Source organism: Papilio machaon, chromosome 1 (genome assembly GCF_912999745.1).
Source record: "Papilio machaon chromosome 1, ilPapMach1.1, whole genome shotgun sequence".
Lineage (NCBI taxonomy): Eukaryota > Metazoa > Arthropoda > Insecta > Lepidoptera > Papilionidae > Papilio > Papilio machaon.
The window spans coordinates 4,337,608-4,409,696 of record NC_059986.1 but is presented as its reverse complement, the minus strand read 5'-3'; the positions used below and the strand labels follow the sequence as shown (position 1 = coordinate 4,409,696).

General features: G+C 35.5%; 1 protein-coding gene and 1 long non-coding RNA gene across 2 annotated transcripts; both read right to left on the bottom strand.

Annotated features, from left to right (window-relative positions):
• Positions 1-44,384: 44,384 nt before the first annotated feature.
• LOC106707253 (neuroligin-1) lies at positions 44,385-53,864 on the bottom strand. The gene is made up of 13 exons (XM_014507503.2): positions 53,674-53,864; positions 52,791-53,008; positions 51,426-51,584; positions 50,589-50,777; positions 49,549-49,634; positions 49,029-49,196; positions 48,375-48,495; positions 47,877-48,073; positions 47,201-47,323; positions 46,607-46,749; positions 46,032-46,159; positions 45,764-45,916; positions 44,385-45,683 (listed from the first exon to the last, which is right to left on the bottom strand). The coding sequence occupies exons 1-13, from the start codon at positions 53,862-53,864 to the stop codon at positions 44,782-44,784; spliced, it is 2,778 nt and encodes a 925-aa protein (XP_014362989.2). The 3' UTR covers positions 44,385-44,781.
• Positions 53,865-53,971: 107 nt separating this feature from the next.
• Positions 53,972-71,278, bottom strand: LOC106714451. The gene is made up of 3 exons (XR_001357175.2): positions 71,138-71,278; positions 54,574-54,630; positions 53,972-54,038 (listed from the first exon to the last, which is right to left on the bottom strand). It is a non-coding gene; the product is annotated as an uncharacterized LOC106714451 (long non-coding RNA).
• Positions 71,279-72,089: the final 811 nt, after the last annotated feature.

Below are 72,089 nucleotides of genomic sequence, written 5' to 3'. Positions count from 1 at the left end.
CAACAAAAGAACAAAAACATTTTTACTGTAGTTCTGTGCTTTGATAGCAGAATACAAATGTAGGAAAACTAACTAGTAATTAATTAAAAATAAGAATCTCCGACTGATTAATAGTTCTTGCAGAACAATACGCATCTTACATATACGTACTTATCCGAATTATTCATTTCTTTCTGTGAGTATAACAAAACCTTTCCAAATAATTTTTGATAACTTTTTCGATTTAATATACATCATGTAATATTCATCTTAGAAATCATTCATAAGTTTAACTTACAATAGTAATAATACGTCTACATTCTGCTTTGATTGAATTTGCGATGGCGTTAATATAAAGAGGCGAATGATTTTGACCTCTTTGGTTGCGGCCGCAGAATTTTACAGGTCTTGAATACGCGATAGCTACGTATACTTGGCTCGGTGCCTAACTGTAATATTATGTGTGTTGAGGAATAATCTTTTATTCACGTTCATGTGAACCGGATAAAAATTATGAGATAAAATACATTATTCATGTAAAATATGACTATTTCAATGAAAGATTTGTGCGGCTCTGGGTAAGAATTTTTTGTTTTTTCATCGGTCTTTGCTTTATAAATGAAAAAAGATAAAACGTGATAATACAACGCCTGTAAGATGTATTTATTTAACACCCAAAAATCATATATCAGTGCAACTTAGTCTTCTTTAAATTTATTTGTAACCCGAAGTGGTGGTGCAAACTTGAGTGCGACAATTTTGTAATCCGATTCAACATGAAGCTGTTTGTGGTGACACAGATTTGTGCACCTCGGGCTTTGTCCAGCAATATTGGATGACGTCATGCGCCCAATAAAATTAATAGGATTATGGAGCTTCGATGAATGCTTCATTTCAATATGTTATATATAAATATAAATAAATATTTAAACTAATTGATATTCCACATAATACTATGTACGAACAAGAGGGAATAACATGATTTCTATTGTCGCTATAATCATTATTGAAAAATAATTGCTTTTAGGCCGAGGTGGAGTGATCTTGTCTATACTAATATTTTAAAGAGTAAACATTCTCTGAAAATACTGAACCGATTTGAATTTTTTTACTTTACTGTTGGGAAGCTGTACTATCCCCGTGTGACATAGGTGTGACATATTTAATACTAGATTTTTATTTATTTCCGCACAGATGAAGTCACGGGCAACTGCTAGTCTCCTATATTTATACATATACATATTTAAAATAACCATTATTCTAACAAAGTGCTCTCTGTAATTTCCTTTCATGTTTTTCTAAAATTTTCCTCGAAGAGATTAATCTTCATAGGTTCAACAAACCTTGTAGGTACATTATAGTATTTTACTCATATTCTGAGAACTATTCTAGTAAACTCTAGCGTAATATTATATTTAATATTACAGACTTACGAAATATTTAGTAAAAGACTTTTAAGTTAGTAAATAATATCTTCAAACGAGTAAAATGTTAATTGAATTATTATCCTTAAATGAAATTAGAATAGTCATATTCAAGAGACCCCTTCTTTAATTAAACTAACGTTCAACTTGATCAGGGCAAGGACTTGAGAACCTCGTAACTAACCGCAGGTCACAGCAATTTGATTGAACTTGCCAACATATAATGCGTCAACGTAGTAATTAATGTTAAATATAGATAGAAATAATAGTACGTGCATGTGAATATTATTAATCAATAATCTATATCTATATATATAAAAGAAAGTCGTGTTAGTTACACTATTTATAACTCAAGAACGGCTGAATCGATTTGACTGAAAATTGGTGGGCAGGTAGCTTAGAACCAGGAAACGGACATAAGATAATTTTTATCCCGTTTTCTATTTTTTATTCCGCGCGGACGGAGTCGCGGGTAAAAGCTAGTATCTATATATATAAACGAAAGTCGTGTTAGTTACACTATTTATAACTCAAGATCGGTCGAACTGATTTAGCTGAAAATTGATGGGGAGGTAGCTTAGAACTAGGAAACGGACATAGGATAATTTTTACCCCGTTTTCTAATTTTTATTCCGCGCGGACGGAGTCGCGGGTAAAAGCTAGTAGGTATATAAAAGAAAAACGTGTTAGTTACACTATTTATAACTCAAGAACGGCTGAATCGATTTGACTGAAAATTGGTGGGCAGGTAGCTTAGGACCAGGAAACGGACATAAGATAATTTTTACCCCGTTTTCTATTTTTTATTCCGCGCGGACGGAGTCGCGGGTAAAAGCTAGTATAAGATAATAAGAGACGCGTAATTAATACGTAATAATAGTAGTATAAATACGAGCGAGCATCACAAAGAGCGTGATAATCTATGTTAATATATTGTCAGCATTTATATGTACTTCTTACTAATATTATAAATGCGAATGTTAGGATGGATGGATGGTTGGATGGATTTTACATTTGGTATACGACACTACTGTAATCTTCTACAAAATCTCTGTCTCTGTAATCTTCTACAAAAAGTTCGAAGCCGAGTTTTTGAAACATCTACTTTCGTTATGTGTTAATTAAAAAAGTTCCGTCAAAAAATAGTTATTCGGCATATATTTTGCTATGACTAGTATTATACTTGTGCTGTAAATAGCCCGAATCTTACAACAACAAAAAAATATGTTGTAATTATATGAGCTTAAAATAAAATCTCGTGTTTGTTTTCACGTAGCTGCACTGTACTGTTCATAGCGAGCTCATTTACATTAAGTAGAGTACTTACCAGACATTGTTTTTCTATTGTCATTTTACCTTTTCAATACTGTCTTCTCCACACGGGTTGTTGTTATTGTACGTTTTAACTGGAGCATGGCACGTGCTTCTCTCGATTAATCTCTTTTGCAATTTAAGCGGTTATTTCTTTACAAACAAATACAAAATTTGGGGTTGTAATGACCCATTTTTTAACCGTAAGTTCCTACTGGTTTAAGCTACATTAAGTAACATGTTCAATTAAAAAAATTACATTCGTGTCAGTCGGGCATTAAAGATTCGATCATTATTATAGGAAGAATGAAACCATCATCATCATCATCATAATCAGCCTGATTTCGTCCACTGCTGAACGTAGGCCTCCCCCATCGATTGCCACAATGCCCGGTCCTGTGCCGCCCGCATCCAGTGCACTCCCGCAAACTTGACCAGGTCATCGGTCCATCTTTTTAAATTAAATATGAGATATTTTGCTGACAGCAATATTACGATTTCACTTCCTGTTTTCCGCACGACAGCTACGCTATTTATAACTGCACACATTATTTCACAATCATACGAAAGACGTATGAAATAATAATATGCGATGACCGGTCTATATTTTTCTTTTCTGATTGTACGCTCTCATTTTTATTGGTCACATCTGGAATTTTTTCTCACTAAAATGTTCCGAAATAACTCTGTATATTGTAGTTAATATAGATATCAGTGCACGTGAAATAAATAAATTGTATTTAAATGTAAATAAAGTAGGAAGAAGCGATATAATAAAGATATAAATCAACTCTCCAGATATTTTTTGGTATATAAAAAATCGTTTTTATAACTCGTTTCGCCAATTTAAATATTAATTGGTCTACGATCTAATAAGATTTTTTAAATAAAACGTTTGCTTGTACGTTAAAGAATTACCTAAATTAATCATGAAAGTTTGCATTATCTATGGAGCTAGATCATAAAGACTGCAGACTTTATGTTAAAATTTGATTCTACAGCTTGAGTAAACTATCTTTTTTTTTAATAATTCAAGCGCCGGAAACTAGAGTTTAACCACCGCGTGCAACGTCTAAAGTTAATTATAATTTAAGCGTTGATGTACTACACTCCCGACTGTGCTGGAAAACATGACCTTAATCTACTTTATTTTTTAAATTCATAGAGTGGAAATATAAAACAAACTTTTTTCAAAATGATTAAATGCATAAAGGATATCATTTATTAAATAGGGACCGACAGGCCATATTGTTGGTAGTTATCAAATGTTACATTTATGTAATTGTATCAAAGAATTTTCTTCTTCTCTCTATTTCATTTAGAAACAAAGGTAAATTTTATGATAAAGTTAAAAGAGAAAATCAGCATCACCTTTGATAAACTTAAGAGTGATAGTTTACGGAAAGACATTAAAACATTGGAAGCCTAAATTTTGCTTACAGTAGCAAAGAGTTCGACTAATATATTAGTACGTAGAGTATTTGTGAGGGCCGTCTGACCGCAAAGCGCACCTACTGGAATCCTGAAATAGAAACCTACGTCGATATAAATGTTGTATAAAATCTTGAGAAACGCCCGTATTAGTAAAATTCAATCTTTTTTATATTTTTTAGCCGACTTTAAAAAGAAGGAGGTTATCAATTCGACTGTATTTTTTTATGTGTGTTACCGCGAAACTCTGCCCCTGGTGCTCCGATTTTGATAAAAATTATTTCTATCGAAAGGTAGTACTTGCAGATGAGTCCCATTTTTTTGATTATTTTTATAAAATAATTAGAAGACTAGTAGATTTTGAGTTTAGCTTCAAAATGCATTGCGACATTTAGGGACTTTTTTGTTTTCATCGCTTTACGTAAGAAAAAATAATCGTATACGTATTAAAAAATAATCTCAAACAAAATGCACTTAAAAGTAACAAAATAGTGTTATGAAAACCCTCGAAAGTAAGAAAATTCTCTTCTTTCTTGTAAAACGTCTATATTGTATAATTATTGTTATTTTGGAGTCGGTTTCGGCCTAAGTAGGAACATAAACGTAGCTATGTCTAAGACATCTAAAATATAAAATGTCACTTATTTACTTCGGCCGACACCGACTGCGAAATAACAATAATTAAAAAGTAAATAGAAAGTCTGTTCATATCATTGGATAATATTGTGAGGAATCTTAAATGATAAAACTATATATTCTCACGTTTCTGGTTCTATTTAAGCATTTATCCTTTTTTTACGTCGAATCTCGATATCTGTAGACTGACATTTTACGTTGACATCTATATAATGTTACATATTTCTAGTTTCAGCCAGACTTAAATCTATGATGGTTTTATACCACAACAAATATAATAGTGTACATCAATGATTTAAATTCTGTTGCCTGTTGCTTTATAATAAAGTGAAGAAAACGAAATATTAAAGGCATAATCAAGTCGATTTGCATTTTGTTTAGACCCACCTGGCGCCAGCGGCGTGCCCCAAAACGATAAACATAAGCGTTATGTTTTATGCAAACACTTATTTGATTAAAATCCGAAGCCTCATTTACATTTAATAAGAAAAATACACAAATGACCGAAAACACTTTGTTTTATTTTACTATTATGGAAAACAACTAAAAAGATCCTTTATTGAAAAAGAAATGGCACTGTAATGCTTGTACATAGGTAATGGTTGTATCCTTAACGTTAACGTCGGCATTTTTTTATATAATTTTCAAATATGAAGGAATAACACTAAAGTTCAATAAATTCAAATTTATAATTTGGAATTCAATTTTAATTACAAAATTCTCTCTCAGAAAGGACGTTTTAAAAGCGTAGTTATATAAAACATTTTCATAATAAAGAGGTCGTATGTAATGTATACATAGATTAGTTCAAAAACTTATTATTAAATGTTTTCACTGAAGTGATAATCCATACTCGTAATAGACGTAGTTTTAATGAAACTGGGACAGCGTATTTTGTGTCAAAGACATCTTTATTTCTTTACGTTTTAGATTCTCCTCCTACTTTATAGATCAAATACCTTTGCACATGGCGGCAAAATACATCAAATTAACAAGCAATTATTAATTTATGACTGTAACCTTGTGATGTTTTCCGGGAAAGAGAACCAATCGAATGACTAATGTTTAAAACCGATCGAGAATTTAGACTACCGTCATCATCATCATCATCTCCCTGGCCTTTTCCCACTCACGTGGGGTCGGCACACAAGGTTTTAACCTTAAAGTTTTGGTTTAAGTTTTTACGGCCGGCCGCCTGCATGTCGCCAACCCTACTTGGGAGGAATTTGAGGAAAATGAGTAAGAAAACATTGTAAACAGAAAAACTTTAAGCTCTTGTCACTAGTAGTTACTGATCACCATATACTTCAGTGGTACTGGGCACTTCAATCGGGCAAATTATTATCTGAGATACTTTGTTCAGCAGTAATAATAATTTATTTTTAACTATGTGCGTTAACATCTGATTAATTGCAACTGGATTATTAATAACCTTTACGTAAAAATTTAAACTCGATATTCAAGATAAAGATTTTGAAGCTTGCTTGAAGATTCTGAAGTGGATTCCCTATTCAATACTGAATGCATTCAGACTCACATCAGTACTTATCGGAATTCGCTATTTACATAGTGCACTTTATTTCGTAGCTCTGCAAAAAATTATTTAATAGTTCAATTTTGTACTGAATATATACGGATTTTAATGCTCGCTTTGACACTTGTGAGTTAACGTTTGTCCTACTTTAATACCACTAAAAATACAACTGGTCCAGACAGGAATATCCATTGCTATTTACTTTATATCTGGGTTTTAGATATTTATCTTTTTATTTTAAACTAATTTTAAAAGTTAGTGTTAATTTCTAAACAAGACTATCTTAAGACTTCATCTGTATCTAGAAAGTATTTGCAACACGAGCCCCAGCTAGTAGATATCAGCAAATAAATCAGGTGGTACACATCCTAGTAGTGCCCGCAGTCGAGATTCTCTGTAAGATATTGTATCAGCTCGGCTCTTAGCCAGACATAATATCGTAAAAGCAACCAAATACGTAAATTTATAGATTTTGCTTAATAAAACAGTCGCATATAATCGTAAATATAAATTTTTAAATAATATTTTGTTATTTAGCTGAGAATATTTTAAATAGATAATAGGGAAATTTTAATACTTTTTAGAAATTTTTGCGTGAAAAATGAGATTTTTTAAGTTAAAAGAAGTAGAATTGCATAATAAGAATTTATAATCAATGACAGTTTAATTAATTTGCATTCATTCGGCCCCATTCTTTCTTAATAAATTCTTTGCTGCTTAAGAATTTTAATTTACTTTTAATCAATTCTGTTCTGCTGGATGATTACGAGCCGGGAGGCGTTAATTATTCAGTTTCAGACCGCCAAGTACATTTTAATTTCATTATTGCGATTCTAATCATTTCTTATGTCGTACTCTTCAAAGCTTAATTTCATCCTTTTAGACAGCATTTCTCTTTTCATATGGAATAAAGCTCTTCATATTAAACAGTTTTTTTATATGTATAAAATGTATTAATTTTAATTGTTTTAAGGATTAATATTGTTAGAATTATTCAAAATGACATTAGTTTATTTAATTTCAGCTAATTTCTAAGATTAATGATTTTTTAATGAAAAATATTTACGCCTACAAAATTATACTCATTTAAATCATATTTTAGGCGGAACGAAAATGAAGCGAATGTTGATTTCAATCTACATTAACAGACCCGAGATTATATTTTTACATATAAATGGGTCATTTCGTAGAAGTAGGTTCGGGATAGAAACATTTTGGAATAACTGTTTTTATAACATTAATATTGATTAATATTATATAGAATATTTACTGGGCATTTGGTATATTTCTGTAAATATTAAATATTCTCTTCAAATTACAATGGGTCTAAATTGATATTTAACTGGGGGCAAGCTAAGGTAGTTAACTACTGCTTCTACTGTTAAATGGTTGTTCTTTCGTTTTCCAATATACCAACGAATGCTTTAAAGAAAGTTTAAGTATACTTTAAAGTATTATATAGGTAAGACGAAAATATAAATAAAATGTAAACACCGTCAAAATCCACGTACGATTCACAACACTTTAATCGCATTAAGCAATGTGCTGCACCGAAATGCATGTTTTTCATTTATTTACATAAACCCTATTTACATTTTATGTTAAATTGGAAAACCGACTCTGACTGTATTATGTACACCTAAAATACACTCGTTAAGATATTAACAGCTATAAAATATTTACATATATGTCGTTATATAATATTTTATCGGTGAATATTTGTAATGCTTTTAACTAGTGATATGATTATATTTTCATAATCTATAATAAACACTATAAAGAAGTTCTATTAGAAAATTAATATGCGATATTGTGTGACCTAGGAATAGCTGATGCTTTAACGTAAGGCGTATAGTTCTGATATCCTAAGAAAATATTATACTTATAAGAGAGGTATTAGAAAGAAGCCATATTATGTCATCTTTTATATATATAAAAGAAAGTTGTGTTAGTTACACTATTTATAACTCAAGAACGGCTGAATCGATTTGACTGAAAATTGGTGGGCAGGTAGCTTAGAACCAGGAAACGGACATATATAATTTTTACCCCGTTTTCTATTTTTATTCCGCGCGGACGGAGTCGCGGATAAAAGCTAGTTTAGATATAAATCTAAATACTGAACGTTTTATGCTGTTAAATATATATTTAAAAAATAGTAGCTTATCAATTTTCAAAAATTTGATTATTATGATGCTGTTCAATGCTAAAATCAGATAGTGGTGATAAAATGATGCATATGGTTAGTGCTCGACTGACAGGACATGACATGTAATGTTTCTGTTCACGTAATAGCAAAAGTATATAAAATAAAACGTAATATCTACATATAAAGAGAATGAGAGATACTATAAGTATTCACATATATGAAATCTAGCACGTATAAATTACGAATAAAATAAACCCTTTTCAAGAACGTTGCTATGGTCTTTTCGTAGAATAACATTATCAGTATCACATTTCTAAGATTTCGGTATTCTGAGATATTCCTTCAAAATAGATGTTTACTAAAAAGCTAGTCGAACACATAAAGTTTACGAATATAAACCAAAACAATACTAAAGAAAATAAATCAACATTTATTCGTTTTTAAGTATTGATTACTTATAAGTATCCTGGACAAAATACTGAAATAAATATCATCAGCATGCATAAAGAATCTTCCAGCATGCCAGCTTTTATATCCGTAAATTTACGATGGGTCAGAGCAACAACGGTCTGCAACGGTTGCGTGACTTTAGTGAAATACATTTTTTATGTGGGACCAGCTTTTATGCCGGGGATTTATAGTGCCCATATGTTGCGAAATTCAAGTATTATAATTGTGAAAAGGTTACTTTCACTGGACAAAAATTTCAAGTAGTTAATACGACTAACATAATATATTTTTAAAATTCACAAGAACAAGATTTTTCAGCTTAGTATTTGATAAAATATTTTCTTAATTCAATATCTGATTAAAATGTATACATAGTATACAAAATATGTTGTTCTGCAGAAGTCGTTACTGTAGTTCTAGTTTCAAGATACCTGTACAATACTATCGTATGACTAAACAAACTGGCGTATCAGGTGTGTCTAGGTGCAGACGCTGGGTAAAATTACAATCTAATGAAAATTCTTGGCTTATTGTACATCTAGAGTAAGCATAAGCATAACTAACATACTTATGCATCATTCATCATATCATCATGTCATATAATTTTTCAATGAAATAACTTGTACTACAAAAATAACTATTATACATTAATAATTGATACAAAATAAATTTTATACACGCTGACCACGTACCTTAAGGCTCTTCGTACGTAAGACAACGTAAATTATCTAAACTAATATTGTATGATTTCGTCCCGAGAATCGCGTTGCGCGTGTTCCTTAGACTTAGACAACGTTGAATCGTAGACGCGCGTCGCCCACTCGGTCAGTACCGACATAGCGACTACATGTCAACTGTATAGATTTGCTCCGCCATCTTGAATCAGTAACCGATGCAGCTTTTCTCACGACGGCCTTGAAAAACATGTTACAATCGACTGGGTTTGGCGACGACAGATAGAAATGTAACCTCTAAAACATTGAATTGCGTAAGTCGCTTAACGAGTGAACCGGGCTTTGTTATGTTGTCTTGTGTACAAAGGGCCTTAGCTTAATAGTACCGTGGCAACTTAATACTAACAGACAGTAGTTCAAACACGTTTTCCAAACAGCGTAACAATAACAATGAATCTCCATCATGTGTTCTTGATTATACCTAGAGTCTAGCACTGAAAATATGATGGATATAGGAAACGACTTATATGTCCTGTTTTAACAGCATTCATTTTTTAAACAGATTACGGAAATGCTTAAAAAGTAAATCCTAGGCACTTTTAATCTTTTAAAAACAGTTATTTTCATAAGAGCCTTTTCCCTAATTTAGTGGACCTTTTCTATAAGAGTAGCATTAAATATGATTTTAACACTTTTTATTTTGCGGATTGTAATAAACAGATCAATTTCAATTTAACGAGTTTATTGTTTTAATCATTTAAAAACGCAAAATAAAATACAGCGAAATCCTGAGTGAACATAAACGTTTAGACGTTTAGACTAAATACAGAAACAAACTTCTTGATTACTTACATGATATGATACCTAAATTCGAGCACCTAAAATATTTTTTAATCTATGATCGTGCTCTATTTTTATATCATACTAGCTTTTGTTTGCGACTTCGTCCGCGCGGATTTAAAAAATAAAACTTAGTATGTAGCCTATGCCTTCTTCCAGACTATAATTTACATCTGTTCCAAATTTCACCGACATCCGTTTTGGAGATACGTAATAACAAGCATCCATCCATCTAAACTTTCGCATTTATAATATTTTTATTTAGTGTTAAGCTTAGTTTAGTGTGAAACAAATTCTAGCCTCTATCAAGTTTAACTTAAACAATTAAGTGTAAAAGTAAAGTATAAAAGAAAATTGTATAACTCAGGGGAGGTAAGATAATCTTTCCCAAGCGGCTATTGTGTAATTTCATGAGGCTCGTATGAATGAGGGGAGTTATTAAATCGAGTGGAGCGTGTAACAAGTAATGTGGGCAGTTGATTGTATCGTTTATTGCGGATACAGCGATGGCATCCCCAATGGGCGCGGCGCGGCGGTGCGACCGGTGTCGTCGGACCGGGGTCAATGGTTCGGCAAAGTTAATGAGCTGTTATAAGCAATACATATTGAACAATATGTTCTTTACGTAAGATAACAAACTGTCACATTCAGAGTCTTCAAATAGATATCTATACATATTAATTAAATTTGAGTGTCTGTATATAACATTGAGAAAAATATTCTAAAATAAATATATATATATATATATATATATATATATATATATATATATATATATATATATATTATATATATATTTATTATATATATATATATATATATATATATACTTATATATATATATATATTAGTATTTGCGTTGTTGTAACGAAAAACTATATTTTTTATTCTTGTCTGTCCGTCTGTAAGCCTGTCTTCAAGGCCGCGTTTGATCCGGGTTTTCTCCGGAATGGCATGACCGATTCTGACAGGACTTTGAGGGGAAGGTAGCTGATACACACTGGCATATTATAGTCCACTTTTTTTATTGGTCACTAACGGACAACTTTAGTATAGGTTTAGTATGAGAATCATACACTTGAGTATTGAGGAAGTGAATAGTAGAAATAAATGAATTATTTAAACTCAATCTAAATGTTTTAACCTAAATTTATAAAAGGAAATAAAAACATTCAATGAATAAGTACGCACTTGATGTGTAGAATATTTATTTCGTTACATAAAAATAAAATTTCCGATTTCGTTCCCTTCAGTTAACGGCAGAAGGTTTTTGCAGATCGTGAATACTCGATGGTCACGTATTATCTTTGGCACGGTGCCTAAGTGTAAAATTATGTGTTGACAAGTTAACTCACATCCATGTGTATGCTATCATTTTAATTAATTTACTTTATAAAACTTCAAACGAGTTCAAGTCCCAAACCTATATAAAACGAGTTGTTGGTCCTTGATACCAACAAAGAAACAGTAAATGCATTTGACCAGTTAACGGATATTTTGTTTTCTTTTTTTAATGTCGTCGAAATGAGCATTGCCAGACAGACAGATTCGTTATTTGTATGCAAATTTCGAAGTAACCTTAGTAATATTTATATAACAAGTGTTTTCATTTCATCGAACAAAAAGTTTATTTATTTTCAAATCATTGCGACGCTGATAAATTGATTCAGGAACAGAATTTTCTCCCTCCATCAAAGTCAAATTTGAATATCGTATCGACAGCGGGCATTGGAAAAATCTATCCACCTTTCAGAATATATTCTTGTTACAAAAAGGATTAAAGTGTTTATTGGTAATTTACTTAAGAAGATTAATTTTGATGTACCAGTTTTAATCTAAAAATAAATCATTTTCAATTGTTTCGGAATTAATAAGAAAACTTAGGTTAACCTAAAATTAAATCTAATCGTTTTTAGCATGGTGTTGCATATCACTAACGTATCTTTTGATTTTTTAACATATCCTGAATAAAAACAAGAAAATATTAAATTATGACAAAAAAACGTTTATGAATGTAGAACACTTTATACCGAGAGTAAACATGAAGAAAAAAATTTGAAGTCGTAAACAACATTATTTTTACAATTTCTCAAGACTACGAAAATATTCACAAATGTGGTTGAACTAAGATCAAGAGGTTTTTCGATATTTTAAAGTGGTACAATATCAATTTAGTTTGCATGTCGGTTATGCTTGGTATTCATTTGACGAACTTCACTTTCCTATTGTGACATCTGCGTCACAATACTAAATATGGTGCCGCTGCCGCCTGCAACGGCTGCACCCACTGCACCGCCTGCGCTAGACCCTATTGTTGCTCTTGTGCTTTATCTGGAGCATGACACACATTCTTCTCGATCACATCTTTTTTTACTCGCTTCTTATGTGTTCATGTATATTTGGAATCTTTAACAAGAGAACTTCAGCGTTAAATTTTTTGTATAATATAAGGTGGCAAACCAGCAGGCTGCCACCAGCATTCGCTGAAATAGCGAAGCGACATCTGCCCATGAACATCTGCATTTGCAAATGCGTTACTCACCTCGACCAGAGAAAGAGGATATTTCTCACCCGCCAAATCCACTTCTTCTTCCCATTATTTCCTTAAGAGGAGGTGGAAAAGGAACGTAGACTAGTTTTACGTGTAAGAGTTTTCATGTTTGAATTAAATGAGATTAGCAATCTCCTTTAATACAGGGAAACCTAGTAAAGGAGCCAAGGTTATAATGAAACAGATGTGTAAAATGGACAATAAAGATTTTATTATTATTATTATCAATAGCGTCCATAAATCTGCTCTTTTTGTCGTTTTATAAATATTTAAAGCCATAATCTGCTAAACGTAGCACATTATCTTCAATTTCAAATACCGTCCCTATCATAGAAAGAATTGTTTTATTTTCCACAAAAACGTGTATCAAACATGGTATGTTCAAATAAAATATGTTTTCAGTGAGTACAGAATGGAGACCACTTACAAGTCTACGAACGAACTTCATCAGGTGTGTTGCATTCGCTGCACGTACTGTTTTGATTGGTCAAAATATTTTAAACTTTATCTCTAATTTTAAGATGCCAAAAAATTGTAACAATGGAAATTTATTTAATGAAATGACAGAGCTGGTATAAAAGTTTTAAATAGATAAACAAAAATATGGAGAACTGACCGCCAATCTTTGCTAGTATGCACCTGAAGCACCGATTCTCCAGAACGGCTTAATGGATCTGGATGAAACTTTGTATAGATGGAGAACATTATTTGGAAGAATATATTAGGTATTATACATCCTGTTTTTTTATTTCGCGCAGACGAAGTAGCGGTTAAAGGCTAGTATATCATAAAAGAAAAGAAAACATACAAAAATACATCCATTGTTCGTGTCGGTGCATACAAGTCACACACCTTGCTGTATGGTCGTACATATCTTATAGCCGCGTCTCTTAGTGACACTCCACACGACTACGTGACCGCGCAGACAACTGCGGTAATCCTATTCTCTTTGAAACCATATAGGTATACGTAGGTATCAAGAAACGTCACTTGCTTGATTTGCTCTATTTAATTATTTAAATTAACAAACACCCTTCTTATTGGATATGTATATAACAATAGTAATTCTCAAAAATATGACAACTTTTTTCACAATGAATGCAAAAATTACTGCATCAATTTAAAAAGTTCTTCCGACATAAAAAAGTTATTCAATCACTAAGTAAAGTCTTTATTTTATTCAGGTATCTATTTCGAGATCTCTTGTTAATTAAACTGTCTACTTCTATTCTTGAAATAGAAAAGAATTAAGTGTTAAGTCGTGAATAATGTCTATGTCCCACCACAATAATTGCAAATTGTCCCCACAATTTTACTGTATAGCTTTCTGTAGGCGCGGGCGTAGAGTATTTAAGTCAAAGAACCATTTTGTAATGTAGTCAACTTCATGACATTTATTATGTCTAAACTTATTTAGGCAGGAAAAATTTTCACAAACGTTTTCGTATAGATTTCACCTGGGCTGAAAAACCATTTGGCCATGTGGGAACAATCACTCAACATCAAGTTATTTATCCGTCATTGCCATGATAGGGCACGCGTTGTGTCTAAATTGCGGTATGAGCCAATTTCTCATAAAATTTTAGTGGTATTGCAGAACAGTAAATGTTCATAAATGTTAATATTAATCCAGCAAATCACCAAAGCCGATATTGTACAGGTTAATAATTTTATTTATACCACAATTTCACAAAAATAAATATATTAATGTAAAAACTTGATCATGGTACCAGTGATAATGTTAAGTATAAAATAAAATAATTAAATGCAGATTCAGGAGCTTAACTCTTGTAAGTTTGTTTAGCATAGCGTGTTCTCATAAGGACCAAATAATGTCAGGCGATTTATAAAAATTTAGTAGCACCCAAAATCGTGTTTCTGTAACAGTTATGTTTTTATCACATTATTTAATAGTTTAATAGTTTTAGTGAATTTGACCCAGAGTTAACATGTAACAATAACATGATCTCAGTGCGCTATACACATATACAGTGCCCGTAAACGGAATTGTGTCAGCTGTAAATGTGGGCCACAAGTATGAAGACGTTTATTTTTATTACATTTGAAGATTCCGTTTGCCTTAGTAGCAATCGTAAAATAGCTATTATATGACGTTAATAGCCTCCAAGTATCTACAAAAATGAACTTTAAACTTGTAATTTTTCGTTGCAAAGAAAATGCCTAGCATATTATAAACGCATAATAACATTTTAATTGAATAAATCAATTATTTAAAAGACTACCAACCATTACTCGGCTTTTATAATTAAGAAGTTAATTTGATTTCTACAACTTTGAGTAATAAAGCTAAAAAGTAAATTTTCATCTACGCATAACCCGTCTGATTAAAGAGCGCAAAAGACAACTAGCTTGAAGTAATATACGTTGGAATTTAATTAATGTCAACTCAAATCGAATAAGCAGTACAGAGTTCGAATCATTTCCAACACAAAGTTACGCTTCGCATTATTGTTTCAAAGAAATTTAATCTCCTTCAAACGTCAGCTGACAAGTTGCAGGCACATTGACTTCAATGTCATCTACACTTAGAGTGAGCACCGTTGTATGTACTTTTAGCTACACGAAATAACATTTGGTACGGCCTTTTTTGACACTTTCTATGATTTTAAATTATATTTTTTGAGAAAAAGAAAATTAATACTAATAAAATTTCATATTATACGGTCTGAGCTAAGTGATGACTTTAAAACAGGTCATTAAAACCGATCAAGAAATTTCGTAACTTGAAATTAATATATGAGTAACTAATCTATTACTCAGTGTAATAAAAATAATTCATCCTGACGCTGCAATTTTATTATTTAATTAATTATTCATAATTAACATATTCTAAGAGAAAAAAAGTTGCTCACTTTTTCAATTGAAATGTGCTCTATAATTAAATTCTAATTGACTACGAGCAATTAATTTAGTTAGTAATTTAAGATAAACATGCGAGATGGGACATACACTTATTCGCCGTTGGCTAACGCCCAGCTGATTCATATCTCTTGCACAAAATCTACGCTGCGAGTAACTACCCGGATGTACACTACCTGATTTATTTGCTGATATTCACTCGCGCTCACTCGTGTTGTAAAGAGATTTATAACAACTATTTTCAAGCGTACAGAGCGACGAAATAACTTCAAAGTTCATCTTTCAGTCCACTCTTCTCTTACTCGTTGCATTTTATAAAAACCATTTTGTTTTACAAATATTCGGATAGCATATACTAAAACTATGCGTATACAAAACCATGCATGGATGGCGCAGAGTAAAATAATAATTCATGTGCATTATACATGTAATAAATTAATAATATAAAGGCGAAAAGACACATTTTAATTCAGTATACACATATTATTATAATTTGGATATTTTTTATTTAAGCTCTGTGCAGAAAGAAAGTGCTTCGCACAATACAACAAAAATTTACATTTTGTATAATATGTAGCGCATAATATAAAAAAACAATGAAACTGTTAAAAACTCCATCATTGCTTTTATATCAAAAAGATGACAAAAAACTTAATTTACCAAATATGAACTAAGACAGTTGTAACTTTACATATTGATGAAAACGACTAACATAATACTAATAAAATAGATTATTGGAATCAGCACTTACAAACTATGTCATCTATCAAAGTGTGACTGTACAAAGTAGATTCTATTTTGAACTAGACATGAATGAAGATTTGATGATACAGTATCGTGCTCATTTGGAGCGTTTAAATGGATGTTCGTGCGTCGCGGTGACAGGTATACAACGATTATGTTCGACTATTTCACATTTCGCTACAATACCTTTGGTGGAGATTGCTGCGAAATATAATATCGAGGCACGTTCGCATCTAAATTTGATTAAACCAGAAATATATACTGTCTATGTTTATCCGTGCTAATATTTACTTTTACTGTTTTTATTATGAAATATTGCTGCTAAAGCATACATACTATGTATGTTTGTATATCATTTTCATTAATGTAATAATGAGCTTATCAAGGTTGCTATTTCGTAGTTTTTAATTATTGAAAATATTTTCTTTTGCTACATTATGTAACAAATAAACCGAATTAGTGATATACCATCATCATCTGTATACTTCCACTGTTGGCTAAGGTCTTCCTCAAAGCTTTCAACTGTATGTGGTTTTCCCTTTCACTTATACCTGCCATTTTCACGAGGCCATATTATACCAATAGAAGCAAATTCATTTCTCTATATGAGCTTTTAAAATTGTAGTACAATATTATCTTATTTTATCTTTATTAGCTTTTACCCGCGACTCCGTCCACGCGGAATAACAAATAGAAAACGGGGTAAAAATCCCATGTCCGTTTCCTGGTTCTAAGCTACCCGCCCACCAATTTTCAGTCAAATCGATTCAGCCGTTCTTGAGTTATAAATAGTGTAACTAACACGACTTTCTTTTATATATATAGACTAGCTTTTTCCCGCGACTCCGTCCGCGCGGAATAAAAAAAAAATAATAGAAAACGGGGTAAACATTATCCTATGTCCTATTCCTGGTTGTAAGCTACCTGCCCACCAATTTTCAGTCAAATCGATTCAGCCGTTCTTGAGTTATAAATGGTGTAACTAACACAACTTTCTTTTATATATATAGATAGTATAACATAACAGCGTTGGGATGAAGATAAATAAATATTCTACATAAATACGGATGATGCTCAAAAAATGAAAGAATATTTCCACGAAAACAAATCCTCTCAGTTAATAATGTCGAGAGGAGGCGAACTTGTTTTGTGATTTGTAATGTAATTTCGTAAAAGAATTTCTCATGTCATATATTAAATTAGATTAATGTGTTCAAAATACTCAGAGAAGTAGAAGTGTCATGATAATCGTCCTATAGAAAATAACATTTTCTTTTAAAATTTTCAATTATTCAAAGTTTTAGAAACTATTATTACAACTAATAAATTTGTCACTTCACTGATATAACTGAACTTCATGATTAGTCTTAAATATATTTGGGCAATCCTTTCAATGTGAATAAATTATAACTAGATTTAAAGCTTACATTTAAGTTGTTGGGTTATCAAATCTACTATAGGCCTGATATTAATCGTAGAGTTAGTATCCCGAGGAACTATTGGAAAACTGTTTTCTTTATCAAATGATTATTGGAAAATGTTTCTAAGAATAAAATAATGTAGTAACAAAACAAAGTTATACTAAGTTATTTAACTGTATTCTTAAATGTTGTTATTCAGATTAAAAAGGTGCTTACTGAAAAAATCCTTTGGTAAGTTATCTATTTTTTTGCTTTACATTATAATGGCGGAAAAAGTTTAATTAAGCAACGGATATTTGTCGCGGTGTTTAAGTATGCCATTTTTTTGTGCAAGTTCATTTAAATAAAGAAGCAATTATACGAGATATCTCTGTGCTCCTTGCAATGTAAATGATATGAGATAAAATCCTAAGCAGTAAGCTTTGATCGTTCTCTAACCAAGGAGATTCGTTAGCATAATGTATTGTATGTACAGATTTAGTTTTCTATATGTTATTTGCATGTGTATTATAATGCAGGGACAGATGGTAGACTTGGGTTAAATGCATGGTACCAAACTGGTCAGATGAAAACGGCAGTTTAATTAAGGCATGATTCTAGCTAAATCGTATTGAATTTAGGGTACGGTCATTTTTTCAAACACATTGAATTAATGGAATATCGGTATTACGTATTTCTTTGTGATATTATATTTCTATCTTGTACTTCTTATGTATTTAACTATGTATTATTCAAAAAAAATACATAAATAGATAGATTGATTGTTGCTACAAACTATTCTTGTCTGAAAGTGGTAAGGGATTACGAAAATGTTATTAGATTTAACTTTGAGGCTAATTGCTATCAACATGAAGTCATTTATGTTATTTAGGTGCTGCAATTGTTAATATAATTTCGTAAGCTAGTTTCTGTACACTCTGGACTAATTTTCAAAGTTTCGTAAGTACAAATTAGTTTAGCATGAATCGAATTAAACTTAGTTTTAATGCATTAGATAGTTAATGTTTAAATACGGCATACACTATTTAGAGAGAATTGTCTACTTAATTATCTTAAGTATAGATGTTATAATACTTTAAATGTTAAATTACATTTTCATGACAATTATAAAAAACAGAATTACATATCAATTAAATATTTTTCTTGTAAATAATTATGTTTTTCTATTTATTAATAGTAATATTCGATAAGTATCCATATTCCACTTTGTGACACGGATTTGTGTGGAATATTTTTAAAATATTTTCTAAACCAACAGACTTTTTAAGTACCGACACAAATTCAAACAAAAATTAATGAGGCAAGCCCAGGATTGCAAAATAATAAAAGTAAAAATAACAACCCTTCCACACGAGTACACGGAAGTGAAAATTTTAATTCCCCTATGAACGGATTTTCTCGTGTCAAAATATTTTAAACCCTTTCGTGGTAAAATTACGAGGTCATTAGTGTCAACACGTCGTTTTACTCTTTTTCGATTTTTTTTTTGTAATAAATATTCGTCCATTATTAATTTAAAACTTTATTAAGAAAAACGTTATATTTTTCAGAGAATTATAAAATATCTCCTGTATTTTAATAAATACGAAGTTATTACCCACTAATTTTAACTTAAATGTTATTATACATTAGCTGAAACTACATATTGAAATGTACAAATAAAATCCACAACGAATTGTGAATGTGTAACTTTGTAGATTTTTACTTTCTTTACTTCGATAAATGGTGTAGGAATGCATAGAGATCAAACGCATAAATATCGATTTTAAAACGTCTATTAATCTACATTTAAATGTGAATGTGGTTAAAATTTATGTAATTCGTAAAAATTTCATACCTATGATTGATGAAATTTCATACTGAAAACACCTGAGCTAGTTGAATAGATAACTGAATTACTCTGAGTGCTTCTCAAAGCACTACACAACATAAAAAGGTTAGGACGAAGTACTTTGAAATCTCATTTAAGATGCATTTGCTTAAAATGTTGGCGTTAGAAAATAATTTGATTCCCATTGAAAATGTTCAGACTACATATTAGAAGATGCCCATCCTTAACGATAAATCCAAATCTAACTTAAACCAATCTTATAAATGGGAAAGTAGTATTAGTGTCTCCTGCTTCATAGTTTCATCAAAATAACTTCTATAATAGATCTTTATCAATTTGTGTGAAACCTTTTACAGAATATACGAAGCCACGATGCTATCTTTATTCATTCTAGAACAAGTAAAGCATGCCTAATGTCGTCGTATGTAAGGCTTGTTCCGCTGGCTTATCTAATATGTCACCATGATAAGGTAAAAGCGTTTGTAAGCGTACATCAAACCATTAACAGCGATAAGCATATTCAGACGATGTTACAATATCTGGACGACCTTTGTGCAAATTTATTGAATTCTAAAGAAATTTTTCGATACTTTTTATAATTTATATGTAATTTATTTGGTAGACTGCGTGTATAATCACGGACCTTGTTATTATGCCATTTTCCGATAATTACAAAATGCCATCAATTAAAAACAATCTTACTAATATTATAAATGTGAATGTTTAGATGGATGGATGGTTGGTTGGATGGATGGATGTTTGTTTGAAGGTATCTCCAGAACGGCTGTATGGATCTCGATGAAATTTGGAATAGAGATAGAGCATAGTCGAACACATAGGATAGTCATTAATTTTCTTTTTAATTTCGACGCGGATGGTTTCGCGTCGCGTTTAGCTAGTATCAAACTAAATAATAAATTTATTACATAACATAATGTACAACTTTGATAGTTGTTGAATATACCAAACGATCTAGAAGGTTTTAGGTCACATCCATGTTTTATTCTGTGTATTTCACGTCCTGTTTTGTATTATACTCTAGTTTAGTTTTACTTAATGTAATAAAATATATTTAAAAGTAAGTAAACGGTAGTGTTTACAGTATCTGACATTTCACGTCATAGTACTGGCAATGTAGTAAAAAAACAGTTTTGCAGCTGACATTTTAGGGTTATAGAAAATTGAGCACCAAACTGAACAACAATGCGTTTTTATTGTTGCAAAATATTTAAAAAATAGTAGAATTCTATTGTCTATGTTCAATTCGCGGTGTGTTGGTAAAATCCCAAAAACTATCATAGATCGGTGTAAGCTTGAAAAAAAAAACCTTCTGTTGGAGTTCAGATTTTAATTTCATATAAATAATAATTGTACATACTACGTGATATTTATAATACAATATAAATGTAGCTATTTTAACTCAAACTAAGAGTATGCACTTAGGGTTTATCAAAATACATTTTATTTTCTTTTATCAACTTCTACAACCTAGATGAAAGTCAAAACATATATCTTTATTTCTTCTACTAGTCTCGTTACTTCCGCTATATCAGATATGTCTGTAATGAGGGTTTAACCAAAGTTTTTTCCAATAACTATTACTAAACCAAATCGAAAAATAATTGAGTTATTATAAAAATTATAAAAAATATATTATAAAAAAAATATGGGATTCATTGTAGAATAACTTTAGGGGAATGAAAAAAAGCTACAAACACCGTTTGTGTTTTTTTTTTTTTTTTTAAATTAATAAGTGTCTACGTTTCGAGCTACTTTTAAGTTCATAATTTTTTTTTAAGCCAAAAATTTTGTCATAAATACATTCTTAAGTAATAAAATTGCTCTCAGCGAAATGTGCACACAGTAAATCTTTCATCCTTGCTTCCTATCTTTAAAATGGACGTTATTCAGAAGTGCTGCAAACATATATTATAGTGGCTTAGCATTCCTAACTTGTCTATTTCAGTGTATTATGTTAAGTAAGTCCATTTAAATTGTATTTTTGTTTAATTTTGAATTCGAGACAATATACTCTGATGTACGGATGAGGATGCCAGGGAAAATTAGTGTCCTAAAATATCTGAAAAATAAGTTTAACTGCCTTGTTTTCAATCAAAATTAACGCATGCTGGATTCAGTTACTATTTATTTATTTTAATATATCTATTCTGCATATAAAATTTCTACTTCGTTTCTCTTTTACTATGAACAACTCTTTGAACGTTTATAACAAAAAGTAGTTATAAGATACCAAAGTAGAAGTTTTATGTGTAAAATTATTCGGAACAAAGCTTTGTGAAAATTGTACTTTAGAGCGTGGATCGTTTTCGTAGCTAATTAATGTTTCTATAATTTTATGTCTAGCGTTTATTATATTTTCATAATCTAAATATTCACTATAGTTTATTTTTCTTTGGAAGTCAATGGAATATCTTATACTATTAGTGGAAATAAAAAAAAAACATTAGGCGATGTAGGGAAAATTGGTGTACTTCAAAACCTAAGTTTTTTATCTGTATTACTCTTTCTAGAGATGATAGTATTGTTAATAGGATTTTTATTATAACAGCAGTTGTGACCATTATACCAGTCTGAGTTGATAAAAATGTTATATGCTTAATTAATTATATTACATACATTGTTCATCTATCATTCTTGTTAAGTGCATTATTATTTAATTTTAAACATTCACATGTATAAGGTAAACATAGTCATTATATTGAAAGATTAAAACTTGAATTATATCGAATAAACTTAAAATACGTGCAAGCAAGGTACCAATTGGTTTGATTTTACCAGACGTTTGTTTTTTTTCTGAAATGAGATAAAATTTACAGGTAATATATTGATCATACACAGCAATATATGTTGTGTAAGTTTTATTGTTTTTTACATTAGATAGATTTTTAATAAATTTTCTCCCTAAATATGAAAGTCCAGTGATCAAGAGCTAGATTTGCCATTCAAATTGGAAGCGTAGTGGAAGTCTGAACGATGTGTCGTTTATTTAAATAAGAATGCCTCTCAAAGACTCATCCGACAATTTGTCTAGCTACTTCCAATCTCTTTTAAATAAACATGTCTATGTAACTACGTATTTTGAAATATATTTTACAATTTCTTTACGATTCATAGGTAGAAGAAGTTCTTACAAAGACCTACAAATATAAATTGTCGGTAATATAAATTGCAGGTCTTGAAGGCATGTTATGCAATGATGTATTATAACATGGGATAAAATAGGATTTTTTTATAAATTGATTAATCAAATTGAATGGAAAGAACTTTGATCATCTCAACTAAAAATATATATTCAAAGGTTTAGCTTTCGAGATAAGGCTTAGTATATTTTCAACAGAGGATAGGCTGGTAGCTGCTGTGACGTAGTCTGGCAGGCGGTTGTAGACGACGTGCCCCATGACGTGCGTTGACTCCACCGTCTTTGCCAATGGATGCACCACCGGAGCCAGCTTGTCCGCATCGCGAGTCACCAGCTGCCGGATTCTTCCTTTCTTCTTTTTCTTTTTTTCAAAATGTCGCAAAGTGCCTGTCTTAAATAGACATACATGATTAGAAATTTATTGGTTCGTATTATCTATAGCGAGACGGTAAGTACTATTTCGTTAAGTTTAAATTTATCTAAATTATTGCTACTACTAGTTGTATAACGCTTTTGCAACTTAGATTGACTTTTCATTTGCAAGTAAACGCCTCTTGCTAACTAATCTTAGTCTAGATTCAGTGAGGTTTACCTTGTTCCCCTACTTGTGTTGTTTTTAGAACTTTATCCATTATCAAAACCACAGACTAAATTAAAGTAGAAATTCCCCTTTTATTACATACATTCCTTTTGTGTGTTTTTGCCTTTAACTATTTAACAGTACTGTAACATTGTAGGAAAATTGAAACTTTCATTTGAATTTCTACGAATTTCTTGTTACATCAATAATACCTAGTCGTTTTGCAGATTACATATATTTAGTATACTGATTCTTATTGTTTTATCACTAAATCCTGCGAGAGATGAGAAAATGTCATTAAACTTAGGATTGTGTTACAGATTATTTTATTCCCACATATATTTAGTATTAGAGGAAATTTATATAGAGTATCCTATAATAGAAGATCCTATAATAACATACGAATAAAGAAGTATTATTTATCCTGGTTAGGATTCGAAGCACCGACCTTATGTTTATACAGCAGGTTGACGAAGAACCTTAGACCATTACCACTTAATTTATGACTTTATCAATGTTTAGTATAAGGGTAAAGGATCCCTTGTATGCAGTTAAACCTTCATATATTTTAATTGTTGTCAGCAATTTGCATTATAGCTGGTAATATCAGGAAACTAGGGTAACGCTTGTAAAATGTTTATCAAGAGTACACACGAACAAGTTTCCTTTAATCCAGCTAAACTACTACATTGTTACTTGTAATTAATATCCAAAGTTCATACCATAACCTCATCACACTTCTTTTTTAACTTTGGATATTTGATACCGTCTTGGTATACTTCAAAATATATTTGTACAATTGCAAATGTACAATTTAAAACGTCGTAAACTTCGTTAGATTGAAATAAAACACTATACTCGTAAAAATTTACTTCGAAGATTTATAACTACGTCTAATTAAAGTATTATTCATGTTACAGTTTACTAAACATTAGATAATCGGATAATATTATTTCGGGAAAACTTACAAGATAAAAATTGTACGGTAATTGTGATAACAAGTTAAGGAAATTTGATCTGATTGTTAGAAGCCATAAGAAGTTATCCTGTACGTGGCAGGCATTCTTCAACTCTTTAGTTCTATTATGGCAATATCGGCCCCTTAACTATGCTGTAAATAAATATATACATTATGTTCCCATGACTTAAAAGATATTTCAACGCACATTTCAAGTAACAATACCAATTTAACTAAAATTACATGAACCTTATAAACCTAATCGAATTACTGACCGTCAATTAATATCGGCTGCTTATAACTGCGTAAGTAACAAAGTTAGAACAGGCACTTTGGGTCTGAAGTGCCTTTAGACCGCTGTCTTCTGATATCGATTCTTATCAACCTTGAAATTTATTTGATAAAACAAAGAGCCGTCAGAATTTGAGGTTCTTCGCTTAAATTTAATCAAATTTCTAAAACGTCAAGAAGTTTTTTTTATAAAATTAAAAACTGTACTATATATATTATAGTCGTTAAAAATAAAAGGAAATACTTAAAATAAAACGATTCTATAAGTCTGCGAAAAATTAAGCATTTAAAGCGAATTCAACATTTTATCGTCGTTTTTATCTAATGATCGATGTTAAGAACTAATAAAGGACGTTTTCCTTGGTAATTTAATAGCGATGGTAATTTTTAAACGTTGTATTTCATATAAAGCACCATTCTGCCGCGACTTCCACGAATGATATCTTCGATACCCTGCGATTTTATTCTCTTAGCGACTTACGCAATACAATGTCACAAAGGTTTGTACACAGGCATGCGTCGCCGACATTTCCTTCTGTCGTCGTAAACGCCAGTCGCACGTCTTTTGTCTGTCGAGCCGAATAAATGACTCGCATCGACGATTAAATGTCGTATGTACAGCTGCGCAAGCTGCGCGCTACGCGATACTTGCAACGCAGGTAATATTATACATATTAGTATTGAAATTTTACGTAGCCTTGTGTACTTTCGTAAAACTTTTCACAATATATCAAAATCAAAGCTCTATAGAACAAACCTCCTTAAAGCCCGGTTCACACTTTTAGTTTTAAACACGCTGTAAAAAATGAAAGTGTTAAGCGGGCTTTAGCTATGGAATTTGACAAAAAAGAACAAATATCGCGTTTCGGATGCGCACTTACCTTAAGCCCTTCAACTGACAGTTATAAGCTTTGTAAACTTTTCAAAATTAATATCTCACAAAAGTTTTAAGCGATACCAATTTTCCGACAGTTTAAGTAGGCGAATTAATTTGGATACGCTCAAATGCCAACTGGAAGGATTCTTAAAAAAATGGTCATCACAGGTAATCGTGTTGTTTATTAAATTAAGATTCTAAACTTCTCCGTTAAATTTTTGACCGTCTACTCTAATGTCGTCCAAACAGTACATGGTATATTTTTCCCTACATACGCCAAATTTATTATAAATATAAAATGAATTTAAATGAGTTATTTACGAACGAGTGATTTAAGATTCATTATTTACTTCAGCACTCTGCTAAACGTAGATCGGGCTGCTGACCTGGAACACATTCGTTCGATTCCTCAACTCCCTGTCGCTACAGAGCTGGACGAGACACTCACTCGTGAGGAGATTGCTCTCGCAATCAAACAACAGAAAAATAAGCGTGCGGTGGGCATTGACTCTATGCCAGGAGAACTGCTTAAATACGGCAGTGATGAATTGCATTCGGCTATATGGGAACACTTTGTTCGTATGTGGCAAGAAGAACAAGTCCCATCTACTTTTAAAGTATCACGTATTAGGTCTCTATATAAGAACAAGGGTGACCGGTCCGACTGTAACTCATATCGTGGTATTTCACTGCTATTAGTCCCTGGAAAAGTCTTTGCACGAGTCTTGCTGAACCGCCTTATGACGCTTTCCGAAAAACTTCTTCCCAAAACTCAGTTCGGCTTCCGGCCAGAACGAGGTACGTGTGAGGCTATATTCTCGGTGAGACAATTACAGGGGAAGAGCAGAGAGCAAGGTCGTCCCCTATATCTCTGTTTTGTTGACCTTGAGAAGGCCTTCGATAGTGTGCCTCGTGAAGCCCTCTGGCTTGTACTTCATAAAATCGGGTGTACAGAGAAGTTTGTGAGACTTATAAGACTCCTGCACGACGACATGCATTGCTGCGTCGCTGTTAACGACGAACAGTCCGATTTTTTCCCCGTCACATGTGGGGTTAAACAGGGATGCGTTCTAACACCCACATTGTTCGCTTTATATTTTTCAGTGGTAGTCCAAGAAGTCTCAAAAACGACTTCTGAAGGTGTCCGTATCCGCTTTCGCATGGATGGCATTATTTTTAATCTCGCCAGACTGAAAGCCCGCACCAAAGTGTCGCATGCCGTGATCACAGAGTTGATGTACGCCGATGACCTGTGCTTCGTAGCAGAATCCCCAGGGGGCCTGCAACAGCTAATGTCTGATTTGAACGAGTCGTGCCAAAAATTTGGTCTAAAAATCAGTGTCAAAAAGACGGAGGTGATGTCTTTGGACATTTATGGTCGCGAGTTACTGAATATTACACTCGGAGGGGATGAGCTGAAGCAGGTGGACAAGTTTCGCTACCTGGGGAGCACAATATCATCTAAGTGTGATCATGATGCAGAGATCAACAGCAGAATTGGCGCTGCTGCAGCTGCCTTTGGCAAGCTGGACTCTAAGGTCTTTAACTCGCACGACTTTAAACTGTCAACGAAGATCGGTGTCTACATGGCAGTCGTGCTGCCTAACATCTTATACTCTGCCGAAACGTGGACAGTGTATCGTCATCACATCCGTATGCTAGACCGATTCCACTTCAAGTGCTTACGGAAAATACTTCACATCCGATGGTCTGACCGCGTACGGAATACTGAAGTGCTGCGAAGGGCCAATGTCGGTGGCATTGAGTCATATCTTATGCGGCGTCAGCTTCGGTGGGGCGGACATGTGACGCGTATGACGGCGGAAAGAACAGCTAAGCGCATCTTTTACTCAGAACTTGAGGAAGGCAATCGGAAGCATGGCGGACAACTCCTCAGGTACAAAGACGTGCTGAAGCGACACATGAAGCAGTGCGACATCAATCCTTCGCTGTGGGAGCAGCAGGCTGCCAGACGGCCGAGTTCTCGTGGGAACAAATATGGAAGAATCAAATAAAACCAAAAAACAAAGAGAGGGAGAGAAGGAGGAAGAGAGACGGGGAGAGAGAGTGGAGAGTGAGGGAAACAGAGAGGGAAATGAGCAAGTGGTCGTCCTTAGCGCGTCCTGCTCCAGTGACGAAAGCTCCAGTGGTGCCGAGGAGGAAGCGTCTGCGCGGCGGCTACGAAGCCACGCCAAAAAGGCTGAGCCGGCGCCAAAGGTGACCCTGAGGTTCATCCCAGGGGAAAAGAAGAAAAAGAGGGCCCTGAGGGACTCGTCTGGCGAGGAGGCAGCACCAGCCGTGGCGAACAAATTGTCCACGGCGGCCAGAGGCCGGATACGAGGCAATGCAGGAAAGCATACTTTCCTGAAGGCGGCAAAGGAAGACCTGGCGAAGGGGTTGGAGAGCGAATCGGGCGACTCCGACCCCACATACCGATGTTCCTATCGGCCGCCAAGCTCGACTGCAACGAGGACGCAGCCAAGCAGGGAGCAGCAGGGCGCCGGCGAAGAACTGCGCAAGCTCCGAGCGGACAACGCTCGACTAGCCAAAGAGCTTGAGCTGGTCCGCGCGGAATTACGCGCCTTTAAGGAGGCATACTCGGAGTCGCAAAAGCGAACGAACGCGATTGCGACTCCGAGGGAGGCGCCCGAGGCCCAGCCGGGACTAGAGGAGGTGCTGAAGAGCGCCCTGGAGGAGATGAGGCGCGAACTCCTACAATCTGTTGGCGGGATGGTGAATGCCCGCCTTCAAGGCTTAGAGTCGCGCCTCCCCCCTGAGCCAGTGGTTAGGCCCCCACTGGCAGCGGACAAGCGGCAGCCGCCGCCGCCGCCCCGGCCTGAAGCCCGATCCGGCCTGGCAGCAGAGGCCATAAGAGGAGACCCGGCGGAACCGGCTCAGGCCCCTAAGGCCAAAGCCAGGCCGGCCAGACGGGGGCCCAAAACGGGCCCCAAAGAACGACCAACTGGCCCTCCACCTCCCCCTCCCCCCTCTCAGGAATTGAGAGGACGGGCAGGGGGAGCCCAGCTACACAAAGCTGTAGCGGGCCAGGAGGACAACGCTCCCCAGGCATCGGGGAGCGAAGTCCAATGGTCAAAGGTGGTCGGCCGAAAGGCTAAGAAAAAGGGCAAAGCTCCGAATCCAGCCGGAGCTCCCCCCCAAGTCGATACAACCCGGCGGGGGACTGTGGCCACCCCCCTCACCAAGGCAGTTAAGATCGTAGCCCCCAAGACGGCTGCTATAAGCCTCACCCTTAAAAAGGGGGCTACGATCTCCACAGCAGAGGGCCAAGTCACCGAGGCCACGTACGCTGAGGTCTTGGCTAAGGCCAAGGCCTCCATCAAACTGAGCGACTTTGGCCTGGAGACGGTGAGGATCCGGACAAGCATGACCGGATCCAAACTCATGGAAGTGGGGGGGGAAACCCCTGAAGAGACTGCAGACCGCCTAGCCTCCGAGCTAACAAAAGTTATTGGGGACTGGGCGGACATCGCCCGCCCGTCCAAATTGGTCGACCTCAGGGTCACTGGCCTGGATGAGACGGTGACCCGTGAGGAAGTGGCGGACAAGTTGGCGACGGCTGGGGGCTGCCCCCCCAGTGCGGTCAAAGTGGGTCTCATCAGGCCCAACTTCTGGGGTGGCGGCTCTGCCATTGTAAAGTGCCCCGCGACGGCTGCCAAGGCAGTCGTCAAAATAGGGAAGGTGGCCATCGGTTGGACCATGGCCACCATCAACGCGGTGCAGGCCCGGCCATTAAGGTGCTTCAAATGCATGATGCTGGGCCACACTCGCGCCCTATGCCCAACGGAAGCGGAGCATGGTCAACTTTGCTTCCGTTGTGGCGAAGCGGGGCACAAGGCGGCCGCCTGCGAGGCGCCCTGTAAATGCACAGTGTGTGCCACCACAGGGCGCCCGCACACGCACGTGATGGGGGGCGACAAATGTGTACCCCCCACCGTAAAAGGAAAGGTGACCAGGCTGCGTCCTAGCCCGCCGCAGCCTAGCCCGCCGCAGCCTAGCCCGCCGCAGCCTAGCCCGCCGCAGCCTAGCCCGCCGGCCGAGGAAGCTATGCAGGTGTCTTAATGCCCGGACACCTGCATAGCGAATTCCTGCAGACCAACGCCAACCACTCCGCCCGCGCACAGGACCTGCTCATGCAGGTCCTGGCGGAGTGGAGAATTGCCGTCGCGGTCGTGGCCGAACCCTACGTGATCCCCCCTCACTCCAACTGGGTTGGGGACACGGAGGGTCTGGTCGGCATAGTGGCGCCGCCGGCGGGCCGACAACGCCTCTCCCTCAGGGAAAGGGGTGCCGGCTATGTGGCGGCAAACTGGGGGGAAGTAGTTCTCATCGGAGTCTACTTCTCCCCAAACAGGAACCTCTCGCAGTTCGAGAGGTTCCTGGATGGCCTGGAACCGGTAGTGCAGAGGGCATCGCCGGCCCAGGTCATCGTGATGGGGGACCTCAACGCTAAGTGCGCGGAGTGGGGGTCCTCCATCACCGACGCGAAAGGGGCGCTTCTCCGGGACTGGGCTACAGTAATCGGCCTAGCCCCGGAGAACCAGGGCACCGCCTACACGTGCGTGCGCGGGCGGGGTGGCTCAGTGGTGGACGTAACGTTCGCCACCCCCGCCATCGGCGCACGCATAACGTGTTGGCGTGTCCTGGAGGAGGTGGAGACCCTGTCCGACCATTTATATATTAGGTTCAGGGTCTCCAACGCGCCCCGCAGGCGTCAGGCCCGGGTGACGGGCGGAAGAGGCGTGGGAGGCTTTCCGAGGTGGAAGCTCTCACGCCTCGACGCGGACCTGGCGGAGGAGGAGGCCGTGGTCCGCGCATGGTCGGCGGACCCCCATCAAGGGATGGGGGTCGAAGAAAGGGCCGTCGGGTTCCGCCGGGACCTGACGGCCATCTGCGACGCCGGGATGCCCCGGGCACGACGCTTCGCGCCCAGGGAAGGCGTATACTGGTGGACGCAGGACCTTGCGGTTCTGCGCGCTGCCAGTAACGCCGCCCGGCGCGCCTTCACCCGTTGCCGAAGACGTCGGCATCGAGTGAATGGTGAACTGGAGCGCCTTCAGGCTGAAATGCGGGCAGCCAAGAAGGCGCTCACCGCCGCCATCGGGGCCGCCAAGGACGCCGCTTATGCGGAGTTCTTGGCGACCCTTGACGCGGACCCATGGGGGCGCCCGTACCGTATGGTACGAGCTAACCTGAAGAGGGCGCCCCCCACGGAGGATATGGAGCCGGCCGTCCTCAGCGCGGTGGTTGAGGGGCTGTTCCCTGACAGCCCCCCATTCGAACCACCGCGCATGGCACCGCCAGATGCGGAGGAGGAGGACACCGCCCTTGACGCTCCTCTGGTAACAGAGGAGGAAATGGATAGGGCGGTTGGCCGGCTCAGGGGCCGGAAGGCTCCGGGACCGGATGGGGTGCCCGGCAAGGTGCTCCCCATCGCCCTCAAACACCTCGGGGCCCGCCTCCGCTGCCTGTTCAGTGATTTTCTGGCAGCGGGGCGCTTCCCTGGGGTGTGGAAGGAGGGACGGCTGGTGCTCATAAGGAAGGAGGGTCGACCCGCACACTCTCCTTCCGGGCACCGGCCACTCGTGATGCTGGATGAGGTCGGGAAGCTGCTTGAAAGAGTGGTGGCTTCCCGCATCATCCAGCATCTGGAGAGGATCGGGCCGCAAATCTCCGAGAACCAATTCGGGTTCCGGTCGGGGCGATCGACCTTAGACGCCCTGACCGCCCTGAAGAGGTTCACGGAGGACGCGGCCCAGAGGGGGCAGGGGGCTATGGCGATATCTCTGGATATTGCCAACGCCTTCGGCTCCCTCCCCTTCGCGGTGATAGAGGAGGCACTCCGATTCCATGGAGTGCCCCTCTATCTCCGGAGGGTCGTAGGACACTACCTGCAGGGGCGGGTAGTGTCCTACATAACAAGGCGAGGGAGAGAGGAAAGGCGGATGGCCTCCGGTGTTCCCCAGGGGTCTGTTCTAGGACCCCTGCTATGGAACATCGGTTTCGACTGGGCCATCCGCGGAGAGGTGCTGCCCCGGATGGCGGTTATCTGCTATGCAGACGATACGATGATCGCCGTCCGGGACACCACCTGGAGGAGATTGAGGCGGAGGGCTGAGGCCGGAGCCACCCTGGTGACCCGGAGAATTGAAGCGCTGGGCCTCCGGGTGGCGCTCTCCAAGACTGAGGCCCTATGTTTTAAAGGGCCGAGGTGGAGGGTGCCGTCGGGGGCAACACTCCGGGTCAACGGGGACGAGGTCGGGGTCAAGGCCAGTATAAAGTATCTGGGCCTTGTCCTCGACGGGGGGTGGCGTTTCGGGGAGCATTTCCGGGCGCTAACCCCCCGGCTCGTAGGCGCGGCAGCAGCCCTCTCGAGGCTCCTTCCGAACCTGAGGGGTCCGGGTGTACAAGCAAGGCAGCTGTACACCATGGTCGTCCGCAGCATGGCCCTGTACGGCGCGCCGATATGGGCAGAGGCCCTAAACGCGTCGAACAGGGCCCTCCTCCGCAGGCCGCAGCGCGTCATTGCAGGACGTGCCTGCAGGGCCTACCGCACGGTAGGCCACGCGGCGGCCTGCGTCCTGGCCGGTACTCCCCCGTGGGAGATAGAAGCGGGAGTGCTGGCCGAGGCATACCGGGCGCGGGTTGAACAAAGAACCCGGGGAGAATCTCTCGCCCCGGAGGAGCTCGCCCACGCCCGGGAGAGGAGAAAGCGGAGGACCATGGAGCTCTGGGTGGAAGGCCTAGCGGACGTCGAATATGGCGTCCGCACAGTCGAGGCCATCCGCCCACAGCTCCCGGAGTGGTGCGGAAGGGGCCACGGGTCCCTCACCTTCCGACTCACGCAGGTGCTGTCCGGACACGGTTGTTTCGGACAGTATCTGCGTCGGATCGGAAGGGAGGAGACGGCGTCGTGCCATGGGTGCGGCGATGAAGAAGATACGGCGCAGCACACACTAGAAGTGTGCTGCGCCTGGACAGAAGAACGCCGCACCCTGGTGGCGACGATAGGCGAGGACCTCTCACTTCCTGGCGTTATACGCGCCATGTTAGAAAGTGAGAGGTCCTGGGACGCCGTTGCCTCCTTCTGCGAAGAGGTGATTTCGCAGAAGGAGGCACAGGAGCGGGAGCGCGAGAACGACCCTCTGGCGCCCCCGCTCCGACGCCGTAGAGTGGGCAGAAGGAGGCGGCAATTCGCTGCTGCCCTTCTCCCCACGCCTCAAGTTTGAGGGGCCGTAAGGGCCATACGCAGGCGGGGTCACGGATGTAAGCTAACGCGTTTCCCGTGGCCCCGCCGTAATGCGTGAGAGGGCAGTCTGGTTTTAGTGGGTATTCCGGTCGCCTTCTGCGGCCGGCGAGTCCCACACTCCCCTACGCCATTGCACAGCCCGGCGTAGGGGGTGCGTAAATGCATTTCCAGACTATAAAAAAAAAAAAAAAAAAAAAAAAAAAAAAAAAAAAAAAAAGGTACAAAGACGTGCTGAAGCGACACATGAAGCAGTGCGACATCAATCCTTCGCTGTGGGAGCAGCAGGCTGCCAGACGGCCGGAGTGGAGAGCGCTAGTTAAACATAGCGTCAAACAATTTGTAAACCGGCGGCTCCTTGAGCTAGATGCCAGACGCGACTAGCTGAAAGCCTGACCACCTGCGGCTATCAGCTATAATTACGTGAACGGTGTGCTCTCATGTCCGCAATGTGCGAGGATTTTCGCAAACAAAATTGGCTACATAAGCCACATGCGAGCACACCAACGTCAAAACCGGAGCTGAAGACAGTCGCCGTGGCCGATATCGCACGGGATTACATCATCATCATCATCATTTACTTGACCATCTAACGTATAACACAGTATAATTTATTGTACGTAGAAAATCAAATGATCTAGACACTCGGCTTTCGTCATTTTACAAACAATAAAAATATAGCAAAATTGCGAAAAAAGCAGTATCCATGTATAGAAACCATAAAAACGTTTTAGCACCTCGGGACGTGTCATCGTTATATCCGCAATGGGTCATCCTTATGACGCTATAAAGTAAAGAAGATTGTATCAGATACTTTGATCGCTCGAATCTATTTCTTTTGTACGTATAAAAAGAAAAATAAAAGTTTCCCTTTACACTTTATTACAACCTAAAAGAGTGATAAAGAGAACACAAAAAATAAAGGCGACATAATATCGGTCATCAATTTGTGAGTGAAATAATTGGGGCACTTCAGTGCTGGTGTCTGGATTTGAATTTTATAATTCTTATTTATTAGATATTGCCACGCAAATTTCCCAAAAAAATCAAAGAATTTTTTACTAGATATATCCCATGTAACAGTTGGTGAAGAATACTAACCCAATGTTTATTACACCTTAGAAAATTATTGTGCATTCTGGCTTGCCTCGGAGAGAAATATCGCACAGGTGGAGCGTACATATATATCTATAACTCTACCTACCCAAGTCGATTTAATTTGTAACGGAGACAGGGGAGCGGTTTCATTTGTTACAATTGAACAAACGGTATATACTACCTACGTTTGGATTTCTTGTATTTATGTCTCAGACTACAAAGTCCAGTCCAGGTAATATAAACTTTCGTTTACGAAACTTACTAAGTACTATGATAACATAATAATACTAATAGACTCGACTTTATTATTAACCATGCTGATTGTTTGAAGATAACCAATATTCAATTTAGTAATTAAATTTCCTGTCAAGTTTTTTACGCTCTACTGTATTCTGTAAATATAAAAACTGTTATGAAATAATGGAAATGAAAATTCCAATATTTTGTCATGTAAACATTTTTTTTATTTTTTCACGACCAGTAATGTAAAAAAAGGTGATGTTATAAAATTAAAATAAAAAAAAATGACAATCTTCTACGTGATTTGTCTACGCTGAAGCGAAACGTTGATCAAACCTGTAGTGTATCGGTATTAATTAAACGGCGGTTGGTTTGGGACTGATTTATTTTAAATCATACAGACGGTAGGTTATACTAACCTACCTACATTTAACACAATATATTACAATCTCTCCCTTAAAAGAATTACAACAAATACAAAGGTTTCAAAACCAACACTTCCCTTCTTTAAAAAAAATATACAATACACATTATAGTACCTACTTTACAACAAATTTCGTTTTCAACAACACATAGCATACATGACAGATGTTGACATACACATACATGTTTTACATTTTAGAACAATATAATGCAGATAAACTCAAATGAACCCATATAAAAAAAACTAAGCCATTGTAATTGAAGAAAACTAACTTCAACCAACAATCATAATTAACTAAATAACATTATCCTCGAATAAACAACAAATTATGGGGTCAACTTATTAACAAACAAACTGAAACATTTTAACACTTTTTTAAATATAATTTAAACATGTTTTTGTACCAAAACTTTAACTTTTTCAAATACAATAAATTTACAACTTTTTCTTTGTAATTCTAAAACATACAGTAACTTCAGATTTAAATATAGTCAACATTAATTCTAGAACAATAAACAAATGAAACATTTTTTTTTTTACACTGTACCTAATAAATGGCGATTACACATTAATATTATTTTAACCGAACTCCATGTCCCTTATCAATTAGAACTTTAAAGTTAAATTGATTCACACTGTAGTAATCGACCCAGTCACTACAATGCACCACGATCACAATGTTACAGATAAATTATAAAAATGGACATTCTGATAAATTTTTCTAATTTCATTATAAAACTCCCGGTAAATCCACTATGAGAACTATAAACTAATACGATACCTCAAATTATAAACTTAAATAAATTAAACTGCCATCAAGTACAAAAATGCAAAATTTTACCTAGCAAAATTCTAATAGTTTTACCTAAAAAATTTCGACAACGAAGCCTGAGTCAGACCTTGTCAACACTATAAGCGACCGCACCAGTGCGCCTGAACCCCCAGTCACATGTGTGCCCTCTGACGACACAAACGACCACGCCAGTGTGCCCGGACTTCCAGACACCTGTCCTTCCTATTACACAACATGTAATTACACCTGCGTCGGACCCCTAGTAACCTGTCCTCCCTACAACACAGCAGGGCCTCCAGTCACTCGTCCACCCTACGACGGGAATGACAATGTGCTCCGCCTTGTCCTCGGCAGTCACACCGTACACTCGCCTTCTCCTCGGCAGTGACATCCCGCACACTCCACACGTAACAAAACCACGCCAGTACGCCCAGACCACCAGCCACTTGTCCGCACTTTAACAGTACAAGCGACCAGTCAGTGCGCCCGGCCAATGTGCTCCGCCTACTCCTCGGCAGTAGCACCGTGTCCTACCTCCTCCTCGGCAGTGACATCCCGCACACTCCACACGTAACAAAACCACGCCAGTACGCCCAGACCACCAGCCACTTGTCCGCACTTTAACAGTACAAGTGACCAGTCAGTGCGCCCGGCCAATGTGCTCCGCCTACTCCTCGGCAGTAGCACTGTGTCCTACCTCCTCTTCGGCAGTGACACCACGCACGCTTCCACGTGCACCAATACGGCTACGCCAGTACGCCCAGACCACCAGCCACTTGCCCGCACTTTAACAGTACAAGTGACCAGCCAGTGCGCCCGGCCAATGTGCTCCGCCTACTCCTTGGCAGTAGCACCGTGTCCTACCTTCTCTTCGGCAGTGACACCACGCACGCTTCCACGTGCACCACCAATACGGCTCCTGCAATATCGCGATACCGATGACAACCCGCGTGCCGCAACTGCCTGCGCTCACGCCGCCGCAGCCCCGCATGTCCCGCTGTCCGCTCCGCCCGCCACCACGCTCGCGACGAACGATGACGACAACTCCCAACTAATGAGCGGACGCGAATCTTCTCCGCAACACAACAACCATTACCATTATCCCTAAATGGCTTAAATAATAATTATGTAAGGAACACATCCTACGTTACAATACAAACCAATCAAGTTATCCGCTTGTGACTTGAAATTAACATTGGCGTAATTCACATACTAACTGCAACATTCGAACTTTATACTAAAATTAATGTGCGATATTTTCGTACAAAATTAAATTGAATAAAACTCATCTTCGATTATCCTACAATTAAATAACACTGAATAATAATTTTACTTTGCACAATACAATTTCATTTTATTACATTTTGTAAGATACGTTACTAGACACGTCATCCTAGCAAAACAGCGACGCGCCTGTCCCGCTCCCACTAGCGGCAACAGCGGTGTAGCTGTCTTACTCGCACTCGCGCTGCATCTAATTGCATTATGCTTTGTCATGATTTGAAAAATTACAAAATGGACGTTGAAATTTTAAAAATCTTTGTCACAATTTACACTAACTTCGAATTGTTTTATACTAAATTTATACAAAAAAAACTGAAACACATCGGCTACCCTTTACCGATTTCAATAAAATAAAAACTACAAAAACATTACGATATAAAATACAAAGCAGATAGTCTTACAGTCATTAACATCACTAGCGTCGTTTAACACTTAACGCTACACTAAATACACGAAGCCTGCGAAACACTCTTCCCCGCAGCTCCCACATTTACCTCTGCCGCCAACTGCGCGGGCCCCTTGCCCACTGCAACCAGCCCTGGCGCTGCCTTTCCTCTGGACACACATGCCCCAAAAACCCGTGTGCTTCCATCACCGCACACGTATACTGCGGCCACACTTCTCGCCACACACGCAGGCGCCGCCCGCCGCTGCCACTGCACAGGCCCCTCGCCAACTGCAGCCGGCCGGCCCTGGCCCTGCCCATCTTGCGGACACACGTGCCTCGCGCACGAGTGTACTTCCCACACCATACCATAGATTGCGGCCACACTTCTCCGCCGCACACGCTGGCGCCGCCGCCCGCTGCTGCCACAGCGCAGGCACCTCGCCCACTGCAGCCGGCCGGCCCTGGCCCTGCTTGAGTCCAAACCTGCGCCGGCGTCGCTCCCTGGCCGCTGCCTCTCTCCGGGCTGCCTTCGTCTACCGCCAACACCAACGCCACCGCCTTCTCCGCCGACATATTATGATAGCACGTACTTAGGTTCCGCAAACTGACATTACGCTGTGCAAAATTACTTTCGCGCGTAATAAACATACGCGTCCACTCGTTCGCACACTATCTTCGCCTTTCCACGCGCCCACCATAATTTCTACGCAATTTAAAACATCCTCGTCGCCAGTTGTAGTGTATCGGTATTAATTAAACGGCGGTTGGTTTGGGACTGATTTATTTTAAATCATACAGACGGTAGGTTATACTAACCTACCTACATTTAACACAATATATTACAAAACCATTATGCCAAACTCCATTTAACTTCAGACAATGCCTATTGTAATAGAGTCAAAATTTATAGAGTTTAAAATCTAATTTTTTAATTTTATATTAGTAAGGTGAATATTCTATTCTCTGGGTTAATTAAACTATTTAGTTGTCCATTTACTTTACAAAAAAATTGATAGTGTGACTGGAGAGCGGTGATATTGTGGCCTATTTACGCTTTGATCAGTTCTAGTGCACATGAAGATTATGATTAGAACCGCAAATAATTAGTGCGAGTTATTATTCAATAAATGTTTGTTTAGATATGATATGATAAATAATTTTCAGACAAATATTTAGCTGATGACATTAAATAAATTGACTACTTCCTTTTTCCAGATATCCAGACTTATCCGGTCTTCATTTACTTAGAAAAAATCAAACACGCTTGTTAACATCAATTTCCGTCGACAAGCTTATCCCGTGTCAAGGATGTTTATTTTTTGCAGTCAACACGGTATAGTAAAAAAAAAACATTACTTCGTAAACAATAACAAAATTAATTAATTAATTAAGTAGATCCCAAAAAAAAGCTTTGACAAAACATGTTAAAAAAACACGTTAGGGCTTTTATTACTCTAACCGAATAGTTTAAATAAATAAAAATTAAAGGTAATAGAAAAGACAATCTTTTATAGACCACAACTATCAAAAATAAAAGTTATTTATTGTTTTCTAGAATATTATCATAGCAACGTAGCCAGAGATCTACGTCTGTACCGTAGCCTGCGTTAAGCGCAACGCTGGAATTCCAATTTCCGTGTGTTGCTCTACAAAAATAATACATCTATAAATATTCATCATATAAAAACTATATAATTAAATTAAAATCTATCTTATTGTCTTACTGTTACGACAATTTATTTTTTGGAGTTAAATCCTCTATTAGTCTCATATTTTGGTGCGATCCGTTGTAATGTCAAATGTCACTGCCTCATAACTTTCAAGTACATAGGTTGGAGAATAAAAGAAAGATATTTTTTTTTGTTATATAATAAAACAGTTTTAGCTTTAGAATTGAAAAATATTCACACATCAACAAAGAAACGTAGTTAAAAGGTAATTTCAGAAATAGTAAATCGATGAGACTGATATCTTTAAGAGAGTCGTAAAATGCGAGTATTCACGAAACCTTTGAAATTCCTTCTATCATTTTGAGAAACCCTTGTCACTCCCATTACGTCCCTCGACACGGTCGTCCATTATGACGGCTGGCCCTTTATTTACGAGAGTTACAGGCTCTAGTACTTCCTAAGCCTGTATAGTCAAGTTCAAAAGAAACAATAATTTAGCATAAATTTTTTGGCCAAATTTTTTTCGTGATTTGGGAAGTGTATCATATGTATAAAAATACTGGATGACCCTGAATATTAAAATATAATCTTCAATAGTAATACTTATATACTATTTGTTTTATGGATAAAATATAACGGGAACATAATAATGTAATCGTTATTTATCTAGATGACAATTTTCCAATAATAGCTACGCAATCCATTCACGATGATAATTGACATAAAATCGATGTATACGTTACGATATCTCGCGTAATAATTGATAATTCCTGCTGATGCGGAATTGTAACGTTATAAGGCATTTGACATATCAATATATCGAATTAAAAACATTTTTTGATTTATTTTATCCGAATTTTTATTTAATACAACAATATTTCCTACACTATTTACGCTAACAAACTAAAATATTTGCAAGCATTTTTATCTATTAAACTTATTACTACTTAGACGGTAAAGTTACTCTATTACTATTGAAGTACACTGTATGGTGATAATTAAACTGTTCTTTTAAAAATCCTAATACTACGAGTGCGTTCTCTTTACTTAACTGATCTCTTAAGCAGTTTGAGGCCTAGCAAACATCTAAAAAAACTTCACCGCATTCTTTATTATTACATAATAATTATGAGTTTTTTTTTAGAGTAACTGATGTTGACTATTGAAAGTTGATATTAATAATATACCAGATTTTAAAAGAGCAAAATACGCCGAGATTAATTTTTGGGTAAAAATATTATAACAGGTAAAAGCCGCGCCGCAGTCGAGTATATCCACAGCGTATAAAAAGTACAGAGTTAGCAAAAAAAATACTCTGCCATTTCATGAGCTTACATTTTCAATCCTAAAAGGAAATAACAAACATTCGATGTTCCGAAAATAAAAGTATTTAATTTTAGTCAGTATAGGAATTTGCTATTTTAATGTTTGCAACAATTTTTTTATACATGTATGTGCATATTTCGGAATTCGACAAAATGTCTATGGCGTGCTCGCTAAACTAAAAAGTTCTTTTAGCAAAATTGATAAACATTAATTTCAAGTTCAGGCGTAAAAAGGAGCCTTTTAGCTTTTAGTTTTAATTGAAATATACAGTTGTTTTATATATATATACTTATATACGTCAAAGGGTGTGATCTAATATTGTAATTAAATTTAATACAAGATTGACAAGCGACAGCACGTGGCAACAATTATTGAATTTTCCTAAAATTTACAAGCTTGTATCGTCGATCGGTTAATATTGAGCAACAAAATTTTTCTGTAAAATTATTCAAACTTTCTTGAGACATTATCATTAACTAATATAGGAACGGCTAAAATGTATCAGTCCCACTCACCCTGTTATAGGCCCCCGATGGGCTCGAAACTAGTCGGTGTCGACACCGTACATATGTATGTGTGTGTTTTAGCCGTTCCTATATTAGTTAAAAAAAATCTGACCACACGTTCACGTTCACACGTTCGTTTTGAAATTAAAAAAGTCCGTTACCGTGCATTGCCACGCGCTTTGCGACACATCGAGGAAGATTACACTATAAACAGTGCCGCGAAGCATAATTCACAAAGCACAAACCAAACTCTTTTCTACCTCAATATAAGTAATCAGCTCAGCGCACGACGAAAGATGCAAGTAAGAACAGAAACGATATCCATAAATTCCCTAATTGACTATTTATATAGTGCAATAAAAGGTTTTAGGCAGTCTGTATTCTGAAGAAAAAAATAGCTCTGGGTCGAGTCATTTTTAAGTTTTTGATATTTTCACAAAACAAAGGAAAACTACACTACAAAAATTCTTGGTTTTTGATATAAAATCCACAAGCAAATTGCTTTCACCACGTTCATTTTCAATTAAAATTGATCCTTTAGAGCCGCGGCTTGTCTGTTGCCATTAAAGACCTTCCATTCTTTGAACTTTGACTTGGTGCAATTTTAAAGTTGGTTTAAATGCTTAAATTGCCATCCTACTTATAGTGTTAAAGTTCTACAAGCATAGGAAATATTTAATCCTTTAAAAATATTTAAACAGAGCAGAGATATTTCCGCGCTATATTACACTAAAGCGTTATATCACTAAAAATAACTAAAACATTTTACACCACCCTGTAGCCTGTAGATAAAACAGAGTTTTTAAAACACTGAGATTAATTTATAGCGGACATAATTTATTCCAACAAACCAGAACGCGGGTCGACGAGACCATGAGGCAATTTACAAACTCGAAAATCGCGGAAGTTGGTTAATTATTCGGTGGGAGCAAGGCCCGCACTGGCGGGGACTAATGTTTATTGACAATTAAGACGAGCGCCAACCACTTCACTTGTCCTATTGCTGCTCTCTCGGTAACACATATGTCGCCACTTTATTGAATTTTAACATTCCGTCAATAAATTGACAAGGAACATAACCAACAAATATTATTCTGTGCAACGTCAACGGAGTAACTACTGGAACTGAATTACAATATTTATCTCGTAATTGTTAGATAGTAATGCGAATTATTGATATTTGCTTCTAAACTTAATTGGGCCTTACCATAAAAAAATAAGACAGTGTTTCAAATATAAACATTTAAGCTTAAACATACATAAGTCAACTCTTTTATACCGTCACTCTAGCGCCCGGCGCAGATTTTTGACAAATCATGGTTATTGGAACATTATTATGCGTAGGCTTACGAAATGCGAACTTTACTAATAAATAATGAAATACTTATACCGAAGGCATTGTGGTGTTACATATTTATGGTAAAAATACAATCACGTTGAGGTCAATAATATCAATCAGCGGCGGTCAAAGGGTTAAAACACGTGTTTAGCTAAACAGTGTCTAACAGTATTTTTGGAGTAATACAGAATATGTTCTTACTAACCATAAAATACAGCTTCTTTTATTAACTTAAAAAGGAAAGCAAAACTATGTTTTTAATAAATATTTATGACATTAGATTAAAACTTACGCACACAAAATGAAATTTTAAACATCGCCGCAAAAATAGGTGTATCGCGAAACGGTGCATGCGGGGGTATAAATAATTCATAAAAATCCTGTCTGACCTCGGCATATGGGCTGGCAAAAATCGCTTTACGAGTGTGGGAACAATCGGTGTGGGCTACGCCCGCGTTGATGTAACCCAGCACAAGCGGCATCGCGCAAACAAATTGGATGCTTAAAATTCAATTTGAAGGTTTCGCGGTCCGCTTCATTCGTCCGGCTCGTTTGTTACAAGCCTCGAACTCTCTCACATATTCCAATGGAAATGCAATTATTTTGCACTAAGTGGAAATGTGTAAATTGTTTACGTTACCAAACAGGAAACTTGTTTGTTAAATGTGACCCGCTCTACTGGAAACAGATTTTTTACCTGTTTAACGGAAAACTGTTTTACTAGAACTGTTTCGTTAACAGTTTGTGTCATTTCGAAGTGTGATGTTTAGAAATTAATTCTACAGGTGCGCTTTTTCTATCACAACGTTTTGCCACACATTGTAAACAAAAGCAGAATATTAAACAGATGTTAATTTTTAATTCACAAATTTTGTCCTGTAAAAAGAAAAATAAAACACAAAATCAAATTTCACAAAAATGTATTTGACACCATATATTTTATGTACTTTTCCATTACACCAAATTGTAACAAAATGTTAAGTCTTTCTTTCATGCTTGCCACTTCGTTAATATAAATAAAATAGGCATCCGTCTTAGTAATCAAGCATCCAGTTTGAAGTCGAGTGTATTAATGCTGTCTTGCTTATTAACATTTTCAGACATTACGTTGTTATGTTTACATTATAAATAAACAATAAGTAAAACTTGAAGAATTATAAACACATACACTTATTATTTTAAAATTAGTCCCTATACCATTTAATCTATTAGTGGCAGAAATTACTACCATAAGTTTAGGTATCACAAATCCAGTAATTGATGAACCTAATATCGATACATGTTATATTGATGTTTTTATCTAATGTTTTCATTTTTTTTAATAGTTGTGATAATGATGTGTATTAAAAGTTTTTAAATAATAAGGCTATTTGACTCAAAATTCACAATTCCATAAAGGAAACAAATATTCATAGTTGCATACTAAAAACTAAATAATTAATTATTAATTATAAATAAATACGTTATTTAAATATAAATAAAACTATTGTTTATAAGTTTGTTGATAAAGATTTCATGTTTTAACATTATATAACGATTTGAAATCCTTATTATATCAATTCCATATAAACTATGTAATTTCTATATAGTTACATATTTCTTGTAGAACGAGTCACATTTTGTCACAATTTTGTTACAACGTATATTAATACGAAATAGTTGATCGTCATAATGAGATAAAAAATTATCAATTCCTGTTAGTTTTGGACGAGTACGCCGCAAGCAGTTTAAAACAGTGATACATAAAATTAAATATGATGAGTATATTTTAATAAATATTAATAACATATACGGATGGGTTGGCAAAAGAGTTAGATATGGTATGTTGGAAAATAAACCTAACATAATATTTAGTTTAACGTTACACTTTTAGCAAGCAAATAATATTGAAAATGTATCACGAGATGGGTTTCGATGCAGTTAATTCCTTAAACTGTTTCGTTTGTGGTCTATTACCCTGTTTACCATATACAATATCAGAACTTAAAGCATCTTGTAGTTTCATTAAAAGAATAAGATAATCCAGTCAATATTGTAGTTCTGTACTCGTCCAAATTTCAATTTGTTGTATGTTTTAAATATGAGTTTACTTATCAAAAACTACGCCAACTTAACACATCTCACTTAAATTAACTTTACAAAATCACAACATATTATGCAATTTAGGTTATTTTACACCGTTCACTTGAAACACTTCGTATATAATAAAAATTATATACACATTATGCATGTTTCAATAAGTCTTTGGTTACTAATTTATTGTAATGTCCACATTCATAACATTGTGATGAACGTTTCTAATTATCTATGACCAATAATTTATTCTCCCGTTATCAAAGATAGGAATCGAGTAACAAATAGAATAAACGTGTGAATAATTTATATAGGTACATGTAATTAACGTTCACGTAATTAATATGGCAGAATAAATTTAGAACAACGAAAATCTGTTGTTAACATATATTTCATTATATTCGATCCTACCTCATACGACTAGAATATTGTAACCTCCACAACTATATATATATTTACAACTCGTTCACTGGCAAGGTTCAACATAATTTAAAATTTTGCTGCTCGTTCGCACTATAAATAATTTGTATACAATATTTACACATAACTTTACACTTTCGTAATAATAGTCATAGTATATACATTATTAATTAGGCTGATAAATTCACAATTTTGTCCTTTTGTTAATAACCACCTCAGGGGTAGTGAGAAAATCTCATACAGATATTTCCTGTATCTGTACCCTCTTCTTCATAATTCCTGGCGGCACCGGGGTCGAATTTGCTGGCGGAGCTCTCAAAATTCCCGAACCTCCAGCCCCAGTTTCAGAGTCTCCATTAGAATCTGATGTGAGCTCGGAATCTGGCACAGGCCCGAATTTGACTTGTGTTGAACTATCTACAACGCGTGGTTCAAATGTACTCGTTCTGCCTATTGGATCCGGCTGCATTCGTCCTTCCACTTTTTGTATATCCGGTTTTTGTGTATCGATACACACAACACTTCCCGCTTCTATCGCACTGCCGACACTGACGTCCGGTAAAGAATTACAAGCGGCTCGATGTTTTTCATCGTAACAACTGTACTCCCCAAACGTGGGTTCTCCACAATCAGATAACGTCCGTAAATCATATTTAGAACTTAAACTTCGTGACACGTGAGCCGACTTACAATCGAAGCCGAACCCTTTTCCGTCGTAAGCACGAATTTCATAATCTAATTTCGCATCATAATTGTCCGAGGAGGACGAACTGCCTGCCTCGCCCAGGTCATCTTTCGAACGTCTCGGTCGTGATCCGCGTTGGTGATAAATTCCGGCAAATATTAACACATTTAGCAACAGAAGGAAGCATCCGACTGCGATCGTTACAGTGAGCGCGGCCGTGTAAGACTGGTAATGAGACGATGCCAGTCGGCGGAGTAGAGCATCGTCCGGGTGCACCGGTGTGACGGTTGCGTTCGGCGGGCACTCAGTAGATATGACCGGCGGGGAGGGGGAAGGTTTCGGCTGAGCTGAGCGAGAAGAAGGCGTACTGCGACCTTCTCCGCGGCCAGGGTTGTCAACATTAACGACATGTGGAATGTGTGCCCTTGATATTGATTGTGGTCTCACTGCACCTATAATAAATGAAGAAAGGATTTAATGCTCCACTGCTGAACAAGTATACACCACAGAGTTATTAAATTTGGTACAATACCTTCATAATAATTAGCATTGTCGTCTTGGAAGTGATGGTGACGCATAGCGGCGTCCGGTAAGTCGTTGCCAGGCCGATGAAGTTGCGGTATGAGCGACAGCCACAGAGACATTTTGTGTCCTCGATAGTGATTCCGCATCTCCGGTTTATTACCTAATTGAAGTTTTCTTTTATTTGGATCTATTTTATCAACTAAATACACAGCATCAGTACTTTGTAGAATTAAATTTTGCATTATGATTTAATAAGCATTTGTAATGTTACTTACCGATTTCCATATAGAGCTGATTAATTGTGTCATACGTGTCCCAATATAGCATTTGATCGGGCCCGAGACGAGGTGTCTCCCCTAATAACGAACTCGGAGGAGGCGTAGCCGATGGGTCGTTGGGATTACTAGCGTAGCAGAATTATTTGATTAATATCAATCTTAGTAAGAAACACAAAACAAGATGATTTAAAAATGAATAGACTTAAACTAAACTTATACGAAGAAATCCAATGCAAGTTATTTAGTTAGTTAGAATTTGTAGTGAAAAAGACACAAATATCAACAACCGTAGCGTATAAGTAACAGGAGAAGATTTGTTGCTCTTCAAAGCTAAGATGGAATGCGTATTTACTAACAATTAGCATCGGATGTCCGGCTGCCTTCGCTAACAATACAAAACACTGGAGAAGGCACAATCTCTCAGAAGTCGAGTGCACTTGTACCAACTTCAAATATATTTTTAAATCACAAATGTTTTCTATTTGCTAAAGCAAGAATGACATGATATGTGTAGATTTATCTGAACTAAGGTCGAAGAAAAATGTTTTTTAATTAGGTATTTAGTTACTTACCCGTATCTTACGAAGTTAGAGATATAATGCATGCAAATCTTCGAGACGCGCTGTTCCTGCTGCGAGAAGTTCTGATGATGAGTCTGAGAGAACGGAACTCCCAAGTAATATGGTAATTCTTCGCCGTGCACGGAGCCCGGTCGCTACGAATTATAATATACCCTTTACTTACAATACAAGGCTCTTTATGAACTAAACAAAAGAACTCTTATCTATTTTTTTGTAGTACTGCCTATAGGAAATTGTTGATTATTACAACTGGTTTTCATTCATCACATGGTCATCATCTTTCGACGTTATTTCATTTTATCAAATGTTCAAAGAAAATACTGACATGATCCCTGGACATTTAAGTATAAGCGATTCAAAGATTTGTTTAAAATCAACCAACTCGCACTGCCAGCATGGTTGACTATGTCCCAATCACCCCTAAACTGGGTAGACTCCGAGCTTCTCTGTGGGACGTGTAATGAACTGATGACCTTGTGGAGTTAGCGTAACAGGTTTTCGTCTGATTCGGTAATTAAAATAGGTAGCAATTATTAGTGTAATCTCTATAAAAGTTTTTTCAACAATCAAGGATACATAACTTACCTGTGGATAATCTTTATCTTGAGAAAGGTGATGAAAATGTGTAAAATAAGTTGTTCCACCTCGCAGAGCATGTAAATAGCCTAGTCGTATCAAAGGCGCTGCGGTACGCCCATCACTGAGAATCTAAAGTAATTAAATACATATGTGAAATAGTGATGTTCTCGATTATTATATGATCTTTACCCCACTGATATAAGGCTAATATTTTATATGATGGGTTTATGAATATGTTGGTATAAGTAAGTATAATTATATTTCATTAGTTAATACTTAAATTGTTATAATAATTTTAAAATATACATTAAAAAAGTCAATTAATGGGCACTACGAAACTAGACAGGAATACCTAAGCACAGCGCAAGGCTTTTATTAACTTTTATGTTTAAATTGAAACCATAAAGAATCTTGTGTTCGCCAGTCATCTTCAATTATAAAGCGTCTATTTTGTATTCGGCGCGCGAGAGTGTCATTAACTTCTTTTGTGCGCTACGAAGTCATTGAATGAGTTGCAAAAACCGATTGAGGCTTAAATTATGACCAAATGAGATATCGATGTCGATAGAGAGAAAAATAACTGAAAAGGCTTCCTTAATGAGAATTTAATAAGAAAATAAAAAAAATATGGCAAAAATTGGAAATTTTAAAAGTCCTAGGGTGTTTAATAAAAACAACTCACCTCGAGGGTCGCGTCGCGTACACTCAAAGGGTTCTGAACGGGTTTATCCCAATCCGTGTACTCGTTTTTTAAAGTAGAATAAATTTCATTAAGATGATAATAGTAGGCGTTACGAACAAATGTACGCAGAATACGGTCCCGTCGAGTTTCGTTAAAACCGAACTCCAAGTCTTGAGCATTGAATTCCAAGTAAGATTCTGCAAGTTGGAGAATTTCAGTTATTTGCATAAATTTTGGGAAACGCTTCACCAACAAATTTAAATGAGACAAATTTAACGGAAGCCGTATCTTGAAGAATTCACTGCTTCACAAATTAAAACTATTATTTTACTAGATAATGTTGGTCAAATTAAACTCGGATACAATGCAACCTTACTTTTATTTTCATTCCTTTAAGTCGTTATAGTAAAAAAGTACTTTAGTAAGTAATGCAGATAAATATATAAGACAAAAAAAAAACAAGATCAAGTAAAACCACAATATAGTAGAATCGCTTACCTGTTGTCGTAAGCCCAAAAAGCAGTTCTCTGTGAGAAAAGTCTGCCAGTTCATGTCCTGCGGCATTGGCCACAGCCGCCGCGCCCGCACCCAATCTTGAGTTATCCGTAGGGGGTGGAGCCTACGTAAATAAATAAAAAAACACTATAATATATAAATATAACATCATAATATCTTATTTATAATTTATTGTATATCTAAATATATCATGATCTTATTTATAAGTAAAAAAAAACAAAAAATTAGTCAATTGAACGTATCGTAATTAAATAATACAAAAGGCAGATCATAGAAAAATAAATAAGAAGCTAGAGAGGTGATGCCTTTCAGGATTTTCCCTTTTTAGTTACAGAGAGAATGATGAGAATGATCATGATGAAGTCCTTCGTGAAGTTATCCGTCAATGGCGAACCTTGCTTATTTGCTATCTCCGAGAGTGCGATCGGAGATGACTGGCAAATCCGAACTTAGTTTTAAAGTCCGGTCACACGGTGCACAGTAAAACCGCACTGAAGAATCCTATGTGTAGGAAGGCTTGGGTCGAGTTTTTCTAATTTGGCGTACAGAGAGATTACAATACTAATTGAAAAAATAAATGTTGCAGTTCCATGTTACGATTACTACTTCCTATAAAAGAATCGTATGTTAACTTACCGATGATGGATTTACAATAACAGTTCCGTCAACGAAAGGCGCGAAGCCTGGCAGAAATCTGGGGGGATCGAGTCGCACCGCCAGGAGTGCAGAAAGGGGAAGCTTTCGAAGGCAGGGCGCTAAGTCATCTTCCAACAAGTCACCGTGACAGCCTGTTTGCTCCGCTACCTATATAAACGGATATAATCAATAAAGATACGATATGTGTATTTCCACTTATTAAATGTGCCTACTGGTAGGTCTATACAGTGTTTATAAAGGTCGAAATCCGGCAAAATCTGTCCATATAGTCCTTAAAGTACACTTATACAACTTGCTAAAGAAAAATAAATATAATTACATTTGTCTACATCAGTACTTATAAACTTATATGGCTATTTTTAATCTAAGCATATTTAATTTCCATAAACTGAGCTGAAAATAACTTTGAAAAGGTTGAGAAACTTTAATTTATTTGAACAAGTTGTGCTAACAGTTGAGAGCTTACACTAAATATGCTTTTAAACGGCACTCTATTTACCTTTCTTTTTATCGTGAGCGGTTCTCTCTGCAGCGCCCAAGAGCTCAAACCCGACCCGCTTAACAAGATGACGCGCTTCAGTAGCTCTGTAGCAGAAAACCTAATTTAATTCCATCATTTCGAGATTTACTGGAGTAATATTATCTTCAGTAATGAATGTATTGAGTCCGCCTTCTTTATTGTGATTCTGTTACGTTTATTACTAACGCTATTTTATTCGCACCGTAATTTCAAATGTGCTTCTTTTGCTTTTACAGAAACGTTTTTTCGCACGCTTTAGAAAACATACAACGAAGCGAAATTTATGCACGACTTCCAGCTGAATTAATAATTTGTGAAAATAAATGTGAAAATATTTCGTTCTCAATTATCTAAGTTATAAAATTTTTACTAAGAAAAAAATAAATAAGTGTTCATGTCTAATTAGATTGACATTAAATTTAGGCGATTTATAGTATCGCCTGAACTGTAAATGTTATTTGCTTATTTATTGTTGTAGTAACAGTTAACGTCGGGACCCTAGTTTGTTTAGTATAATGATTATTGTCATTGCTTCTACAGAAATTTAGCGTCACAATATATTTAAAGTTAAAGATGTTTAATTTTAGTTTACGAACTATAATTAAATATACCGATTTAGTTTATTTACTAATAATTCCTTCTCTATCGTCAAAAATGTTTATTTTATTATCTAACCAGTTATTTGAATTAACCAGCTAAGCATAAAATACATTTTTTTATTTACATAACACATAGTTGTTTCAGATAAAAAAGACACTAGTTAGTAATGAGTTTGTATATAGGTATAGATGAGTACAAAGGTAGAAGAAAACCGAAAAAAGTATGGATGGATTTTGTGAATGAGGATATACCAAAATAGGAACTGAACTAAGATATGACGGTGATATCGATGTATGTATGGAAGAGTATTACACACTGTGATAATAATCCGCAGAAAAATAACGGCAGGCCTATCATGAGGAAACTCGCTAATTCATTAAAGTTTACAATAAAGATTGTATCGAGAGACACAAGTAAACCTCTTCCAACAGGTGAGACCGCTAGAAAGTTAGCAAGAGCTGCTCCGGTGCCGTGTCCCATGAGCGTGACGCGTTGGGGGTCACCACCGAATGCGGGTAGGTTCTCCCGCAGCCAGTGCAGCCCCGCCACCAAGTCCATCAGCCCGAAGTTACCCTGCGCCGACCCTCTAGCACCGGTCTTTAAAAAACCTACAACACAAAACTCTCGTTAAATGATTAATGTTGTTAAACCAAACTCAAGTATTGAACTTAACATACTATTTCAATTGAAGTTGACCTCAATTGTATATCGTATAGATATACTTATAATTATATCATTTTTTACAAATTCAGAATCCAATTAATTAAAGCATGTACTAAATCAACACTTAAAGTAAAATTAACAAATTTATTGGTCGACACCGATGCTCAAACTTGGTTAGGCGCTTACGAACTTTGAGCCCGGAATCAAAGTTACAGCTGCTGTTAAATAAATTACAAGTTTTAAAGTTAAACGTGCCAGGCAACAGCAAAAGGCGAGACTTGCAACTATTACATTACATTATTACATTGCAGTTATTAAATAGCAACAAAAACAAAGTTAATACTAACTTTGCATTTTTATATATATGGTTATGTACGTCCCTTTTCATTTCCTAATTAGATGTATAAGTTTCAGTAATAAACTAACAGTTAAATTATTTTGTTATAAAAAATATAAACTCTACATAGGATAAAAACACCTCCCACTATCATAAAAGCAGACAAAAGAAAACATTTAATAATAGTACTTGATAAATCAAGAGGAATCGAATTAGTGTCGGAATAATTTGTTATAATTAAATGAAACATATTTACCCAATACCCCGAGTCTAAAGTTGATGGTGGCGACGATGATATTGCCGTGCGCGGCGAGCGCGGTACCGTCGTACGCGTTGCCAGCACCCCACTCGTACGATTCGCCGTGCACGAGTACCACGCACGGCAGCCCCTCGCCCTCCACGCCATCCTCTGCCCCTGTTTTAACGTCGTAATTATCTACTAGTGCTTCATTATACAATAGTAAATGCAATTCGAACAATGTATGTGCTAAAGTAAGCTAAATAAACAATTGATTTTAAAACTGCAGGAGTTATTAAAGCGATTTCTTTACAATAAAAACTACTCTAAAATGTTTAATAAATTAAATAATGAACTTAAAGTGGATAAAATTAATATATAAGATTAAGCAAATACAGACAAAAAAGGTAATATATGCCGAGTAACGGGTGAAGTACTACTATTTATAGACAATTGCAGCACGGAGTCTTCGACTGTAGAGGCGCACTCGTAGCTATAGACTGTCTCAGCCTCACTTCCGCACTGCTTGCAGGGGGCATGATGCACTGCAATGCACTACGGAATTGAGGCCTCAACACCCTTCACACCCGCTGTTTTCTGTTTTCATTCCCGCTGTGGCAAATGGGCCTCCCAATTTCCGCCTCGAGCGCTCTTTTGTCTTACACGCCATCGCACACAGCTCAAAGTAACACTGCTAAATTACAAAGCAAATAAAATTATAAGCTTGTCCACAACATGGGACGTTAAAACTATTGCATAAATATAACACGAACAAAAATATCAATTTATTGGCTTCAAAGCAAAGAAGCTTAGTGCTAGAATTAAATCAATCTGGTTTGGAATCACATACAACAATAAAAAAGAGCGAGTCGCGTGAGATGTGAGCGTGATGGAAACGAAACCAAAGGAAAAATGAAAACTATGCAGTAACTCTTTTGTCGTTTTGCAAATAAAATGGTGCTGCAAACAAATTCTACCTTTTCGATCAAAATAATAAAAAAAATACATGAACGGCAGCTGTGTGGATTCGATTCAATTTATATTTAGATTTTTGTAAACAGTACTCCTTGCGTTGTCGCTTCTCGTTTTATATGTTACTCACGAAGCTAAATTTAGGTACACAATTTAATTAATTTAACAAACTACAATAACATACCATTAACTTTTTATAATAAAAATATCTTTACTTTAACGCATATACAAAACTACTTAAAAATTCAATCATGAAAACACCTTACAATTACCTAACAAATACCGCTCATAGGTGAAATACAAAGCTTTACAATGCATTTCGCGACATTTTGCAATACGTTGCCACTAGACTTCGGATAAGAGTAAGTATTGTAAAGTATAAAAAACGATGAATTAATGATAGACACTTGCCGTTAGTAGGAACATAAAGATTAACATAGAGGCAGTCTTCGCTTTGATTAGCGAGCAGAGGCAGGAGCGCCTCGAGGTGCCGGATGCGCGCGCGCGGGTGCAGCAGCAGCGCGTCTTCGTGCGGTGTGGCGGCAGGTGGCGCCTGGGGGCACGCTGGCCCCACCGAGTCCGCCAGCCGCGTCGTGCGCCACTGCGATGGCGTCACCGGTGGCATGTATCTGTTTTAGATTACACGCTTTATCCCACCGCTTAGATCCACTATAAACGCTGCACACACGTTTGACATTGTTCTCAAATGATAAATTATAACAATGCCGCTGCAATTTGTACATTTTAATACAAAGATTTCTTCGGACATTTGTTCTAGTTCTATTCAAATGTAGTCGAAGTAAATGTTGTTAAAGCGATTATCTATCTACCTACCGAACGCTACTATTACTTTACTGATTATTTGTTTGTTCGAAACAAAAGAACTTAAGCAGCGATACGGTATAAAATAACGATCACATGAATGAGTTTCTATTTTTCTTGTTGAAATATATTTAGATATTATCTTACCGTAGATTTCTGAGATTCAAATTCCCGTTTAAAATATATTGTTATCTCTGTTTTGAATTTGTCTCACAAACCAACGGTTAATATAGTGTCACCAAGAATATAAAAATCCTGATACTACTTTATGATGTGTGCAAAGGAATCGTTCCCTATTTTTCCGAGATATGGCGAGGAATTTTTATTGGATTTGTCACTGAAGTGCGTAATGTTTTACATTTCTGGTTAAGTTAGAAATGACAGTATTTTGTAAATATATGTAGGTCGGTGGTATACATTTTTCTAGTGTTATCGATGGTGGATTTAAACTTTGATTTTAAAGACGCTATACCTGAGGCTTCCGAGAGGTGGCGTGGCGTAGGGAACACCGAGATAGGCCTCGACCTGCGGGTGCGAGTGCACGACGATGCCGCGCAGCGGGCCATACTTGGTGCGCACGAGGCGCGTGCTGTATTTGTGCGCGGGCAGGGCAACGGCGCAGCACACGAGCCACGCGAGCAGCGCGGCGCGGTCCGCGCGCATCACGCGCGCCGTGCGCTCGGGGCGGAGTAGGGCGGGGGCGCGGGCGCGGCTGGCGCCCACCAGCCGCAGCGCATCACGCTCCCCGCGGCGCACTCGCACTCAAGCACCGCCCCACGCTCTGCCCTACGCGCTGCCCGCTCATCCCGATATATGCTTCGCTCGTGCTCGCCACTGCTGCCATATCATATTGTTTACATATTGTATTTCTAACAAGATCCCGAAGCTCACGATGATCTATAAACTCGCTACTCATTCACATCTGTAAATATACGTGGGAAAAAAGTTACATTGAAGGAAAGAGCAACGAAATTGATGAGGAAAAAAATTTCATTCTGTAATTGGCTTATATGATGAAAACTCCATAGGTACACAATACAGAAGATAATAAATAGTCAATTCTGTAAGATCATTTCCAATGTAATTCTAAGTGCAAAAACATCGAAAAGTGGCCTTAAAGAAACATTGCGTTGGATTTTTTTCTAGTTAAGTCTCAAACATGGCTAGTATTAAAATTTATAGTTCGCTACCAATTACATACGAGATGATCAAAAGTACAATTTCCCAGCTAGCCATAATAAATAATAATCATACTGTAAACTTTAAACTCAACGAAACAATGCTTTCATATTACGGTTACTTAAAGTTGTTTTAATGCATGTTTCTCTATATCATTTACAATGCAAGTTTTGATATAATAATAAATACTTACCCGAATCATTTTCTTATTGTTTCAATTATTGTTTCTGTAGCCGTAGTAACCATAACTCTGAAACAAAATATATTAATATTAATACTTATTTTGGTTAAAGCAGTACTAAGTATGAACATTAATCCAAAAAAAAAAAGAAAGCCAACTTCATTAAAAAAACAATCTCAAACAAAATGCACTAAAAGTAAAAAAATAAAGTCTTGAAAACCCTCGACGGTAAGAATGTTCTCTTCTTTCTTGTAACATGTTGTATATTGCACTACAAGCACTATCTTTCGATTAAAATATTTTTTATCAAAATCGAAGCAATAGGGGCGGCGCTTCGCGGTAACACACATAAAAAAATACAGTCGAATTGATAACCTCCTTCTTTTTGAAGTCGTCTGAAATTTAATTTAGAACTCTAAATTAATTTGTAATTCAATATTCAAAGAGAAGAATGTGTTACCTCGGCTTCGGACAATGGACCGGCAGAAAATGTTTTTACCTAAACAGTCCCAGCTTTCGTATAATTTAATACAACACAAATACAATAACGCCGTCCCAATTTTAGCGAAAGCCTTGTTAATTTTTAAATAAACCACAAAGGTCATTTTGTCTATATTGTAAAGGCCGTTTGTGTAATGACATTAACAAAAAATAGCTAAGGCGTTTATAAATAAACTAATAAATAAACGGCTAAATCACTCACATATATTTGTTCGATTTCGGAGTTTATAAATTATCAATTTCATTATTAATATAATTAATAAATTAATAAAATGTAATAATGAAGTTAAATTTATTTTTCAGACATCCACTATCAAAATTTGATAATCATCATCAAGATAAGATAAGATCATCAAGATTTGATAAGCCGTTTCAGAGATAGATACCTTCAAACAAACATCCATCCGTCCATTCAAACATTCGCATTTATAATATTAGTAACATTGTTTTCTACGAGTGTAGGTGACTATAGGTCTATACATGTAGGTATTAGCAAAGGTTAATCGCTGCTAAATGTTTGGTTATTTCTTTTAATATTTACCTATTTATAAAGCATCGACTGATATGACAATATCAAGGACTCGCCAGAAAAATGCGAAACTTATAAAACTCCTAAAATTCATGGTCGTGATTGATGGCCGAGCTCCAGCCCCTCATTGAATTCCCTGAACGCTATCGAAAACGCCTACAAATATCAACGGAGCTATCGACATCAATTATAAAATACTAGCACCAAAAATAATGAAAAGGTTGTAAAGGTAACCTATTTGCACGACTAGGTAAAAATTATCTGTTTTTATTTTTGTATTATGTTTTCTTGAAGTTCAAAATATAACATTCGTTTGTTTATTGCATTGCTTGAAGCAAAAGAAAAAAAGTTTAACACTTAGTTTGGTTTTAAAACTGATTTGTAAAGAACGACATCTGTTAAATAATTATATATAAGTAATGTAAGCAAGACGTTTTCACCGCCATACTTCTTAACTCACTCCACACTTGTTGATCAAAAGATGACGCTTTGAAGTTGACTCGGTAATTAAGATGTTTCAGTTAAAATGAATTCACCGGTACTCTAACGACATCAAAATGCTAGCAGCGTGTCAACAGCAATTTACCGGTTATCTTTTTAAAGTTGCCAAGTTCTCCGCAATTTTCCGCTCTTGCAATAACCCACCGATTAAGTAAATCTCCACCGTGCACAGCACGTCACTTTGATCGATCGCCTGTCCGATCAATTATACCATTTGCTGCCTAACAACATGAAAATTTATGCAGTGTTTTACATTTTACAAAATGCCTTACTTTTACAGTCGACTAATATACCTCACTTTGATATATTGCGAGTAACTATCAAAATATAATAAAAATTTACACATGACTATTTTTAAAAAATCCCGAATAACTTAATATAAAATTCTATAAAGAACATATAAAGGTAATATTACTGGTGAAAAGACGTGACACGGAGAATAGCCAGTATACAAGTTTGCTAAGTAAATACGTTTTCATTGCTTACGTTAAAGCTTTTAGACTAATTCAATTATAGCGGTCTACTCTCTTGGCGAATATTGTTCTAATTGCATTGTACACTCAATTGTTATTTACAGCTTCTATAACACATAGTCTGTGGACAAGATATTGAATTGGAATCATTAGTACAATTAGTTAATACTCTACAGTTATTTAAACTCGGTATTTTAAGGACTAAGGAAAAAAAAGTTGAGTCGAGTTAGTGTGTAAATGTCATATGAATTATGTTCGTATTTGTGTTTGAACTTTTTCGAAATTAAAATGAAAATCACTACAACCTCTAACGTATGTATATTTCAAAATGTTAATTTTAAATCACTGTACTGTGTTCTTTAACGAGTAAAGGGCCAGCTTGTTCGTCGGGCGGTGCGCGGTGGTTACGGACAAGCGTTGAATTGGTTCCATCAATCACGACAGGGCCGTCCGCAGCAGGGCTTTAATGGGCAAGCGTTAATCTTCCATTTTCATTGTGCTTTTGCCTCAGAATATTCTATAGACGGATGATTTCTTAGAAATCGACATCCTATTTCAACGTCTTTGAGTTGCATTTGATGCTTCTACAAAAGATTTACTATTAGATTTAATAACAAGGATATTTAATAATTTATTCTGAAGACATCATTGAACACATGAGATGAGCAAACCTCAAAGTAGTGTGAAATGTATAAAAGATAAGGAAAATTTTTGGTATAACGCTTAAAAATTAAAAAAAAGAGAAAGTAAGTTATTAAATTAAAATTAAATATTATACGAAATTTCATATATTTTATCACGTTTATATAAAGAAAACAAAGAAATGAAGTTGAGGAACAAGAATAATTAAGCCAGGGCTACGATTTCGGCTGGGTCGCATTTGCATAGCAGTAAATTTCGTTAAAATTCAGAGCCCATCCCGGTTTCAGTTTAACTGTCGTTGTTGTCTTAATGGCCACCGCCGCGCTAAATCTCAACGGCTTTAGCGGCCCCGCAACATACAAATTGGTTACTCCTTGTCGTTAGCTTATCTCCTTACCTAATGTGCACACTTTACTTGAACATAGTTTGATTGTTTTCGGAACGAATTTTGATTAGACTTATTAAGATCACCGAGTTGTAATAAGTGGCTATTGACATTAATAAGGATTCAAAACTATTTCCGTAGAAACTTCAAATGCCAAGTGTGCTAGATTTATATTTGATTAACAGGACTATTAAGACAACTAAAATATTAGAGTGCTTATAGCTTATAGTTACAAATTTTATTTACTCTACAAAAAAACTCTCTCTCTCTCTCTCATAGTAAACTCGAAAAAATACTAGGAACATTTTTATATATAAATGTATTATTTATTTATTTTTTATGTATGAAGAAAGTCCCACAAAACTATAAAATTTTACTGCAGGATCAAAAAAAAATTGAAAACGTAACTTTAAGTTCTACATTTTATTTTACTTTTAAAACTATATAAATATAATCCCGACGACGAAACTTCAAAATGTGCGCGGACACTTACGAATTTCGTGGCCCTCCAAATGGCTTACTGAGTGGCGACTCAAGTTTACTCGTCCTAAGTAATGAGTCCACTTCCTGAATTATATTCATTTTATTACCACATTAACGTTTCGTAATCTGAATATACTGATAAATTTAATAAAATCAAGTGAATAATTATACTTTTGAAGCATTGACGGATTAGTGATCGTTTCCACGGTAATTCTATAGGTCGTATTACTACATACTACACAGACATATAAATCACTTAAATTACATCACACACTTAAAATCTGCATGACTAGGAGTGAATTACCGACCAAACGTACAGAGTATGCAAACTACGGTAATTCCTTAGGTTGTAAACAAGTTTGCACTTGTGGTAAACTTCATACTCGCAGATACACCAGTCAAACGTTTATTTGAGACGACAAACTTTGCAACACACGAAGTAACCAAATGTAACATAGGTTATTTTTATTCAGTATTAGGAAAGTTTGATGTATTGATAAAACTTAATCAACAGGAATAAAATATAATATGATATAATACGAAAAAAATACAAACGGAATATAATATAATATGTAAAATAAAACCTGTATGATACTATTGTTATTTTTCGTCTAATGCTCTAAAAATAACACTTATTATCAGATGCAATAACAGTCTATACCAAAGGAGAAAAACCATTGTATAATTCTAACCACTTTATGTTGTAATTTGGTCTAGATCCATTATTCAAACTCATATAAAGATTTATTACTACACATTGTCTACCCAGGTCTGTACGCAAATATCTTATTCAGACAAATAAAGGAAATAAATGTGAGAATACTCAATATCGATATATTATTTAATCAAACATTTTACAAAGAAACCAGAGAAAATCCCGAGACGCGCAACGCAATAAAATAGGAGATGAAAGAGTAAGCTCACAATACACATAAAACTAATTTGGTAAAGCCACTTTGAGCCGTACTGACCCTTGGAAGTTTACGCGTGAACACACAAACTAATATAACCTTGATTCTATGATATTCGTATGTATAACAGACATCCTTATTTTAATACTATTTCGTCTCACCGTCGGAATTTTTTCTCAATGTTATTTAAAATAAAATCGTTAATTTGACCACAATATCCACTAAATGTACCCTTTATTCATGAATATGACCTGATAAATAACCTGGAATCTAATGTTTTTTTTTGGAATTTTTCAAAGCAAAATCAAACTGTAACTGTATTACATACAATAACGAAAAAGTCGGATGTTATTTCAATAATATTAGGGAACAAATTTGTAATTCCTGTAGTTCAATTTGTGTCCTCTTAGAATTTCTAATTTCGCATAATACATAATTAATTGCCTGCTTATACCGTGTTTCAGAACGGCAAACAAAAATGTTTAATTAAATAAGAAATAGAAGGAGATTTCGCAAAGGGAAATAAGCTTAACTGTGTTATTGTTCAAACAATATTAGATTAAATATTAAATTAGGCGTTAACGAATCTGTTCTTAAAATTCATATGAAAATACATGCATTCCAGTAACTCTTAAATCTTTTATTAGAAAGCCATCTAAATGCGTTTAGAAGATTTCATTGAATATAGCTATATTATAATTTCGTTATAATATAACTCAGTTCTACGATCGATTAGAATGCTTTTCATATAAAATTTTAAGTTATGTAAGCATATTATTGGAGTGACGTAATTGAAACAATTAAAATTTTCAGCTAAATTATTACTGAGCTTTTTTTTAATAACTTCAAAGCTTATAAATATTCGTATAAGCAATTTCCTTACATACAGAAATTCGTTTATGTTCATTGGTTCTTAAATACAACATTGTGTTTTAACTTACGAGCTCATTAACTCTTGGTAAATTCATTTACTTGAAACTTTTTTCATATAAATACATTTTACCTTCCAATTATTTGCTACTTCTATTTTATTTAGGTAAAAATATTTACTTTGTTTTACACTTAACTTATGCCGTTTGGAGATAGAATTATAAAAAACACACTCCAAGCTCTAATATAGGGATCGTTCTATCCCAGATACATTTAAACATATACAGAAAAATCTATTTATCTTATTCTCCCAAGATGTAACAGATGTTGACCGGCCTCGTCGTGTCGTTTTTCAGTGTCGGTTTTTTCCTAATCATTAGGAAAATGTTATCTATCGATCTCTAAATAGGAGAAACACATTATTTTATTAAAATTTAATGCCGTGTTCATATTTTTCGAGAAAAATTAATTTTTTTTGGACGACGCGTTGTATAAACATTTAATTTTAATAATTATATTTGATTTTAGTTAACATTATATACTTTTAAAAAATGCTTTCAAATAAATCCAATTGCGTGTGAATAATAATATCCAACTGAGTACTTAACCGAGGCCATTATCCACATCGGAATGGTCACGCGTGATGGTTTTGATCGAGCCAGAATCATGCGAAATCGAACGAGCAAATGCTGCGCTGGCCGAGCACAATTTATCATTGTAACATTCAAAAAATCTATCGATTCGTACATGAAATGAAATTTTATTTTAAAACACCTATCGTGCAAAAACAATCAACTATAGACACGCGCGTACGGGAGTTGTTCCGCGAATAGGTAGGTTCGGATTTTTAGTATTTATTATAACTATAAATATTACTATACTTTGGATGTTACGAGTAAAAATGAACAGGGATAAACTAACAATTTCTAATAAAGATTAGAAGATTAAGAGTCTTCTAAAAGTAACTTATTTTGGAATAAGTTGCTGATTCATATTAAAACAAGTAAGTTACGCTAGTAACGCGACTTTGAAACTTCAAACTTTATTATGAATGAAATTTAATGTAACCCAAACGCGAATTTACTGAAATGTCATGAGATGTTTATTTTCGTTTGTTGAATGAGTTTGAATGGAGGTCTAAAAATAGTCGATTAGTCCTTTTCGAGTTCTCCCCGCAGTTCTTGCGACCGCCAAGACTCACAAGTTAGTAACCATGATATTTCTTTAATTTTATTTAAGTATTTATAAAATAAATAAAACTATCTATTTATGTAATAATATGAATTAGATTTATTTTGTATTTTACAGTGCGGTACTTAAAATGTGCCACGTAAGTGTTTTGTTAAACTAAATAACTTACGTAAACCGTTGATTTTATATTTAATATTTTTACCCAACGTTAAGAGGATCGTGATAGCTTAATCATTTTAAAAATACAAATTATGTTTAAGTAAACAACAACCCAAAAAGTACTTTGAAGTTTCTGATTTATAACACTCCTTTGTCTTTTAAGATTAGGAAACTTACTTAACTTAAAAGGTTACGTCAACAAATAATAAAAATTTAAGACAATGGAAATATATTCAACATTATTATTTATTCCTTTTTAAATGAAAATAAACTTTCATCGTTTGAAAATAAAATTTTTAAAGATTCAATGAAATACCATTCAATTTCCATCAATAGGCTTATTGCAATAAAATAAGTACTACAAAAGTTAAACAATATTCTTATACACCGCACACGATTTCTTCATGTTATAGTAGTGTTTGTTCTGTGTTTATATTTTTCAGACTTCATAAACGCACGGATTCAGTCAAGGTGTGCGTATCCGTGCATCTGGATACAAACATACGAATAAAATGTTTAAAAAAGTAATACTTATTACATAATGGTAGTTGAAGAACTAGGCATGAATATATTGAATTGTATTATTATCAGGCACAAAATTTACCCATAGTGATTTTCTTTGTTGTGCGGTTGACGTTTAGGTAAATTTGAATAAAACAGGAACGTTTAGTTGATAAAGATAGAAAGCCATATTTTACATGTATCTTTTTTGCTTCACCGGTATCCTTTTAAATAATTTTTTAACAACACAGTAACAAAAATTACTAAATCGATTCTTTTTTAATTGTCTCTGACATTTTCAACAAAGTTTGTTTAAATCACTTTTTTAATTTTCATCAAAGTTGAGCAAATAAATTTTACTCCACTGCTTTTTAAAACTACACGTATTTTCCATTTAAAGTTAAGGAGCACAAGATAATATTTAAATTAAGAGTCCTCGTTTTACAAATTATTTTATAAAGAGTTTGAATTTAAACTTTGAATTACAGTTCCTAATTACAGTTGTTTGTACTTTGTAAAAATACCATAGTCACTAAATATACTATTTCGGCATATGGTAAAGATTACGATAAGCTTTATGTTATCTTTATAATGTACTCTCAAAGTAATTGAAATGGCATGGAGTCAATAACATGTTTCTAACACACAACTCACCGTATTAAGATGTATTTTCAGATTATCTCGATTTGTTTTTTTTTTTTTGGCCGTGGCTTTGAATTTGAGGTAAAACAATATTTATTTCTTAAGAATGTAACATAAATCTCTCTCATGAGGAAATGAATATTAAAACAAAGGTATATTACGCATAATATAATGCTCCTTCTTCAACTCAAACATAATGAGATAAATCTTACGTTCTTTTACGATATTACGAAACTCGAAATAAAAATGTTTATGAAGTACGAGTACAATAATATTACAGTCGATGTTCTGATATTTTACCAATACATGATTTCAAAGTAATAATGTTTTTATTTTTTTAAATTCTATCTGCACTTTACTGTATACTCGTACATATTATCTTCGAAGTCGTTTTCCAACTAACGCCTTGGGCATGGATCTTTAAGTACGGACTTAAAGAAAGACTTATTAAATATATACCCAGAAATAAGTGTCTTAAAAATATTCTTATGATTTTTTCATTTTATAAATAAACAAGAATAAAATCAATGAAACTGAAGAGTTTGATGAACGTGAAATATCTTTCTTGAAAACATATTAAACAAGATTTCCTTGACGTCAAGATCGTTTCTTCGGAATTTTCCGATTTATCGACGTCTTTGTGAATACAAGAACGCTTTTCAGGACGCCGCAGTGGAATCTACTTTTAATGATCGGTCGATATGTCGCAAGCGTTATCCTCGGATACCAGACGATGAGCGAAGCAGATACCTGTTTAATAACTCTGATTTATTTTAGAGACTCAAAACATTCTCTTGGGATCAGAAAAGGAATACGACGGTACTCGCCTCAAAACGGAAATTATTATTAGTTAAAAACGAGGTCATCCGGGGATGACTAACAGTTATAGTTAGGTCAGGACTACAAATAAATAACATAAATATAATCATCCAAATCCAATCCATTAAATTACTGCATAATTAATCAAATCATACCCGAGCTGAGCTAATGAAAATGTTAACTTAAGTCGTAACCTAAGGACGTGACTATCAGTTTACAAAATTTGTGCACATGGAATAATGAATATGTAGATTTTAACCAATTAGTCATAGTCTTTAATCTATTTCTTGATAAGAACTAAATTAAAATACACATGTTTTACGTTAACTACGTTTGATATATACATAGCTGTTTTCAATATGTTTAATTATTTAATATTGTAAAAGTATCGTGGATAATGGAATAGTACATAAAACAATACGATTTACACGTTATACGCTTAAAGTAATTAAGACTGAATGACGACTTTCATTGATACTACCATATTAATTACCTTTGAACGCTGCGCTGTATGTTAATACTAAACATAAAACGTTATTAAAGAAAGTTATAATTACACAAAACCGGATTAAGTTTCGTTGTTTATTAAAATTTACACAATATTATCGGAATTCTTGGAAGGTACTTCTAAATCCCCTTTGGCTTTTTGTGTAATAAGTGAAATAAATTAATTAATTGACTTATCAGTCTTTAGCTTTTGCTCGCGAGTCCGTCCGCGAGGAATTAAAACAAAATTTAATTAATAAGTTAAAAACCTATGTGTTCTTCCAGACTGTGTTCTACGCCATATTTCATCCAGATCCATGCACCCGTCCTGGAGATACCTTCAAACAAACATTCATCCATCCATCCATCTTAACTTTCGCATTTTTAATATTAGCAAGTACAATACATAAAATGATTAACGTTCAATTTATTCAATTGACAAAGTAAGTAATTCGGTCTTTTTTAAATTGGTGGAAAAAATTAAAATTCCCTTTAAACATGACATGTCTTTTCTAAAGAACAATGAAGCAACTTGACTAAAGTAAGTCTTCTTTTTCTGCGTTGAAAGCCATAGGGTCTATCTAGTATTGCATCAATCATTCACGAATCCGTATCGAGAGGTCCGCTTGAGATTTTCCGTTCAAACCGTTCAATTAGAATACAAGCCTTTCAACACCGATTCGCCTCTAGTTAACAAATTCTAATGGCAAATACGTTTACAGAGTTCCTCACAATGTAGTATTATTAATTATATTGCATTTATACCATAGTAAAACTTGAATTTTAACTGTATTTTTCCTAATCACTAAGCTCTAATACATGTGAAAGTTGAGTAATTTACAAAAACTATTTCCTTATTTATTTCAAGAAATTAATACCCATAATTTAAGTATCTATATTGTTGCTAAAATCAGATATTATAAAAATTCACTTTGTATCTGAACATTGAGGGATACGCAACCATCAACAAATTGTGGAATTTTAAAGTTCAAAAATTATAATGTTGGTGTCCTAATTTTTTTTTTTTTGCGTATTATGGATTTAATATAAATTGGCCAGTCATTATTTTATTACGGTCATAAGTTGTACAAAATTGTCCGTAGTGACCCTAATAAATTTTTATGTTAGAGATTCCGATAAATCAATGTCATCATTTTCTGCCTTTATGTAACCTCATTCCTACAACTTTAGTCCTAAGTTTATCGTTTACTTTAAATATAAATTATATATTTTTCTTCTTAGACTTCTAAAATATAGAACCTGAACCTGATAAGAAATACCTAAATAAATAAAAAAAACACAAAAATTATACGTAGGCATTGAAAACGAAAACTTTTTCATTTTATTTTTCGTTGTCGTCGTATTAGGAAAATCCTCCTAAAGTTTCACCAATATCAGCTTTTTACTAACGGAAAGCGTCCGAAAAATATAATTTTTTATTCATATTACTAGTTGATAGATAAGCAGCTTATATCAGTAAATATTAACTTACCATTTAACTATGTTATATAAGTTACCCCTATAGCAGCGCCTTGAAGCGCTCGTGCCTTAGATCCATTACATGGTACGTTTGTTGGCTGTAATTAACTCACGACCCCCTCATCACTATCTAACGTCAACATCTTCAGAAGGCTTTTTCTTTTAAAACACCTTTCTAACAATCACAGTAACTACGAGTTTTAAGTAACTCTTCATGAATTTAAAATATAAGTAAGTTTTTCTATTATATCTACCTAAGACTTCAACAATACCTACACTAGAAAAACGCGTGAATTGACAGTAAAAAAATTAAGAAATATTTAAACAATTATTAAGATTATTTATTACCATTCTTATTCATGATTCTGTCTAAGTAAAAATGAAAAGGAACTTCCAAAGTCAGCTTCACAATCAGCACAAAGTAGCTTCACTCAAAAAAAATTAAAAAACAAATTAGACATATTTTTTTACCTACATAGATATTGTGCAGGTATGTAACATACTAATTACTGAATAGATAATATCTTTGTCGAGTCATTGAGCCTTACTTATTTCTAATGTAATAAGCATAATACCAGTTAAAATTAATCAAACCCGTTATCATAAATTATTTCAAAACATAAATGAGTGGTACATTTTTGATAAGGCGCTAATTGTGTTGAAATGAATCCATTAAAAGCGGTGACTTTGTGTAGGAGTTGAATTTGCATGACAAAATATTTAAAGTAGTTAAAGGCTTCTGTGAAGGTAAATTTGTAAAGTACTTTGAATAAACCCTTTACCGTTAATAAAGTTGATTAAATTTGTCACTAATGGTGTCCGGGTGCCAAGCGAATGAGTACATTGTTACATTATTCTGATGTTACTGAAGTTTCTTATATATTACACTTGTATGTAATTATTATTAATAGTCACGAGCAATAATATATTGCATTAATACACGTTTTTATATAATAATATTCACTTGTCAACTAAAAAACGAAATCTTTGCCACTCATTGAACTGTAATATGAACGGCTTTATTATTTTCTGGAACAAAACCTTGAATCCAAGGTCTTTAGAGCAATAAGATTCATATTGCAGAGCGAAGATATGTAATACTCAGCACAAACAGATTCATTATGATGTTCTAACCCTTAATGAGCACTAAGCGCTGGATACCGCAGGCCAACCGTTCATTAATTATCCGCTCGCATATCTCAAGATGGCTGCACGCTAATTCGTTACGCTAAACTAGTTAAATATAATGAGCATCAACATTAATCAAGGACAGTCTTGTTTGATCATTATTGATATAGATTAATAATGATCAAACAAAAATAGTAAATCGAAACAGGGAAATTCTAAGGTAAGTAAAAGAGGAAAAAACTAGTAATTAACTAAAATAGAAAACGGCTAAAACACTCACGTACATTTCCGACATCGGACAAAGATACGTGAGTCTTTTAGCCGTTTCCTATTTTAATTAATGGTAATGTCTCACGAAAGTTTAAATAATTTAAAAACTATTAATGAATTAAGAAAGTAAGATAGACAAGAATTGCATTTTAATAAAAGAAAAATCATACAGGTAAGTTAACTTTCTCCTTTTGGAATTCAGTGAAAAATATATAGAATGAGCTCTATTGAATAAAAGTAACACAATAATCAAATTCATTTCAAATATGAAAATAGCATAGTCATGGTCAGCCCCTGCCACTGGAATCAGGATATTGTTTAATAATTTTCATACATCTGAATATAAGAAAACATTGTGCGCGAAAGTGGTTGAAAGCGAATTATTTAATACTTTAAAGTTGGCATTTTTTGTTTGTTGGCTAATCGCTGTTCATTAACGTCATAATTTGTTATTATAAATTAACTAACTGCCTCTATCAAAGTAGAATACAGTAGCTACTAAACTTTTAAAAACTAACACCTCAAATTTTCAATTTAATTCAACGAATATATGTCAATAAATTTTTCTATAATATATTACATTATAATTTCATAGATTTCATAATAACCATTGATATAATCTGTAAATATATGAATCAAGTATGAATAAATTAAAACGAACAAACCGTAGCTAATCGTTGTAACCAGGACATGAAGTAAACAGGTCAGATGTAAAGTTCAAGAAGCAATCACCGAATACCCTGCCGGCGTGCATAATTTATGCGTTTCCATTAGGCACCTGTTGCTACTCTAGCTGTCAAAGCACGTCGTTGCTGTCTACACATGCATTTAAAATAACTTTCGGCAATACCTATTACATAACTGAAGATTATAATGTTATGAAAAAGATTAACTTGCAAACTTAAAACTTTTTCAAAATGATTTTTTTTTGTTTTATTAATTGCAACAACCAATAATACTATTCAATATTTATAAATTAAAAGGATAATTTTCTCTGACAAAGAATTTCACGTGAATAGTTAAAAAGATATAAAGGATTAAGTACATTCTCTATCTATCTTAATAGATCAAAGCAATTTGTATTCGTCCCTTTTTACTGGACCCTTAATGAAACCGCAGCCCTGGGCAAAGTCCACTTTGATAATTTGTGAAGAGCCGAAAACCATTTTAAACTATTCATTACAGAAATTAGATTTGAATAATACACATTTTTTGTACAGCAGTAGTTTATATGTTCATATAATTTTTATTTATGCGCACTTCTATATCATTATGGTTATAAGGGAATTAGATGAGTATCTATGTAACTTACATAATAATATAATAATAATAACTTTTCTTCATCTAACGTATTTTTTTACAACGTATGCTAACAAAAGTGCAAGCGGCCACTTGAATTCGCCAAAACAGCGAAGTAACCGTTGCCATAGACATCTGCATTTCCAGATGCTTTGCCAAACTTTACAGAGGAGGATAAATAAATAAACAACGCACAAATAGAGGATATTTCCCCTCCTCTGCTAAATCCACCTTCCCTTCCCAACCTTTTCATATTACAGTAATAAACGCCGATTTAAAGTAAAACAAAATTTAACCGCCATGTCCAGAACGAAAAGTCAAATTAGTTATATGTAATTAATATTTAAACAGCGCCCAGAAACTTTTAGTAACTAAAAGTAACTGTATTGCAGAATTATCTCGCACTTTTCGTATAATTTATAAAGTTAGCCAATTATTTGCGTGCGGTGGCAGCGCAACGAATGTGAACAAACAGACTAGATACGTGATCAGAATATTTACACGAATAACTTTTAGGTTCGGAGAAAGAAACGAGAAAACCTATTTCCTTTATAATATAAGAGTAATGGTATTTGTTATTGTTTTACCCTGAACAAAAAATAGTCCAAAACGCTAATATTATTTTGACTTACAAAAGACTAAATTGTATAAAGTATTGAAATATGTTTTCGCTGTTACATTTAGTGAGATAACTACATTTTATAATTAATGGAACTGTTCAATGTTTAGTCACTGCAGAATGTAAAATGAATAAAGTTACAATGTCAATGTTTATTTTAAATTCAATTTACATTATTTATGTTTAGGGTTCAAAGATATCAATCCCTCATTCATCATTTATCCACAAACGGTGACCGAATGAGTTGCAGTACACTGATGTAGTCGTGAATTCTTTCCATCCATTTATTTTGGCAATTCACTCTTTAGCACCTTCTTACAGTCCGCTACACGGCCTGAATAAAATAACAGAACGAAAACCCATGAGCGAAGATTCAATGCTAAAACAAGTGGCCTGAATACTGATAAAGCTTTATTACCAATAACGAGCTTATCCGAATCCCATTTAGCCTTCACATTTTATAAATTGCTAAAGCATTCAAAGGAAATGGATTCGTTAAATGTTGCATATTTATCTAAAACATACGTTAATATGCATGTTATAAAACTGCATTTTATTTTGCCTTTATGTTTGTAACTACAATGTCAAATATACAAAAATATTGAATGTTTAATTCTAATGTTGATTTATTATCTTCAAAATAAGAACTAAATTTAGAAAAGCAAAAATTTTCTAAAAAAAAATAAACAAAGATTACGCGAGGCTAGTAAAATCTCAAGATAAGGCATGCGATATACGACTTACTTTCACACGAAATTAAATTTACCGCCTCATGAGTCGATTTATTTGGGGGTAATGTTCTGGGTTTCGTTTGCAGATAAGAGCCTTGATATGTATACCTACATCGACGCTTCCACTGATGAAAAGTTCAAGCTCCCTCGGGCGTTCTCTCTTTTATTTCTCAAAGTTGTAAAAAGTAATGAGATATTTTATCTCTGAGGCTGGTTTTTCCATTGTACGAAGTTTGCTTAAGAAATCGTAGGTCTTCCTCCGAAATCGTAAGATTTCAATCTACGATTACATTAGAATATTGTACGGTGAAATTTTATTGCCGTCATCAAAGTCCGGGCCATTTGTTGAACACGAAAAGAAATTGTGGGTGATTTTTAACCTCTTAGGCTAAATTAACATTTTCTTCATTTAAATATGGTAGGTAGATCATATCAAGACTTTTTTATTGAAATTTTACAAAACCAAGATATACCTCAAAACCTAACTAACCTGATAATTTCAAACTCGCAAATGTATTCTCCATTATGTCAGTAAACAATTATCTATATCTGTTATGGATAATACGAAAATATTATAATTTCAACAGCAGAATAGAGAATTAATATGTTATGTAAATCGCATCGTCATTCTAAATCTAGACGATCTAGACGATCGATGACGATCTTTATCAATATGTTAAGCTCATATTTAAGTACATAGATATCTTACATTATATCCCCAAGACTTTGTTAGATTTTATGTAAATAACAATTTCAAATTTGGCAAAGTTTTTTATAATTGTATGTAAACGAAAAACTCAGCCAGTAGAAAGCAAAAAATATTCCTAGACATTTCAAAGGAAAACTTCACATCAAAAAAGTTTTAGAACTTTAAACAGACATTTTGAGTTCCACTTACAACGTCAAATACCCCAAAGAAATCGGTATATGTATTCATGTATATTTTTATTTATTTATTTAAAAGCTTAAAATGTAACTCATATCCTTAATTTATATACTTAAATTTTTTACTTGTAATAAAATAAGCAAAGTCTAACTTTTTATCAAAAACTCCAAAGTCATAAAATAAATTATTGTACGAAATCCATAAATAAAAGTGAAAAATGTGCAACCCCTGAGGCTTTGCGATTCGACGCCCGCCACAGGCTATCATTTCATTCCGACATAGGACACGAACATAAATTTTATACATATCCTAATATATGTTTTTCTCACCCAAGTGACTGAAGCTAATATTATACATATATGTAGTGCAATTTTTATTTATTTGTAAGACATTTTCACATGTTTCACGAACACTTATAAAGCACACTTTATTGCTTTGAAATTTAAAGTAATTAATATTCTAATACTTCCACAATGGTTCATTTTCTTGCTTATTTCATTTTACTCTTTATATACCAATAAAAAAATCAAATGAAAATGAGGTTATCCCCATTTCAAAGCAAGTCATATAGTAATTATACATTTTAAATGAGAAGGTAAATGTCAGTCACTTCATTTCAAAACAGTCGTAGCATCGTAGCTCGTAGCATCGTAGCTCGTAACCCTGTAGCAACGTAGTTCTTAGCCCAGTAGCAATGTTCCCCGCAGTTGTTTTTATCGCATTTTTTGAGATCCTATTAAATCCAAATATCTCTAACAAGTATTTTAGGTGAAACATTTAAATAAAATAATTCAATAACTTGTCTCTAAGTAAGCTGCAGATTAGTTATGTTGCAAAAGTACTAAGATTCTACTTTTGTGTTTCTAATTATACAATAACATGAATATTTCTAAAGCTAAAAATTGTGAAGTTATCTAAAAATTAGATAGTAATATAACAAATAGGTATTAAAATCAAACTTAATGTGATTGAGGAAAAATACAAACATTCAACAAAAGAAAAAGACATCCATCGCTTACACATTCGCTAACTCTAAGATAACGCATCCATCCCCTGCCTCCCCACCCTTACCGTACGTCATAAATTTTATCACTTCGATGAGCGGACGCAGCAAAGGTCTCTTTTCGGTTTCACTATGTGCAGAATTACCGATCCGTAAACTCGTGAACAACGTTCCAACGGATCGTTTTTCAGTCACAGCTGTTATCACTACCAATATATTAACACTTAAATTTTATACTCAAAAATACCGCAACACACCTCATATTTTATACATTATTATCTGAAAATCCTTTTATTTTAAAATTTTAACTTAGAAAACCATTGAGTACCTAAAATTTGGTATAATTTCAACGTCTTTAAATTCATTCGGATTAATTAAAGAAAAGTTTATAGCACTGAACAATTCCGGTAGTTACTTTATAGTTTGTCGTGGTGTTGACGCGCGCTGCGTCTGAAATGTCAAACGATGCGGTGATCGGGATGTGTATGGAGATCGCGCAGTGAGCAGGCGCTCGGCTGACGGCCAGCTGCGGACTGCGCGGGCCGCGGCTGCTACGCTCGCGAGGCCGCCGGCGCCCCGCGTGTCCCAGCGCCCCCGCCCCGCCGCGCCCGCGCAAGCGCCCCGCCGAGATCGATACACCCCGCCCCAACCACTGACGCGCCCGAAGGGGGCGATTGGCCCACACACGCATTCGTCGCGACTCCAACTCTTAAAGCACGCTTGCTCGTCTTCAGTTTTTTATACTTCAGGAGAGATTGTAACTGAGAATAACACAAACAAGTAATTTCATTTTATAAAAATAATTATGCCGAGTGATTAATACAACAATAGTATAATATAAAGGTGATTATTTGATCATTATTATATTAATATGCTAACTAAGCCAGCTTCCAAAATATTGTCAATAATCCTGTAAAATTAACAATTTAAAAATAACTTGGTGGTATTGACAGCCACATTAACCTTCTTTTTTATGTTCCATTCCATTGACACCAATAAACTTGCTTTGTCACCGGGTCA

Coding starts and splice junctions, on each gene's coding strand:
- LOC106707253 (XM_014507503.2), bottom strand. CDS start 53,864: ATGCGCGCGGACCGCGCCGCGCTGCTCGCGTGGCTCGTGTGCTGCGCC. Junction 46,160..46,606: donor TCTAACTTCGTAAGATACGG/GTAAGTAACTAA, acceptor CTGCTACGCTAG/TAATCCCAACGACCCATCGG. Junction 45,917..46,031: donor TCAGCTCTATATGGAAATCG/GTAAGTAACATT, acceptor AACTTCAATTAG/GTAATAAACCGGAGATGCGG.